Source organism: Coregonus lavaretus (genome assembly GCF_964263955.1).
Source record: "Coregonus lavaretus genome assembly, contig: HAP1_SCAFFOLD_4146, whole genome shotgun sequence".
NCBI lineage: Eukaryota > Metazoa > Chordata > Actinopteri > Salmoniformes > Salmonidae > Coregonus > Coregonus lavaretus.
The window spans coordinates 1-53,520 of record NW_028162627.1 but is presented as its reverse complement, the minus strand read 5'-3'; the positions used below and the strand labels follow the sequence as shown (position 1 = coordinate 53,520).

Below are 53,520 nucleotides of genomic sequence, written 5' to 3'. Positions count from 1 at the left end.
CTAAGGAATGTTCCATTTCAGATCCAGCAGCAGCAACAACTTTGTCCTGTGCCGAGGTCTCTTTTGGGGACATAGAGGGGGGCTGTCCCTGTCTTGTCCTCACAGCCAGTGGTGGAGAGGAGATGAGGGAGAGAAGGGTTGTCCTGTCCTGGTCTGTTCGGTTTCCCATAGAGAAGAGGAGAGCAGTGGAGAGAAGAAGGTCAGACGTGGAGCTAGTTAACACAACCTGCTGGCTAGTGACTAGCTGCTACTGTAGTTTTGTCTCCTTTTAACCTGATCAATCACTCTGGAGATGCACAGCACCAGCTCGTCCACTTAGAGCAGAGTAACAGGAGAGAGAGAGATGACCGAGAGACAGTCTAAAAGAAAGTAAAAGAGTAAAAGAGAGAAAGCTATAGAAAAGGATTGTGAGAAATAAACATTTAACTGTTCATCCTGAGAGCTCCACTGTCCATGTGAGAGTCTGGAAGCAGTGCTGCCCTCCCTCCCTCCCTCCCTCTTCCCTCCCTCCCTCCCTCTTCCCCTCCCTCCTTCTCTTCTTTCATCCCCCTCTCAGTTTTTTTCCAGGCTCCGTTGAGACTCTCTTATTGTGGCAATTGCATTAGCCTTTAGCCATAGAGGAATGGCTTTAAGTGCCTAATGCGCTCTCTCGTACACGTACACACACCTCCTCTCACTCCTTTTGGGCTTTTATTTCTCTCATGACTTATCCCTTAAAGGGGCACTGTCTCTGTTTTTCCAAGGTGCTTCTAAAGAGTCCAGGTGCAGTATCCTTTTACTACTGAGAAACACATTGACTGTGTGTGTGTGCGTTAGCATGTGAGTCTGTGTGCACTGTGTCATTGCCTCACCTCTCATACATTCGTGCACCAGAGCTGTAGCAGCATATGTATGATCAATGCTACATCAAAATAGGCCGAACCCTAATGTGAATGGTATGAAACACACAACCTGTCAGGTCATTGGGTTTCTAATAGGTCTATATACCAGTAATATCCTAACTCAATAATTCAACTAACTTCTAACACTTCCTGATCTCCTTAAAAACAGAAGACAACTGAACTGAAGACAGCTATGCATGTTAAAATACATTTTAATTAAAAGGCAAAATATTGAAAGAAGTATGTGTCCTGCAACAAAAGTGTTGTCGACTGAGAAGTGAAGAAATAAGGGCATCTTGTAGATGAAAGAGATTTCGAACCTCAAACTGTGCAAATGTCAAGACAAAGGTTCTGCTCACGAAAGACTCAACTCCTTGAAGTTACATAATGCTCCACAAAAGCGGTGGGTGGGAGAAAGCCATGTCAAAGTAATTACACTGAGAAATGACTTCAGTGTAATAAATCATCAAACTACACAAAAAAAAAATGTAAGGACACGTTCTTCCTAAGAACCATTACTTCCTAAGTTTAGTTTTCTGATGCATTATGGGGTGATTTTGTCCTTTAAACAGAAGACACTGAGGCATTGATCCGTTTGAGTTCATTTCAAACAAAAGAGCATCTCAATGTGACTACGGATCATTTCAAACAAAAGAGCATCTCAATGTGACTATCTGGAACACAGAGCCATATTGTCCCTCTTTCTCTCTAAATGATTGTGTTGTTGTTTCCCTCTCAGATAGACAGCGCACACAAGCCGGCTTTCAAATGGTGGTAGTCCATTAATGAACAGGGTTTTCTTTTTTCCCCTCCTTGCTAGGTTTGTTTATTCATCCTGAGCTGGAGCATTTTAACTTTCCAGGGGACGTTGCCAGGGCAGGGGAGTAGGGGCAGGCAGGGCAGGGCTGGCTTTGTCAGGGTGGGATGTGGGCAGTGCCAAATGGGGATGTCATGCGTGGTGCTGCCTGTGCCGGGAAGGGATGCACACACACACACACAGCCACACCTACACACACAGCCTACTCACATGGGCACCACTCTCAACCCACAGGGAGAGGTTACACTGCATGTGGCAGACACACAGTTCTCTCCTGCCCACGCTCGGCTTCCGGACAAGAGCCTGCCTTTTCATAGGGCAACAAGAGAGGACACAGAGGAAGGGCAGATCACAATATCGAAGCATGCCTGTCCGCTGTCCTGATATCTTCATGTGTTTAGGTCTTTTATTACTTTTCGTTTTCAGTCTCTAGAAAAATTGTGAGTTTTGTTGAAATTACCTTAAGTAAAACACAATAGGTACAAATTGATAATATAATGACCTCTAGAAAACCCTTTTTCCTCATCTGTCCTGAGGTGTTGTTTGGAATTATCCGTGGGCAGGAACCCTGCCTGATCTACGCCAACACACACAGAGGCCTGCTCAATTGCTTCTTCCAATAAAAATAGACACATATGTTTCCTAAAGCTTTGAGAATTTTATGGTAAGCTGTTAAAGAGGGGGAGCGTGGTGCATATTGCCTAGTGAGCTCGGAGCTCTGTGTGTTCTTTCGAGGGCTTTTTCTTTGTGGGCTTTGTAATAAGGTCATGTTCACCCCAGTCATGACTGACAGAGCCACGGAAAGAAATAAACACGCCAAGTCAATGTGTTCTTTCTAAATCAATATAGGCTTCAACTATTGACAGTTCCTACATTTTGTTGGGGAAAGACAGACAGTACAGTATACAATAGGTGGGCTGTCATTGAGTGACCAGAGTTAATCCTTCCCACATAGTGAATCAGATAACCATGACCAGTGGGGATGAAGAGGGGGTTAGATTCCTCTGTGGATCTGTTGCATCCTGGGATTGAGGAGGAGTGGAGAGAGGGAGGGAAGGAGGGAGGCACATGTGGTGTCTATAACTGTATGGCTGTCAGTCCTGTGGAGAGGCTCAGAGGGAAATCCAGAGGGACTACGTAAACTCTCCAGGTCAAAACCACAGCTGGGCCTCCACATCTGGCTGCCACCCCGCCACAGCACATCAAAGGACGTGACCGTGCAGACAGGTGGCACGTACCTTCGCTCCTTACCACAACTCACCCTCCCCAATATGGCCCTTCTGTCCCCCACTGGCCCACCCCCAGTACCTACAGTATATCACCCCTCAGATCACCTCACCCACCCCAAAGGTCTTTATCCTTCAGTACCTCTGGCCTCTAACCCCCAGCCCAGACCAAGGCCACCCTGACTGGATGCACTTTGCCCTGAGAGGAGATCCTGTCAGGGATCAAATTACAAATGGGATTTGAGAAGCTATTAGCGTCTGTTGCTAGGGCCGTTGCTAGAACATGCCAAATTCAGCCCGGACACGTTTTGTCAGGGGGACACTATTTGGCATGACAGGTCCCCTAAACATATTGATCTGCCAGGATCAATGTTCATATTGTCAGTGATTTGTTATGAGAGTGCTTCTTCAGTGGAAGTGAACCATGATGTTTAGCATAGTGTGGTGAAGGCGGTGTTGATCCCCAAGGCTGCATCACAGATGAAGGCCTGACGCCAGCCACTTCACTCATCATCCCCTCCAGCTCATCTAACACCATCTGCAGGCTGTGGCACAGAGCTGGGCAGCATGAGACAGACAGCCAGACACACACACACAAAGCTAAAGGAGAGGGTCATGCTCATGCCATGTAGAGCGCAGATGTACTGCTGTAAAACAAGGAGATCATTACAACCGTTGGCCCATTATCAAGGAGGTAATGGGGAAATGGTGAGTGAACTGTTAAACAAAGAGGATGGATGATGATGGTCAATGGAAAAGCATTAAAAATGCATGGGCCGCAGAGTCTCAGAAATAGGCAGAGCTGCAAATCAGTCTTCAAACCTTTTCCCTCAAACATCAGACTTACATTTAGCCTAATGATTCCATGGCAACATTGTGGATTCTTGTTTCCTAAACACAATAAATTATATTTATGGTACAGAAGTAAATTAACTTATGATGAATTTACAACCTAATTTAACCTTAGCACAATATACCTAATGAATACAATCATTGCTACATATCTAAATGTTGGTCAATGAGATGCAAAATGTTACTCTGTTATTGAGTCATTACACACTCCCCACTGGGCACACACTGTTTAAATCAACGTTGTTTCCACGTCATTTCAATGAAATTACATTGAACTAATGTGGAATAGATGTTGAATTGACGTCTGTTCCCAGTGGGTCAGTGATATGCCCGATATACACAAAACCTCCCAATGTAAATGCTCTAGTTATACCAAGTTCATACCAATTTCCACACTCATGGCACCATGACTTCTTCATTTCCTGACTGCACAGCTAGTAGAAAAAAAAAAAAAAGAAAAAAAAAAATAGATTTGAGTCTAGGCTATAGCCTGCATGTCATCAGCACTGTGAGACACTTCCTGGTAGGCTACTGGAGCTTCAAAGTTCTGAGGTTTACCGGTCCAACGCAAGAGCTCCCGCAATATCTAAACCAGTAGAGCGCTCACTGAGGTGGTCAACTGTGGTTATCAAAGTGTGCTCAACGCCCTCTGTTTTCTATTTGTCTAACAAGATCTGGTTAACACCACGTGCTGATATAAGCAGCTATATGGATAAGCTGTAGGTCACCATGGAGATATGGCGAGGTCATGTGAAAATAGGTCCCATTCCACACAAATCTCTACGTGAGCATAAAGTGAACTGGGAGGAAAGCGTCCCCTCTGCTTCTGATTACTCCCTGAAAGTTCACTAGAATTTCAAAATCGCGTCTCCCTCCTGCATCTGGCCCATGACTGTTATTCTTATAACCAACAATGAATCTGTGAGGAAAATACACACAGGGGGAGAGAATAACACAGGCAATGTGGGCCATGAGGCTGCCAGAATTCTTTGCTTCTCTATGACTCTGAGAACAGGAGTGGGTTATTTGCACATTATACAACGGGTGGGTCTAATCCTGAATGCTGATTGGTTAAAACCGCATTCCAGCCGTGTCTATTCCACAAATTACCACCAGCTAAATCTATGACGTTAAAATGCCTATTTACACAGTTCCATCTGACTGTGCAATCCACTGTCTCATCTACCCAGTCTGGCACTTTATAAACTTGATCTCCTCTATAAAAAGCATCTAGACATTATCTCACATTTCTTTTAGACTAACATTTAGTTTTCAACAGTGGAGATTTGTATAAACCTTGCTGCCTGTCTCTCCGATATTTGCAACATTGTTTAAATATTCAAATCCGATCTCCTGCTGTCCCATAGTATTGAACGTGTTGGGAGTCGGGACGAGACAAAGGCAGGCAGCGTTTCTCAGCCGGTCGAAATCATGAATCAGCTGGCATTATTTTTATGGATATATACAAAAACGATGTCCATTGAAAAAAGGTCAAACGAAACGCAGCTAATTTGCAGTCGTTCCAGCTTCAGTTTGAAGTGATTGTGTTACTGTAGCTGTGTTGTTGGCTAGCTCCTCTGAACAACAGTGTCCTGACGAGTGAGCACATTCTCTATGCCAGGCGAAATCGCGCCTCATTAGCTCATTGTTATGGATGTATCCAAATAAACGTCACTAGAAAACAGCTTAAACAAATGAAACGCATCTACTTTGCTGTTATTCTGGCGGAACTTTTTGACGTGACTGTAAATTAGCCGTAGTTGGCTAGCTAGCAAGCAAGGGATAAGAACGTTGCCAGCCAGTATGGCAATGGAACATTTAGAACGAACGACTGTCAATATATCCGTGCCAATATATCCAACAAACACTGGCTTCGAGGGCATTATCACTTTTATACAACGGGTTACCAACATATTCAAATAATGATTGACATATTTTCATTTACATCGTTATTTTGATTAATGTATTTGTACTATTTCTTCCTTCCACAAGATATAGTTCCGACACAAATCTAGGGTTGTTAGAGACGCGACCCAATCGTTCGTTCTAAATGTCCCATTGTCATACTGGCTGGCAACGTTCTTATACCTTGCTTGCTAGCTAGTCAACTACAGCTAATTTAGTCACGTCAAAGAGTTCCGCCAGAATAACAGCAAAGTAGCTGCATTTGCATTTGTTTAAACTGTTTTCTAGTGACAATATATCCAACAAACACTGGCTTCTCGGGCATTATCACTTAAATGGAACACTCCACAGTCTCTCCCAGCTACAGTTCATCCATCCGGTAGCCCAACCAAATACCAAACATATGTGGTTTAAATCTGGGATTAGGCCTCCCTGATTGGAGCAGCTCAGTGTCACATGTTTGATTTAGCCTCCAGTTAGGTTTGGATACACTATGGAGCAATACTGCAGGTGGTAACCTGCCTGGAATTTATAAATGACTCATATTGTGGGGTTATATGTATGGTAATACCAATGCCTATATGGACCAAGCTACATGGACAGCCTACTCTCTAACACTACTGTAGGTCCATATTTAGTAGCAAAGTACGGCCTATTCTGAATAACAATTTGAAATAATTAATTTATTGAAATAATTAATCTTTTTTTTTTCTAACAACATCATGTAGGCCTACATTTGAACTCAGAACAAAAGCCTGTACCTCCATCTTTTACCCTTTGACTGACCAGCTATTAGCAGTCAGCACAACAACCAAAACAAACACAAGAGTGAGTGAGTGACAATGGCCCCCAACCCTGATGTCACCCCAGGACAATCCTCATGACTAATTGAAGTTTAAAGAGCGACTGCCTTTAAAATGCAACGAATCCCTTTGAAAATGGCCTATGTAGCATCAATATGAATCAGAAACAGTTATTCTAGTGTCAAAATTGACTACAAAGTGTAAATAGGATAATTTTGGTCATAAAGTCTGTCTCGTCTAAAACTGAGTTTGGAACAGCCTTGCGTCACAATGGGTAAATGAAGGTTGGGTTTTGATTTGACTATGTCCACGTCGCACATTTTTTTACTTGAGAAATACTGCACCAACACCTTAGTTAGATGTAAAATTGAGCAACTAAAACATCCTTGGCGAAAACATCAAAAGTTGTTTTAGATTCATTCTGGGGATTTAGAGGAAATGAAATAGGCTTCCACGTCTACAGTGTCTCATGGGGGACAAACATCATTAACCAAATGCGGAATTGGTCAGGAAACACACCTCCAAGACTGAAATTTCATTTTTCTAATGAGCAACAGAAAAACACATGCCAATCAGAGTGTTCAGTGGCTTTTTAAGCTCAATCACACAGAGCATATTTCCTACTCCTGTGGGCCACTAAAATGGCCCTATTCTCCCACCATCGTCCACAGCCAGTCCGCCACCCGTCTGGCCCAGAAGGCACCATGGGAGTTTAATTGCCTTGTATTTCCATAACTGAGTTCATTACATTAACAGCTCGGCCCACGCCACATACTTTTGACCTGCCGCAATTTGTTATTGTATTTATTAGGCTGTCAGAGGCTGATTCCCGCTCTCAGAGCATGTCTGAGAGGAGAAGGTCAAGGGAGGCCCTGGCACAGTGCTCCTTTGTGATCCGCAGGCCAGGCGAATGAAAACATGACAAGAGACGGGCGTGGAATGCAAGGCCTCAGTCTAGGATAAATCAGGGCTTTTAGGGGGGGCGGAGGGGAATGTTTGATGCAACCTTGATTCAAACTAGGTGTAAACACGATATTAAGGGATCAAAACAAGTTTAATGAATGTTTTATTTGTACTATAAATGTGTTAATGTGCAACTATAAATAAACAATTTTTTTGGGGTGTGACTCAAACAAAAAAAAGGATTGGTGTCCTTTATACGGGACGGTTGTTGCTCAATATGCGACTAGAATGGTGTTGTAAACAACAGCCAACTTTCTAGGACATAGACATGTCTTATGTGGGCAGAAAGCTTAAATTATTGTTAATCTAACTGCAGTGGCCAATTTACAGTAGCTATTACAGCTAAAAAATACCATGCTATTGTTTGAGGATAGTGCACAACAACAAAAGTATTATCACGGCAACTAGTTTGATACATTCACCTCTGAAGGTAAATAATGTACTTACATTCAGTAATCTTGCTCTGATTTGTCATCCTGAGGGTCCCAGAGATCAAATGTAGTGTACAGTCGTGGTCAAAAGTTTTGAGAATGACAAGTATTGGTCTTCATAAAGTTTGCTGCTTCAGTGTTATGAGATATTTTTGTCAGATGTAACTATGGTATACTGAAGTATAATTACAAGCATTCCATAAGTGTCAAAGGCTTTTATTGACAATTACATTAAGTTTATGCAAAGATTCAATATTTGCAGTGTTGACCCTTCTTTTTCAAGACCTCTGCAATCCGCCCTGGCATGCTGTCAATTAACTTCTGGGCCACATCCTGACTGATGGCAGCCCATTCTTGCATAATCAATGCTTGGAGTTTGTCAGAATATGTGGGTTTCACACCTGCCTGCTGCCATTCCTGAGAAAGCTCTGCACTGGTGGTGCCCTGATCCCGCAGCTGAATCAACTTTAGGAGACGGTGCTGGCGCTTGCTCGACTTTCTTGGGCGCCCTGACGCCTTCTTCACAACAATTGAACCTCTCTCCTTGAAGTTCTTGATGATCCGATAAATGGTTGATTTAGGTTCAATCTTACTAGCAGCAATATCCTTGCCTGTGAAGCCCTTTTTATGCAAAGCAATGATGACGGCACGTTTCCTTGCAGGTAACCATGGTTAACAGAGGAAGAACAATGATTTCAAGCACCACCCTCCTTTTAAAGCTTCCAGTCTGTTATTCTAACTCAATCAGCATGACAGTGATCTCCAGCCTTGTCCTCGTCAACACTCACCTGTGTTAATGAGAGAATCACTGACATGATGGCAGCTGGTCCTTTTGTGGCAGGGCTGAAATGCAGTGGAAATGTTTTTTTGGGGGATTAAGTTCATTTTCATGGCAAAGAGGGACTTTGCAATTAATTGCAATTCATCTGATCACTCTTTATGACATTCTGGAGTATATGCAAATTGCCATCATCAAAACTGAGGCAGCAGACTTTGTGAAAATTAGTATTTGTGTCATTCTCAAAACTTTTGACCACGACTGTAGTTTTGTTTGAAAAATCAATTTTTATATTCAAATGTAGGAACTAGGTTCTACAGTTTGACCTCTGACTCCACACCCACCCTGCCCGGCCATCTAGTATGAAAATGTATGCACTCACTAACTGTAAGTCGCTCTGGATATGAGTGTCTGCTAAATGACGTAAATGTAAGATGTGTGAAGGTTAGTGTCTTTTTTGTAGGGAAGCTAATGATCCATCATTTATGACCAATTCGGCACATTTGGGAAAACTCCTGGCAGACTTGATACAAAATATTGTGAAGTGATGTTATTCTTCACTGGATCAGTCTGCAACTTTGCACACACACTGCTGCCATCTGGTGGACAACATCTAAATTGCATCTAGAATCCCACATCACTGTCTGGCCTTTCTCTTGCATTTCAAAGATGTTGCAACCCCAAAAAAATATAGAAAACACGTTTTTTGGTTTGTATTATCTTTAACCAGATCTAATGTGTTATATTCTCCTACATTAATTTCACATTTCCACAAACTTCAAAGTGTTTCCTTTCATATGATATCAAGAATATGCATATCCTTGCTTCAGGTCCTGAGCTACAGGCAGTTCGATTTGGGTATGTCATTTTAGGCGAAAATTGAAAAAAAGGGTCTGATCCTTAAGAGGTTAATGTACCGATTCCATGGAATAGTGTTTATGAACTGATACGCAAAACGACGCCAGATTCAAAACTTAGAATTTTTCAATTTAAATTATACAAAATTCTTGCTACCAATAGAATGTTATTCATATGGGGGATACAATCTTCCCAGCTCTGCAGATTTTGCTGTGAAGAGACAGAATCATTAGATCATTTGTTTTGGTACTGTCCATTTTTAGCTTGTTTTTGGTCACAGGTCCAGGAATGGCTGAAGGATTGCAATATTTACCTGGAGCTAACCCTGCAGATAGCACTACTGGGTGATCTGAAAAGTCATAGTAAATCGATCAATAATAATACTTTTAGCAAAAATGTTTATTTTCAATTTACAATCTGTAGAAACAATGAGAATAGAAGGGTTCAGAACTTTTGTGAAACATCACAGTTGAAAAATATATGGCAAATAGAAATCCAATATGGATGGTGTTCAGAGATAGATGGGAGGTGTTGAATGGAGCTGAAGGATGGGACTAATAATAACAACTAATAACAACAAGATAACTAATGTAAAGCATACTGTGTCCATAATAAGTATATAGGTTGAGAGCTTTTGTGAAAGAGCACAGTTAGAAAGATATGGCATATAGAAGCAAACCGGATGGACATCATGAAAATGATCAGAGAGGTTGAGGAAGTTCAGGAGTAAAAACAAACAAAATAGAATTATTGTAAGATTGACTGTGTCCATAAAATGTATATAGTATGTATAAGCTGGAAGTAGAGGCCTAAGCGTTGTTTACTCTAATTAAGGAAGGGGTGGTGTGGTTGGAAAGTAATAAAGGGGAATATATATTTTTAAAGGATATATATTTATATATATATATTTGCGAGAAGAAAAAACCCCACATTGGAAGTGATGCAGACAATTACATTGATGGAAGTTACAATCTATCTGCAATATTAAAGCTGATCTACCCCTCAACATTTACAAAAAATAAAAAAATAAAAGAGGTTAATGTGCAACTACAAATAAACCGTTTTTTTGGGTGTGACTCTGACACAAAAAAAGTTGAACTTTCAAGGATTTGTTCATTTAACAGCTTCGAAAGCCTTGCTAATACCTGACTGAGACAAATTTGAATGTCAAGAATGTCGAGGTGAACCTGACTGCACACACTTACTAACCTTTACAAGTCAGTCATCCACAAAAAGCTATATTAAACACAGGAGAGCATCAGGCAGTGTAGGAGTCTAAGTTATGGGTCTGTGAAAGATTGGTCATGCCTCAGAGTCTCTTTAATAGAGTGATATCTGGGAGAGCGGAGAGGTGTCAGAGACATACGTCAGGTGGTCAGAGAGTGGAAGTCGTTACTGTGGGTTGGAGGGAAGCATTAAACAACATATTTTCCCGTCATGATGCTGAGCAGATTGCCAACCTGCCTGGCCCTGAAACCAATGTGCTCCATTCATGAACTATGTTGCTCTCATTCGATCTCTATGAAGACATGGCCAGCTGGTGCAACTCTCTGTTTCACAATCGAAGTTCCCAGTACACATTAGGAACATGCTATTTCAAAAACTCTGTGAACTCGGTAGTATCCGCTTAGATTTACTGTAACTTGTGGTTGCTCAAATCAGCATAGCAGGAAATCAGTGAAAGCCCAGATGGTAACTTACACACCCATGCCTTATTAAATGCCTTTCAAAGATCTTTCAACAGCTTTCAACGAGGACTGTGCACTGTGGGAACTGTCTTCAACATGCTACATACACATGGACCGTAGATGAATTAGATTGGGTAACAACCCATTGTATTGCAAATGTGTGAATATATAAAAATCCCTTGTAATACAGAGAAGACCAACCTGTTCTCAAGTTTAACAGATAGTGTGACAGTACTAAAACCACTGCCTAAAGCTGAGGCAGCACAACAAATTAAAAGATAAACCAAGTCCTTGCTCTGATGCTAAGAACTGATTCTGTGGATTTCAGAGAGAGAGAGAGAGAGGATGTTCAGCTCACCCAGCACACTGGCTCTATGACTGAGCAGCTCTGAAAATGGATATGAAGGGATGAGCCACGCGAGTCTCCCCTAACGGCATTAACGCAACTTAATGGACCGGCTGGCTCCATGAGGCCTCCCCATCCATTATCTCTGTGGCTGAGCAGAGCTAGGGTGGGCGCAGGCCCACTGTACTGTCTGTCTCACTGCACTGACCTTTCAGACAGCTGCCTCTCCTCACTACTGGGCCCAACCCAGTACCTCTCATTCACTCCTACAGCTCATCCATCACACATACTTGTTCTTCCTCATTTGTCTGTTTTATACTAGACAGTGCTCCATTTTCATTAACAGGTAGTAGATGTAATTTGATACTCTCTCTAGAAGTATTTAAGGATCAGACAAACAGGTATGTGTCAGTCCTGATAGGTCCAGATCAGAATGGACATACGGGATGTGTGTGGGAAATATGGTACACTACTACTCTTGAGAATCTGGGAAATCCAGATTCTAGTGAGAGAGATGCCGACCAAATAAGCTTGGGAAGAAGAACACCCACATTACTATATCTCATTGGTATTCTATGATTCAAACAACGCTTTGTGTTTCCTAAATGCTCCAGTGTGCAGCTCAACCTGCCACAGGTGAGAAGGAGAGAGCATCTCCTGAGAGTAGGAGGGGGACGTGGGGACACAATGCTCAGAAATTGCTTACTTACTGCTGGCTAGCTAATCTCTCGCTAATCCATCATGGTACTTACTCACACACTTACCGCTTCTTTTGTTTAGTCACAGAAAAAAAAAAAAATTCTCGTCTTGGTCTCGGCGGGGCGAAGGCTGGAGCAGATCAGGACATTCCCAAGGACCATTGGAGGGATTCGGGGACACAGGGAACAGAACAGCACCCACTGCATGTGTTTACAGCACATACACTGATGTTCCCATTGGTCAGACACTGGGTCCACAATGTACAGTAGAGTGCCCTTATTGGCAACTGGAAAATCTAACAATTTGACCACATCCACTTTTATTGGATAACTGGGTCTGATGATCCCACCAAAATGGCATGCTTTTGTTTGTGAGGAATCAGATTTAAGAAGAGAATATAAACATGTGTTTGCCTTACAATAAAATACTTAACAATATGTTAGTTGTTTTATTTATATTCTTGTTATGAGTCTTTTAGCTATTGCTTGCAAAATCACTTTTCCGAAACAGGCCCTCTTATTAAGCCGATCTCCTATTGATAATTGTCAGAATAGATGTGAAGTATATACAGTGAGAGAAAAAAGTATTTGATCCCCTGCTGATTTTGTACGTTTGCCCACTGACAAAGACATGATCAGTCTATAATTTTAATGGTAGGTTTATTTGAACAGTGAGAGACAGAATAACAACAAAAAAATCCAGAAAAACACATGTCAGAAATGTTATAAATTGATTTGCATTTTAATGAGGGAAATAAGTATTTGACCCCTCTGCAAAACATGATTTAGTACTTGGTGACAAAACCCTTGTTGGCAATCACAGAGGTCAGACGTTTCTTGTAGGCCACCAGGTTTGTCATGCTGGAATACCCATCCACGACCCATTTTCAATGCCCTGGCTGAGGGAAGGAGGTTCTTACCCAAGACTTGACGGTACATGGCACCGTCCATCGTCCCTTTGATGGGGTGAAGTTGTCCTGTCCCCTTAGCAGAAATACACCCCCAAAGCATAATGTTTCCACCTCCATGTTTGACGGTGGGGATGGTGTTCTTGGGGTCATAGGCAGCATTCCTCCTCCTCCAAACACGGCGAGTTGAGTTGATGCCAAAGAGCTCCATTATGGTCTCATCTGACCACAATACTTTCACCCAGTTCTCCTCTGAATCATTCAGATGTTCATTGGCAAACTTCAGACTGGCATGTATAGGTGCTTTCTTGAGCAGGGGGACCTTGCGGGCGCTGCAGGATTTCAGTCCTTCACGGCATAGTGTGTTACCAATTGTTTTCTTGGTGACTATGGTCCCAGCTGCCTTGAGATCATTGACAAGATCCTCCTGTGTAGTTCTGGGCTGATTCCTCACCGTTCTCATGATCATTGTAACTCCACGAGGTGAGATCTTGCATGGAGCCCCAGGCCGAGGGAGATTGACAGTTATTTTGTGTTTCTTCCATTTGCGAATAATTGCACCAACTGTTGTCACCTTCTCACCAAGCTGCTTGGCGATGGTCTTGTAGCCCATTCCAGCCTTGTATAGGTCTACAATCTTGTCCCTACCATCCTTGGAGAGCTCTTTGGTCTTGGCCATGGTGGAGAGTTTGGAATCTGATTGATTGATTGCTTCTGTGGACAGGTGTCTTTGATACAGGTAACAAACTGAGATTAGTAGCACTCCCTTTAAGAGTGTGCTCATAATCTCAGCTCGTTACCTGTATAAAAAGACACCTGGGAGCCAGAAATCTTTCTGATTGAGAGGGGGTCAAATACTTATTTCCCTCATTAAAATGCAAATCAATTTCTAACATTTTTGACATGCGTTTTTCTGGATTTTTTGTTTGTTATTCTGTCTCTCACTGTTCAAATAAACCTACCATTAAAATTATAGACTGATCATTTCTTTGTCAGTGGGCAAACGTACAAAATCAGCAATACTTTTCCCCCCTTACTGTATATGCCCACCCCACACCCGGAGCCGTATATTTAGAGAGTTAGGCCAACTTTAAAATACACACATCAAAATAGAAAATACAAAATGCAAGCAGAAAGAAAGAAAAACACGGTCATAGAAAACACATTCATCAGTAATAAGGTCTTCAATCAGCTTTCTGAATTGCTCGAGAGGCAACAGAACATCACATAACATTTTGAAGATAGTACCACAAATAATGTGCAAGAAAACTAAAAGCTGATTTACCTAACTCATAGGGACAAAAGGAATTTCCAGAGTTTGCCATCCCAGAGACTGCGTGTGGTAACTAATATATCTAAAGTTTAGTAATGATAGGTACAGTGGGACTTTTTGTAAAATGGCTTTATAAATGAAAACATAGCAATGTATCAACCTATGTGACCTCAGAGGGCCAACCAACTTTCTGGTAGAGAATGCAGTGACGCAAACTAAAATTGTCGCCCGTAATAAAGCGCAGTGCGCTGTGATAAACTGCATCTAACGGCTTTAATGAAGTGGCAGCTGCGTTCATACAGATGATGTCGCCATAGTCTAGGACCAATAGGAACTTCGACTGAATAATCTACTTTCTACTATTTAGCTAGTTGCAGAACCTATTTCTATAGAAGAAGACCATTTTTATTCTCAGCTTCTTAACGAACTCATCAATATGCTTTTTAAAATACCATTTTTTAAATCTATCCAGATGCCCAGATATTTGTAAGCAGGGACACGATCAATATGGACACCATCCAAAGTACAGACTTATTTTTATGCGCTCTATAGAACAACATATACTTAGTTTTACCTGCATTCAGTACTAATTTCAGGTCAATAAAGTTGTTTTGTAATACAATGAAGGCAGACTGTAGTTCAGATAGAGTCTGGTCAACCGTGGGGGCAATAGCATACACAAAAGTATCATCGGCATACAAGTGCAGGATGCAATTATTTACAGACATACTGTATATAAATAAATATTCCCCATGTAATGTTCATGGGGAGCTAACATGGCTGCCATAGAATGTTGTAGTGTCATGTAAATGCACCATAATGCTCATTCTAGACCATATAATTCGGTAATTTAATAGATAGATCTCTGTTTTAGTTTTTAATAGTATTTTTTTTAAAATATTCTCCATGTAATGTTAATGGGGAGCTAACATGGCTGCCATAGAATGTTGAAGTGTCATGTAAATGCATCATAATGCAGAAACTGCATTGGCCCAACTCTCTAAGTACAAGGTTCTGCCCACACCTAATTGGTTTTTCTGCTTTGTTTGCTTCTTGCCCTCTCATAAGCCTGGGCAGAATTACGCACACAACGGAAATAATGACTCCAAGGTCCATTAAGTGAGATGGCAGGACATCATCTCGCCATTAATCTCCCACTTAGCAGAGCAGCTCACCAGAGAGAGAGAGATGACATCATCCTCCTTCCTTGGCAAGGTCAGGCTTTAAACCCTCTTTATGACACCTTCTTAATTGTGATTGTTGTATTAATGCATTAACGAAATGGCTAGTAGTTTGTTTGATGGTGAACATACTTTTAAATTAGATTATTTGGTTTCTTTTCATGTTTTGCCATAAATCAGATAACATATGATGAGCAGTGTGTGGTGGGCCACAAGACACAGGAGAATGCTACAGTGATGTATAGGATATTGAAAGAAATGTGTTACTTATTATAGTCAACAGAATGTATCATTCTTCTATCATTCTCGAGTGCCTTTTTTTGCTGACTCACATCAAGGATAGGCATTCACCTCGCCTGTGTAGATGAATGTCCCCCTGGAGACATTTTGTCTACTGTCAAATCTAATTTTATTTGTCACATGCTTTGTAAACAACAGGTGTAGACTAACAGTGAAATGCAGTGAAGTCCTTTCCTACAACGCAGTTAAAGATATAAATAAACAAAAATATCAACAACAACAAAAAATAGTGGTACAAGGAATAAATACACAGTGAATAACGAATAACATGCCAAATCTTTTCAGCCTCCTAAGGGGGAATAGGTGCTGTCGTGCCCTCTTCACAACTGTGTGGGTGTGTATGGACCATGTTAATTCCTTAGTGATGTGGACACAAAGGAACTTGAAGCTCTCGACCCGCTCCACTACAGCCCCATCGATGTGGATAGGGGTGTGCTCGCCCCGCCGTTTCCTGTAGTCCATGATCAGCTCCTTTGTCTTGCTGACGTTGAGGGAGAGGTTGTTGTCCTGGCACAACACTGCCAGGTCTCTGACCTCCTCCCTTTAGACTGCCTATAACTATTATTACTATAATGCATTGGTCAGGTGTACAAGTCAAGGGCTAATCATACAATAATAGCATTACTGCCAGTTAAAAATATCAGAAAAAGTATCATCTTTCTCAGCATACATCACCTGTCAGAAACCAATCTCTCTCACTAGTAGAAGGAGAGGTTGACCATCCTACCCCGTAATTATGTTTGGGTTTAAGACAATGACTGTTTAACATTGGACTACAACATGGGTGGGAAACATATGGCCTGCGGGCCGGATCCGGACTACGAGCCTATTTAATCCAGCCCGCGGGAGGTTTGAGTAAAAAAAACTCCAGGCCTCTCTTGAACGTCTAAAAGTATATAGAAATGATAATGGACCTCCCTCAATGGTCGCATCATTGCCATTGTTATCAACGTTTTAAAGACGCTGCAGCCATTTTGATGCTCAAAAGTAGAACGGGGGCTAATAACTGTCATCTAAATGACACTATAGGGGCTTGGAAATACGATGACATTACTAAAGTAGGCACATATTTGGTAGGAAACAACTTTGCCATCATCATGTTGTCAAATTTACTTTAGACATATGGCAATGTCATTAGCTAGCAAAGTTTGTTCAAAATAGCTAGCAATGCTAACGTTAGAAAAGCTCAAATCTGGAGGTCTCCCCTCAATCTTAGCTAGCTAACGTTATACTGCATCTAAAGTAAATCCAGCGACATCAAAATGACAACAAAAGGTTTTCCTACTAATGATTTGCCTTCTTTAGAAATGTCATCGTGTTTTCAAGCCACAGTAATAAACTTTCGACCAAATCTTCATCAGCCCCCAATGAGGATGCATTGAGTAGAATGCTCTGTTGGGCATCAGTCCTAAAACGAACCTTCAAAACAATAGTGACGCAACGTGCAACCCATGAATACGTTTTCAAATAACTGCCCTTTTTCTGGCCAGCATATTGCTTTTGATGAACAAATTGGTTGGAAGTATTTATGTAATAAAAAAAGGCTTCATAATTCATAAAGGTCATGTTAACTGACTGATGTTATCTCATAGATGTTATCTCCTACTCATTTCGGCAACCTCCCGAGTGGCGCAGTGGTCTAAGGCACTGCGCCACTCGAGATCCTGGTTCGAATCCAGGCTCTGTCGTAGCCGGCCGAGACCGGGAGACCCATGGGGCGGCGCACAATTGGCCCATCGTCGTCCAGGGTAGGGGAGGGAATGGCCAGCAGGGATGTAGCTCAGTTGGTAGAGCATGGCGTTTGCAACGCCAGGGTTGTGGGTTCGTTTCCCACGGGGGGCCAGTATGAAAAAAAAAGAATGTATGCATTCACTAACTGTAAGTCGCTCTGGATAAGAGCGTCTGCTAAATGACTAAATTGTAAAAATGTAAATAGAACAAAACATATAAGATCTCCTAAGGCTGTGTTAACCTAAGACGTTATTTTCTGTGTTTATCCCAAAACCCTATTCTTTCCCCATTAATTTTCTCCATAGGAATGGCTGAACGAACCAGATCCAGGGTTCTGCTCCTACTGGGGAGTACCAATATGGCCGACCGGTGGCTTTAAAGCCAAAGCAGAGAGGAAGAGAGAGGCCCAACACAGCAGAATATCTGTCTCCGTCCAGCAGGTGGCGTTTTTTCATTGTTTCGCCCACCAAGCAGGGAGTTTTTGTATAAAGATAATAAGATAATATGCCATTTAGCAGACGCTTTTATCCAAAGCGACTTACAGTCATGCGTGCATACATTTTCTTTGTGTATGGGTGGTCCCGGGGATCGAACCCACTACCTTGGCGTTACAAGCGCCGTGCTCTACCAGCTGAGCTACAGAGGACCACGTATGGCGGTCAATAAAGCCCCACAGTGGAGGTGTCATAATACCCATGAAACCTAGCAGTCAAACAGGGAAATGGTTCCAATCGGTTTTCCAACATTCATTTTTCCCATACGGGATTTTAGAAACACATAAAGTAAGGGCTGTGTTTCGTGTAGGCTTACCCTGGTGTGACGTTTGATAACCATGTAAATCTCTCTCGGACAAGGTGACTTTTATCAATATATTCGGCTTTATTTACTCTCAGATTTGATCATGCTAATTAGCAGCAAAATAGACATCATGCAAAACTACAAATCCCTGCAAGCTCCTGCACGCCATCTCTGACACCTTTGCTAACAGTTATTGTGTCAATTTAAAACTTTCACAAGACCGTTCACAGAATTGTTCATTTAAAGAAATGTTGCCAATTTATTCATTACTACATTTAGCTAACATTAGTTAATCCAGAGATTCTTACCTTTGCCTCAATTCGGCGGTCTCGTCCAGATCGTCATGGCATTTCTAGTTCTTTATGATAACCACATTAGCAGCTAATTAGCATTTCATTTTTGTGGGGTAAATACAGGCGAATATATTGATAAGTCACCTTGTCCTAGAGAGACAAGGTGAGCCTACACGAAACACAGCCCTTATTTTAAGTGTTTCTAAAATCCCCTAAGGGAAAAATGAATGGTGGAAAAACGATTGGAACCATTTCCCTGTTTGACCGCTAGGTTTTATGGTTATTATGACTCATACTGTGATACTCTATGAGAGTGTAGAATTTGGTCAACAAAAAAATGGTATTGCTTATGCAGCGTTCAAAACCACTGGGAACTCGGAAAATAACGAGCTCAGTCTGGGAAAAATCGTTATGACCTCGGAACTCCAACTCGGGCCTCTTTCTAGAGCTCCAACTTTCCGACCTGAAGATAACTGACGACCTGAAAATCACTGACGTTATGATTTGACCTCGTATTTTTACAAGTTATATTGGAGTTGGCTATGCATATTCATGACATGAAGCTAGTAGCGTCTCTCTCCATTGAATACAGGCAGTCGACGTTAACAACCCTCTTCGAATATTTAAAAATATATTACAATAATGAGATGTATCCACCAATCCAAAGAAAGGATAGGCGGGAGCTAGACTGCCCGTCGTGCCGCTTTGTTAGGGCGGAGAGATGTATCTTGTCAGTATATCCATAATCTTTGGCCAAAGCAAAGACTGTACAGTATGGCCACAGAGTTTCGTTTGCCAAAGCCTCTCAATGGCCAATACATAGCATTTTGTAATCCAGGGTTTATTGGCTGTAGCCCATCTAGACATGACCACCGCTGGTATACGTTGACCCCTGCCGTTGAATTCCACAACTGCACAGCCTCGCCTAAAATTCACGAAGCTGTCTCTGATGGCCCCTGTTGGACCCTTAGCAGCAGAGATTTCGCAGTGATGAATATTCTCATTAATTAAATCAATGAACGGGACAAATTAATTTGTATAATAAAGAATATTCATTACAGATATGGAAGATGTAACAATATGTCCATGCCATTCAAAAAGCAAGCTCGTGCGTGTTTAGTTAGGTGGCCAAGCTTTTTGCCATATTAAAATCCACTTGTGTCGATTGTGTTACTGAATGACAGCTAGGCTAACGACTAGATTCGATCCAGCAACAGCCTAGATTATCAATTTCCTCTTGTTTAGACCTCAATACGAAGGTCAAGATGTTTGAGGAGGCTAGTGAGGTGTTCGATAACATGTTTAAGTACTCTTTCCCCCTGACTTTCATTGTGTTTATCCCTGCGGTGCTGATTCTCGTCTCACCCCTTCCAGCTGAAGCGGCACATGAATTCACCGTGTACCGCATGCAGCAGTATGACCTGCAGGGACAACCGTACGGTAAGCATTTAAAAATTGTATTTTGTGCATTTATTGAATGGCAATTCAGTCCTGTGGTTAGCTACCCCGATATAAGGCATAGTTATTTCCCTAAGTAAACGCTCTCTGTTAGCGCGCTAGCTAACGTTAGCGCGCTAGCTAGCTAACAAGTGTCAATAGTGTGTGATTGCGGCCCGCAATTCGGGGGTCTGAGTGTGGGCATCCCCCCCGAGCATCCCATTGGTTCCTGCATGTGGGCGCAGCTGGAGGAATATCCCCCTTCCAGCAAGCCATCTTCATGCTCCTTTGAGATTAGATTTTCTGGATTTCCCCTGATTGTCTATGCAATTAAAATATGGGTCAAAAGGGAAATAAAATTATTATTTTTCGTTTAGGATATGCCATCATTGTAGTATAATTAATGTGCAATGTTTTAACTTCAAATTGATGTGTAATCTGTTGATGCGTTGGATAGCAGATGTAACAGATATACTAGCTCTCTAATTAGGTGGGATTCTGCCTTCTCCCTAAATTCTCAGCCATGAGTTTTGCCCAACGACTGCCTCATGTGAACTACAATCTCGACGATGTGTTTTAACGTTTAGAAATGTCAACAATCATCGCTTTTCGATACGACTTTCGTAACATATGGCCCTTCTCGTTCATCAGCGAGAAAGAATCCTTCAAATAAAAAAGATACACTTACTGTAGTCGTTTTGCACAGATCCATACAGCTATGGGTGCCTCCATCAGATGAAACTATATTTCCCTAGTTACGCTTACACACGTGTTTGGAGCCCTGTCAATGTGTGTATCAATTCAATTTAACCTTTTGTTTTTAGAAAATTATTATTTGAAAGATAAGGTCCTTATGCTTCCAAAACCGTACCGCAAGCGATGCATGTTAATGTTCAGACCGAGATTCGGGGATCTTAACAAAATTCCCACCGACAGAAGACGCCTCCGTCCAATGACTCTTATGTGTGATGGAACTGAGAGTCATGATCAAGGGCTACAGATATACCAGCCACCCTAACCCTCTCTTTATCAAAGCTGTGAGGAAGTGATGTAATAAAAAAAAACAGACACAGATGCCCTAGCAGTAACTTTAACAGAACTGGCGGGGGCGCTCTAGTACAGTAGATGGCGGTAATGCACCATAACGTTGGATGCCAACCACCGATAAACCCCACAGAAGAAGAGGCGGGGGCGACACCGCTAGCTAGCTAGGACACTGGTAGACAGTGTCCTTCGGCCCGCCTGCTGAGCACTCATTTCCCGTCTTTCTGTTAACGTTACGGCGAGGGCAGGTGCTTGGCAGGCGGGGTCGAAGGACACTGTGCTAGCTAGGACTCCAGTACACAGGCGGGAGGCGGGAGCGACACCGGTAGCTAGCTAGGACAACGGGAGACAAACTGAAGATTATGATTAGTTGATTATTGGAGTCAGGTGTGCTAGCTGGGGCTGTGGCAAACGTGACACCAATCAGACCCCCAAGGACTGGAGTTGCCCATCCTTATTTGCAGAAAATGACAACTGGTCAAAATAACAACAAATATGCAGTGTTGTCAGACCTCGAATAATGCAAAGAAAATAAGTTCATGTTCATTTTTAAACAACACAATACTAATGTTTTAACTTAGGAAGAGTTCAGAAATCAATATTTGGTGGAACAACCCTGATTTTCAATCACAGCTTTCATGCGTCTTGGCATGCTCTCCACCAGTCTTTCACATTGTTGTTGGGTGACTTTATGCCACTCCTGGCGCAAAATTTCAAGCAGCTCGGCTTTGTTTGATGGCTTGTGACCATCCATCTTCCTCTTGATCACATTCCAGAAGTTTTCAATGGGGTTCAGGTCTGGAGATTGGGCTGGCCATGACAGGGTCTTGATCTGGTGGTCCTCCATCCACACCTTGATTGACCTGGCTGTGTGGCATGGCGCATTGTCCTGCTGGAAAAACCAATCCTCAGAGTTGGGGAACAATGTCAGAGCAAAAGGAAGCAAGTTTTCTTCCAGGACAACCTTGTACGTGGCTTGATTCATGCATCCTTCACAAAGACAAATCTGCCCGATTCCAGCCTTGCTGAAGGACCCCCAGATCATCACCGATCCTCCACCAAATTTCACAGTGGGTGCGAGACACTGTGGCTTGTAGGCCTCTCCAGGTCTCCGTCTAACCATTAGACGACCAGGTGTTGGGCAAAGCTGAAAATTGGACTCATCAGAGAAGATGACCTTACTCCAGTCATCTACGGTCCAATCCTTATGGTCTTTTGCAAACCTCAGCCTGGCTCTTCTTTGCTTCTCATTGATGAAGGGCTTTTTTCTAGCTTTGCACGACTTCAGCCCTGCCCATAGGAGCCCTCTGCCGGTCTGTAGCTTTGTTGTCCCCAATGTCTGCTGCTTGACCTTGTTCTTATGAACCGCCGTCTTTTTACATTTTAAGGATGGAAGCAACCTGACGCTCACTGTATCCCTCTCCCAGTAAAGCCAGAATTGAACCCTTCTTTTCCTCACTCAAAACTTTCCTTTTCAACTCTTTTGGCATGGTCAATAGTTATTTTATGATTAATATTACTTTTGAGGTACTATTAGCACTGTTTTTGCCATCCAGCTGGTCCTATTGCAAGAGGATAGTGATGACCACAGCAGTGGTTTTTATAATTATAACTAATCAGTACCTAATTCAGTTGAATGAGGTGTGCCTGTGTTGGAATTCAACAGACACTGGAATGGAATGGCTGTCATACATGTAGAGATGCTGATTTAAGAAAAATGTGTAGTGGTCTCTTAATTTTTTCCACAGCTGTATAATTGTAGTATGCCCAATAATATCTTAAAATGTTCATAGTGATGTAGAATACACAATCAAATGAGCCAGGTGTGCCAGATAGGTAAAGACGATAAATTATTCACAGAATTGTTGTAAGAATGTGCCCAAAAAGCTGTCCGACTCGCTAATTTCTGAATACAAATTATAATTGAGACATCCATGTCTTCATCACTGGAAAAGATAAACAGTTGAGTTTGATATCATTTAAAAGATTACAAACAGGGTTGTCAAAAAAAGTAATAATTTCAGGATAAAAAATAACTTTTTATTTTTTATTTTTTTACCTTTAACGTCAATTATCTAAAAACGCATAAACTCAGATTTTTTTATGGCATTGTGTCCAGTATGAAGGAAATCATCTGACTCCGGGGAAGTAAATAAAGGGTCTCCTTGCCAAAATCCGGAAGTATCCCTTTAAAACAACTGATATTCCCATTCAAGTCATCATTCTCTAATGTGTGGATGTCCAACAATTTTTGTGGTACCATTTGAAAGTTGAAATTTCTATTTTATTCCCATTTGAGTACATTATCAGCCAAAACATGACACCCACCCTGTATTCAAGATCATGCTGTGTCTCAACCGATGGCGGGCACAACACAAACACCTCAGACAATGTAAAAAAGGGTCTAAGCTAGAACAGATGCGAAAATGAAAAAAATCGGAGTTTACGTGTTTTTAGATAATTGACATTAAAGAAAAAATATATATACAGTTGAAGTCAGAAGTTTACATACACTTAGGTTGGAGTCATTAAAACTCGTTTTTCAACCACTCCACAAATTTCTTGTTAACAAACTATAGTTTTGGCAAGACTTTTAGGACATCTACTTTGCATGACACAAGTAATTTTTCCAACAATTGTTTACAGACAGATTATTTCACTTATAATTCACTGTATCACAATTCCAGTGGGTCAGAAGTTTACATACACTAAGTTGACTGTGCCTTTAAACAGCTTGGAAAATTCCAGAAAATGATGTCACTGCTTTAGAAGCTTCTGATAGGCTATTTGACGTCATTTGAGTCAATTGGAGGTGTACCTGTGGATGTATTTCAAGGCCTACCATCAAACTCAGTGCCTCTTTGCTTGACATCATGGGAAAATCAAAAGAAATCAGCCAAGACCTCCAAAAAATTTTTGTAGACCTCCACAAGTCTGGTTCACCCGTGGGAGCAATTTCCAAACACCTGAAGGTACTACGTTCATCTGTACAAACAATAGTACGTAAGTATAAACACCATGGGACCACGCAGCCGTCATACCGCTCAGGAAGGAGACGTGTTCTGTCTCCTAGAGATGAACGTACTTTGGTGCGAAAAGTGCAAATCAATCCCAGAACAACAGCAAAGGACCTTGTGAAGATGCTGGAGGAAACAGGTACAAAAGTGTCTAAATCCACAGTAAAACGAGTCCTATATCAACATAACCTGAAAGGCCGCTCAGCAAGGAAGAAGCCACTGCTCCATAAAAAAAGCCAGACTACGGTTTGCAACTGCACATGGGGACAAAGATCTTACTTTTTGGAGAAATGTCCTCTGGTCTGATGAAACAAAAATAGAACTGTTTGGCCATAATGACCATTGTTATGTTTGGAGGAAAAAGGGTGAGCTTGCAAGCCGAAGAACACCATCCCAACTGTGAAGCACGGGGGTGGCAGCATCATGCTGTGGGGGTGCTTTGCTGCAGGAGGGACTGGTGCACTTCACTAAATAGATGGCATCATGAGGAAGGAAAATTAAGTGCATATATTGAAGCAACATCTCAAGACATCAGTCAGGAAGTTAAAGCTTGGTCGCAAATGGGTCTTCCAAATGGACAATGACCCCAAGCATACTTCCAAAGTTGTGCCAAAATGGCTTAAGAACAACAAAGTCAAGATATTGGAGTGGCCATCACAAAGCCCTGACCTCAATCCTATAGAAAATGTGTGGGCAGAACTGAAAAAGCATGTGCGAGCAAGGAGGCCGACAAACCTGACTCAGTTACACCAGCTCTGTCAGGAGTAATGGGCCAAAATTCACCCAACTTATTGTGGGAAGCTTGTGGAAGGCTACCCAAAACGTTTGACCCAAGTTAAACAATTTAAAGGCAATGCTACCAAATACTAATTGAGTGTATGTAAACTTCTGACCCACTGGGAATGTGATGAAAGAAATAAAAGCTGAAATAAATCATTCTCTCTACTATTATTCTGACATTTCACATTCTTAAAATAAAGTGGTGATCCTAACTGACCCAAGACAGGGAATGTTTACTAGGATTAAATGTCAGGTATTGTGAAAAACTGAGTTTAAATGTATTTGGATAAGGTGTATGTAAACTTCTGACTTCAACTCTATTACAAAACAAATATCACTTTCTGACCACTTTTACCAAGGTCAAATATGTAAAGTTTCATTTACATCAAAATGGGTGAAGTCAAAAAGTGTGTGTGGCTTGTCACATTGTCATGGGTGACATGTCACATTTAGTTGAATTTAAAGACATGCTGGGTGATAGTAGGGACGTAAAGGGTTCAGGTGGGGCTGGACGATATATCTAATTAATTAGATTAATTTAAATTAATTTTGTTGCGCGATATTCCAATACCTGTATCCCAAATAACTGTATTGCAAGAATCAAGTTTTTTGTTTGTTTTTATGAGCGTTTATGTCCTTCTGCTTGTTCTCATGTTGTCTTTTTGGTTTCGTCTCGTGCACCTTCCCATTTACACCAGAGATCTCTATATAATGACGAGATGCTCATATCTCTGCCCTAACAATGGGAGTTGTTGTCCCAAAGGCAGGAAGGCAAGCGGCAAGCAGCAAGGGCCATGTCGAGACTTGACAGTTCATGCAGCTTTAGTATTCTGATCATAGAGTTCTCATCATGGAATTCCGAATGCATCATGCATCTACACCTACATTTAAATGTGTCTACCGTGTCCACAGTGTGTCCGGATTCCCTTTTCTCGCTGTATTCAAATGACAGTATGCATTCTACAAATGGTGGAATATGCTAAATATGATAACACAACAACAACTGATGGTAGTAGCTAACTACAGTAGCTAACTAGCCAGCTAACCCGTTTGCAACGCTAAAGGAATTACAAACGGGTTAGCATAACTATAGCCAAACCATTTTTTCCCCTTCTAAATATTAGCTAGCTGGCTAGCATTTATGAGGCCAGCAAACATGTTCCTCACACGCTAAGAAACGTATTTCCTCCAACGTTATAATGAAAAGGTGCCTCTCGGTCCCAAAACACAAGTTTTCTGGAGACTTGTGGGAGGAGTGCTGATGACGGTAGCCTAATTGCGTCGTGACTGAGGTGAAGTCCACATACAATGCATCCCTGACCACCTCCTGAAGTGGTCAGCCAGATCTGAACACAATCAGACCACAAAGTGACTTTTGTGTGTTTAGACACGTATTTTCAATGCAATCTTCTTTTTCTGATAGCAGAAGTCACATGTAAGTGTCAAGTGTAGACACGACCAAGTTTAGATCTAAAATAAGCCCATAGAAACGCATTGGGCTTATTTTGGACACATTTTGGCGTGAGTGAAATCTCTCGCTTTGCCTCTTCCACTGTTTACACATACACACACCAAGCCCCCCTGCCACTCACACAACAAAGATGAGAGATCATGTCTTCCTCTCTGTCAAGTGGTTTCAACTAGCTATTTGCATTTGAGGTTTGGTCCAACAGAATCTGTTATATGGACACCGAAACACATTGAGACATTCATTTACTGTAAAGGAGAAGTTAACCTGTCTAACAATACCCTTTTTATGCCTCAACTGCACAAATTGCGCACAGAACAGACACTACTAAAACGCTCTAGCAGCATTTTAGCCAAAGACACTTATACTAGCTGTCTAGTTTTATAAATGTGCAGAAATCATAAAACACAATTATTTCATTCTCATTCTGAGAAATAAGGTAGGCTACTTGATTTCAACATCTGAACAAAGTAGACAGGGTCAGGCTAGCGTGCTGTTCAAACAGTTGGAGACGGACAGAAGGGTGTGTTCATATTAATTCAACTGTTCTGCCTTGTTAGCTAGGAAATAGATCCAAGTTTGCTAACTTGAAATATAAAGATTAGCTGGCTACTCACTAGCACGTGGGCTTGTGCTTGAGAGAATGTTTATGAGACCTGTGTTAATTTTCTGTAATGCCTGCTACAAGAAGTGAATGTGCATTATGCATGGTTCTGGTTAAATTTCGAACAAAAAGGGCATTTTCATAGACAAACTTGAAAGCCAGATCAGTGATTATTGCGAGAAAAAAACTGTTTTGATAAAATAATTAAATTGTTAGTGTGTTTTATGGTTGTGGATTATATTTAGCCTACGTATAATTTCACAAACCCTGAATTCATTAGATTATTGCTGACTGTTTGAAATGCAGTGTATTTGACCTTTAATTGTACAACAAAGCTTATTTAGAGAAAACAGTGATGTAAAAATATCTCCAGTTTCCATGTGGTATTTGAGTTGTGGTAGTTTCAACAGCGCATACAACCTGATTTCCCGCCTAATCAATATGAGTGATTTATTGCCACTTGTCAAAACAACAGGGTTTTTGTGTGCAGTTTACAATATGATTACTATTGTTGCACATGTATGTGTAGATAGTGAAAACCTAAACATAAAATATACTATCACAAACTGTTTCTGCATATTGGTTATTGATTTGGACACGTTTAAACAGTGTTTTGACATTGGCTATTTATCAAAATGTCAACAGGAAGCAGTGACAGCATAATTTTCAACTAAAGTTTTAGGAATATAAATGGAACTTTCAACATTCATTTCCAATGGTATTGTACATAATCAGGTAAAAACTTCTGAATGATTAAAAAAACATGCTGTGATTGATATATTTTGATGACATACCAGAAATCACCAAAACGGGTTTGCCCTGCCTAATAATAGCCTACTACTACAGCATTGAATCAATCATGTCACCTTGCTAGCTAGCTACAGTGAGGGGGAAAAGTATTTGATCCCCTGCTGATTTTGTACCGTTGCCCACTGACAAAGACATGATCAGTCTATAATTTGAATGGTAGGTTTATTAGAATAGTGAGAGACAGAATAACAACAACAAAATCAAGAAAAATGCATGTCAAAAATGTTATAAATTGATTTGCATTTTAATGAGGGAAATAGGTATTTGACCCCTCTGCAAAACATGACTTAGTACTTTGTGGCAAAACCCTTGTTGGCAATCACAGAGGTCAGACGTTTCTTGTAGTTGGCCACCAGGTTTGCACACATCTCAGGAGGGATTTTGTCCCACTCCTCTTTGCAGATCTTCTCCAAGTCATTAAGGTTTCGAGGCTGACGTTTGGCAACTGAAACCTTCAGCTCCCTCCAGATTTTCTATGGGATTAAGGTCTGTAGACTGGCTAGGCCACTCCAGGACCTTAATGTGCTTCTTCTTGAGCCACTCCTTTGTTGCCTTGGCCGTGTGTTTTGGGTAATTGTCATGCTGGAATACCCATCCACGACCCATTTTCAATGCCCTGGCTGAGGGAAGGAGGTTCTCACCCAAGATTTGACGGTACATGGCCCCGTCCATCGTCCCTTTGATGCGGTGAAGCTGTCCTGTCCCCTTAGCAGAAATACACCCCCAAAGCATAATGTTTCCACCTCCATGTTTGACGGTGGGGATGGTGTTCTTGGGGTCATAGGCAGCATTCCTCCTCCTCCAAACACGGCGAGTTGAGTTGATGCCAAAGAGCTCGATTTTGGTCTCATCTGACCACAACACTTTCAACCAATTCTCCTCTGAATCATTCAGATGTTCACTGGCAAACTTCAGACGGGCCTGTATATGTGCTTTCTTGAGCAGGGGGACCTTGCGGGCGCTGCAGGATTTCAGTCCTTCACGGCGTAGTGTGTTACCAATTGTTTTCTTGGTGACTATGGTCCCAGCTGCCTTGAGATAATTGACAAGATCCTCCCGTGTAGTTCTGGGCTGATTCCTCACCGTTCTCATGATCATTGCAACTCCACGAGGTGAGATCTTGCATGGAGCCCCAGGCAGAGCGAGATTGACAGTTATTTTGTGTTTCTTCCATTTGCGAATAATCGCACCAACTGTTGTCACCTTCTCACCAAGCTGCTTGGCGATGGTCTTGTAGCCCATTCCAGCCTTGTGTAGGTCTACAATCTTGTCCCTGACATCCTTGGAGAGCTCTTTGGTCTTGGCCATGGTGGAGAGTTTGGAATCTGATTGATTGATTGCTTCTGTGGACAGGTGTCTTTTATACAGGTAACAAACTGAGATTAGGAGCACTCCCTTTAAGAGTGTTACTTGTATAAAAGACACCTGGGAGCCAGAAACCTTGCTGATTGAGAGGGGGTCAAATACTTATTTCCCTCATTTAAAATGCAAATCAATGTATAACATTTTTGACATGTGTTTTTCTTGATTTTGTTGTTGTTATTCTGTCTCTCACTGTTCAAATAAACCTACCATTAAAATTATAGACTGATCATGTCTTTGTCAGTGGGCAAACGTACAAAATCAGCAGGGGATCAAATACTTTTTTCCCCTCACTGTAGCTAGCTAGTCACTGAAAGGTGTTTCCACACATCCCTCCCCAACCGATCTGATCCCACTTGTGATTTCCAGGTACCAGGAATGCCATATTGAACACAGAGGCCCGCACAGTGGAGGCGGAGGTGCTAAGCCGCCGCTGTGTCATCATGCGGCTAGTGGACTTCTCCTATGAGAGATACCAGAAAGCCCTGCGCCAGTCCGCTGGGGCTGTGGTCATCATACTCCCCAAGAATATGTCCACCATGCCGCAGGACATAGTACAGGTAATAATGCATTAGAATGCCTTATGAGTGGGCTTATGACCATACAGCAAACTACCCTGGACGTCAAATCAAGAGGCAAGGTCCTGAGTTGTTTTGAAAGCTAGAGCTCCTTTGGTGTTCTTGTAAAGTTTATGTTACCCTCAAGGAAAACTGGCAGTCACAACACTCCCTCCTTATCAGCAACACTTGAAAAAACAGACTTGCTGGAGTGAAGTAGGCCAAAGTGTCCAAATGTTATGCTGTTTCACATTCACACTCTGTTGTCTTGTGAGTGATAACCTGGCATTCCTTATTCCTCTACATTGTAGCAGTTCATGGAGCTGGAGCCAGAGATGCTGGCCACAGAGACCATTGTCCCGGTTTACTTTGCTCTGGAGGACGATGAGCTGCTCTCCATCTACACACAGACCCTCACCTCCTCCTCCTCCCAGGGGTCCTCCTCTGCAGCCGAAGGTGCAGGACATTTACAAATATTGTGTTGAAAACTGTCGGTCGAAACGTTGTTAGAGGAAATTCTTTTCTAGTGAAATTCTTTCTAGGGATTTAATGACACCTTTTCCCCATGTCTTCCCAGTGCTGATCCACACGGCCACAGCTAATGGCTTTCAGATGGTGACGAGTGGGGCTCAGAGCAAGGCAGTGAGTGACTGGGCCATCACCAGTCTAGAGGTGAGAATCATTATGGTTAAACCATTATCCTTTATCTGTTTAATGATTTATGTAGTGCTGTGACATTTAATCCAAACATTCAGACATCTTAAGTTTCTGTTAATGGGTTACCAGTAAACCAGTACCCACATTAACACACTGCTCACACTTAAGGTGTTAAGTGATTTAGAAGCAAATAACTTGATCGTTTTCTTATCCTTGTGTTTCATTCTTGGGTCTATATGATATTCTAGAGTGTGTGTGTGTGTGTGTGTGTGTGTGTGTGTGCATGTGAGTGTGTTGAACTAAGGTAGGTGTCAAACCCAGGGGAATAATGGCCTTAACCATGTAGTAGGAGATCAGTGGATTTCATGAGGCCTCAAGTGTTCCGCTTTACATAATGCATACGGCCATCGGTCAATGGGCTTGTTTCACATAATGGGTTTCAGTTTAAGTCATCGTGGTAGGTATTCCATGCCTGTCTTTATTGATGTCTTAAGTCTCATACCCTTGGCTACATTCTTTACTTTCATATAAGATAACAGAAAATGTAGTATTTCGTATTTTATTCGGATCCCCATTAGCTGTTGCCAAACAAAACATGAAACATGACATAACACAGAACATTCATGTAGTAGTATATTGTGTTTCGAGATGTTATAGAACTGATATAAAATATAAATCCTAATACAATATACTTTTGTCTAATAACTGTCTCCCTGTCCTCTCCTAGGGGCGACTGGCTGGAACTGGAGGAGAGGACCTGCCCACCATTGTCCTGGTGGCTCACTATGACTCCTTTGGTGTCGCTCCGGTACGCCCAGCTCTCCCTTCATATACCTCAGTGTATTCTATAATATGCTATATTTATAATATTCTTACTATATGATAGTTATCTTTATTTATGTTGCGTAATTCTGCTCCACTAGAAGTGAAGATGCTAAGTAAATGTGTTGACTCTGTGTGACTTTGGTGTTGTTCTGTCCAGTGGCTGTCCTATGGAGCAGACTCTAACGGTAGTGGGGTGTCTATGCTGCTGGAGTTAGCCAGACTCTTCTCCAGACTCTACACCTACAAGAGGACACACGCTGGGTGAGCAACACACGTCACGTCGACAGCCCCTCAGAGAAATCAGGCTTATTACAATGTTATAACCATCCACACGTTTCCTTTGGGAAAATCACACTCCGCTTGTAAAACTCACAGATCTTCCTGTGTTTACAATGTACTTTGCTTTTAAGAGTCGATTAGTTATAGTAATAGAGTAGAAAGGATGTGGTTCTTTGAAGACGTTTGTCGATTCCTAGTGGTCTAAGGCGCCGCATCGCAGTGCTAACTGTGCCACTAGAGATCCTGGTTCGAATCCAGGCTCTGTCGCAGCCGGCCGCGACCGGGAGACTCATGGGCGGCGCACAATTGGCCCAGCGTCGTCCAGGGTAGGGGAGGGAATGGCCGGCAGGGATCTAGCTCAGTTGATAGAGCATGGCGTTTGCAACGCCAGGGTTGTGGGTTCGATTCCCACGGGGGGCCAGTATAAAAAATATATATATTAAAAAAAAAATATGTATTCACTAACTGTAAGTCGCTCTGGATAAGAGTGTCTGCTAAATGACTAAAATGTAATGTAAATGTGTACTCTGGAGTGTGAGTGCACTTTGAGACGAGGGGCTACATTAGTGTAAATGTGTTGGCGTAATGGCATGCTGGCTGTTTTCCATGGTGTTTGGTGAGCTCTAGTGTTGGCGTATGCTCCATACTGACCGAATGAAAATGCTAACAAGTAACCACTGCTAACTTTGCATAAGGGCTGTTTGCATATCACTAGTAAAAAGGAACAAGACAGCAAGAAGCCCCTCCTACATAGAGAGAGCAGGGGAGAAAGGGGCTGTCGTCAGGACGCAAAGTACATGTCAGTGTTATGTGTTGCAGAGAAATTGCAGATTACATGACCTCTGAATTCAGAGACACATTTTAACTGACTGTAGCCTTTCCCCTATGACACTATACAGTATGTTTTGACATTCACTTTCCCAACATGTACAGTGCCTTCAGAAAGTGTTCACACCCCTTGACCTTTTCCAAATGTTGTTGTGTTACAGCCTGATTTTAAAATGGATTAAATAGAGATTTTATTGTCACTGGCCTACACGCTATACCCCATAATGTCAAAGTGGAATTATGTTTTTACCAATTAAAAGCTGAAATGTCTTGAGTCAATAAGTATTCAACCCCTTTGTTATGGCAAGCCAAAATAAGTTCAGGAGTAAAAATGTGCTTAACAAGTCACATAATAAATTGCATGGACTCACTCTGTGCAAGAATAGTATTTAATATGATTTTTGAATGACTACCTGATCTCTGTACCCCACACATACAATTATCTATAAGGTCTCTCAGTCGAGTAGTGAATTTCAACCACAGTTTCAACCACAAAGACCAGGAAGGTTTTCCAATGCCTTGCAAAGAAGGGAAGCTATTGGTAGTTGGGTAAAAAAAAAGCTGACATTGAATATCTCTTTGAGCATGTTGAAGTTATTAATTACACTTTGGATGGTGTATCAATACACCCAGTCACTACAAAGATACAGGCTTCCTTCCTAACTCATTTGCCGGAGAGGAAGGAAACCGCTCAGGGGATTTCACCATGAAGCCTATGGCTGTGATAGGAGAAAACAACTGAGGATGGATCAACAACATTGTAGTTACTACACAATACTAACCTAATTGACAGAGGGAAAATAACAAAGCTTGTACAGAATAAAAATATTCCAAAACATTTACATTTTACATTTGAGTCATTTAGCAGATGCTGTTTGCAACAAGGCACTAAAGTAATACTGCAAAAAATGTGGCAAAGCAATTAACTTTTTGTCCTAACTACAACGTGTTTTGTTTGGGGAAAATCCAATACAACACATTAATGAGTACCACTCTCCGTATGTAATCGTTAAGGATTGGGAGTTTTTCAGGATAAAAAATAAACGGAATGGAGCTAAGCGCAGGCAAAATCCTAGAGGAAAATCTGGTTTAGTCTGCTTTCCACCAGACACTGGGAGATTAATTCACCTTTCAGCAGGACAATAACATAAAACACAAGGCCAAATCTACACTGGAGTTGCTTACCAAGAAGATAGTGAATGTTCCTGAGTGGCCGAGTTACAGTTTTGATTTAAATCTAATTGAAAATCTATGGCAAGACCTGAAAATGATTGTCTAGCAATGATCAACAACCAATTTGACAGAGCTTGAAGAATAATGAGCAAATGTTGCACAATCCAGGTGTGGAAAGCTCTTAGAGACTTACCCAGAAAGACTCACAGCTGTAATCGCTGCTAAAGGTGCTTCTAGAAAGTACTGACTCAGGGGTGTGGATACTTATGTAAATTAGATATTTCTGTATTTAATTTTCAATACATTTGCTAAAATTTCAAATACAAAATGTTTCACTTTGTCATTAATAATAATAAATAATAATAATATGCCATTTAGCAGACGCTTTTATCCAAAGTGACTTACAGTCATGCGTGCATACATTTTTGTGTATGGGTGGTCCCGGGGTTCGAACCCACTACCTTGGCGTTACAAGCGCCGTGCTCTACCAGCTGAGCTACAGAGGACCATTATGGGGTACTGTGTGTAGATGGGTGAGAAAAAACATATATTTAATCCATTTAGAATTCAGGCTGTAACACAACAAAATGTGGAATAAGTCAAGGGGTATGAATACTTTCTGAAGGCACTGTAGCTACCAGACTCTGTAGAACTGTTCAAATCTGTTGACCTAATGGAGGCCAGAGAACATCCACATTGATAAGAATGTCCTCTCCTGTCATTTCTAACACACCTACTGTCTTCTTAGGTACAACCTGCTTTTCTTTGTCTCTGGGGGAGGGAAGTTCAACTACCAAGGCACCAAACGCTGGCTGGAGGACAACCTGGATCATACAGGTACACTAAGCTCACATGATAACGCTGTAGACTCAGTTACAGGATGGCTATTATGACTGCTACAGTGGAACACATAATCACATCTGTACAATACATACTGGAAATGAAAGGGAATGAAACATGATACCGGCCACAAGTGTCATTAAATGGAGGTCATGTGTGCGAAACAATGGGCATGCATGATATTTGGGAAATTGATATTTGCATAGATATCGCAGTGTAAACAGTCTCTGTCTTCCTCTCTCCCTTTATCTATCCTTTCCTCCCTCTCTCTGCAGACTCCAGTCTGTTGCAGGACAATGTGGCGTTTGTGTTGTGTCTGGACACGCTGGGGAACGGAGACGGTCTGCACCTTCACGTGTCCAAACCCCCTAAAGAGGGAACCGCTCAGTACGCCCTGCTCAAAGAGGTGGAGACTGTAAGGACCACCACATCACACCAACCACATAAAAATTATTTTTATATATTTAGATAGTTTAAGTTAATATGATATACATAATATATATATATATATATTGATATATGTTGATCACGCATAGCACATTATATGTACACCCAAAGTTCCCTACTGTAAGTTTTTCTGACCTTTAACCTCTGACCCCCTCTGTCACCCCCAGGTGGCATCCAGCCAGTACCCAGAGGTCAAGTTCTCAATGGTGCATAAGAAGATAAACCTGGCGGACGACACACTGGCGTGGGAGCACGAGCGCTTCGGGATCCGCCGGCTGCCGGCCTTCACGCTGTCCCACCTCAACAGCCATCGCGAGGCGCAGCGCTCCAGCATTATGGACGTGCGGTCAGTGTCCCCCTCTTCTCAACATGGAGCGGGAGAGCCACCTGCTGGGTGGGTTTATTACTGCTGTCCGACCAAGAGACCCCCCCCCATCCACAAGCCCCAACCCCTGCCTAGGCCCAGCTCACCTATCACACCTCATTCATGTAATCAACTGCCCATTAGGATCTTTTGAATCAGGTGTGTACGTGCTAGGCTAGAACAAAAGCTTGCACACATTGCTGTCCCTCCTGGACCGTATTGCCCACACCCCTGCCTTGTAGTGCCCTGTAGCTCAGTTGGTAGAGCATGGCGCTTGCAACGCCAGGGTTGTGGGTTCGTTTCCCACGGGGTATGAAAAATGTATGCACTCACTAACTGTAAGTCGCTCTGGATAAGAGCGTCTGCTAAATGACAAAAATGTAAAATGTTGTAGATGTGGGACTTTTGTAGATCTGTCTCACAGCAAGGTGGAGCTATTACCATGTTGCTTAAAATCTGATAAAGGGAGGTTGCTAGCCGGTGTATGAACTGATACTAATACTGTGTTACTTTTATTGCTAGCAGTCCCTCAAGAACATGGGCACATGGCTTGCCGGCACCTGGAATAAAAAAACTTTGAAAAACGCTGGGCTACCGGGTTGATTTGGGATTGGGCACCTTCATCCCACTGTACTGAACTGTCTGTCCTCCAAACATCATCACTGCCACCTCCCCTCCACCCCACCTCCCCACCCAGTGGAGTGGACTGTCTGTGCTCCCCACATTCTCCATCAGTGTGTTTTCAGAGTTGAGCTGCTCTTGATTGCTGGGTAATTTTAACTGTGAATTGAACTGTGATTTACTGTTACAGACCTCATGTGGATCTGAGAAAGCTCAGCAGGAACACGAAGCTGATTGCAGAGTCACTGGCCAGAGTCATCTACAACCTCACAGAGAAGGTAAAGATATGTAGAACAATATTGAAAGCCATATAATTCAAGTCAATGTTTTTCATGTTGCTTTTGATATCTATACTGAATAAAAACATGCAACAATTTCAAAGATTTTATTTAATCACAGTTCATATAAGGAAATCAGTCAATCATTAGGCCCTAATCTATGGATTTCACATGATTGGGCAGGGGTGCAGCCTTGGAAGGCATAGGCCCACCCACTTGGCAGCCAGCCAATCAGAATGAGTTTTTCCCCACAAAAGGGCTTTATTACAGACAGAACTACCCCACAGCACCCCCCCCCCCCCCCCCCCCCCCCCCCCCTCAGATGATCCCGCAGGTGAAGCAGCTGGATGTGGAGGTCCGGGGTCTGCTGCAGTTGTGAGGCCAGTTGGACGTACTGCCTAATTCTCTAAAACGACGTTGGAGGCAGCTTATGGTAGAGAAATGAACATTCAATTATCTGGCAACAACTCTGTTGGACATTCCTGCAGTCAGAATGCCGATTGCACGCTCCCTCAAAACTTGAGACATCTGTGGCATTGGGTTGTGTGACAAAACTGCACATTTTTAAAGTGTACTTTTATTGTCCCCAGCACAAGGTGCACCTGTGTAATGATCATGCTGTTTAATCAGCTTCTTGATATGCCACACCTGTCAGGTGGATTATCTTGGCAAAGGAGAAAGGCTCACTAACAGGGATGTAAACAAATATATGTGCACAACATTTGAGAGAAATAAGCTTTTTGTGCGTATGGAACATTTCTGTGATCTTTTATTTCATCTCATGAAGCATGGGACCAACACTTTACATGTTGCATTTATATTTTTGTTCAGTGTGGGTTGCCCTTTGTACTGTACAGCAGGTTTGACTTCTCTCTCGCTCTCTCTCTCTCGTGTGTGCGTGTGTCCAGGGTGCCCCAGGTGACCTGCAGATTTTCACTGAGCAAATGGTGAGTGGTTGAACGTGGCTTAACCATACTGTCCCCTCCCTTTGAGGCTGTCTCTGACATGACCTTTACCAATACTTTTTGAAGGCTGCTATACACACCAGGACTTTGACCTGAGGCTTGGCCTGAGTAGGGGGCAACCAGTGGACCCCTTAGGCTAGTGTTTGTGTGGTGTGTAGCTGTGTTATAGTCAGGGTCACGATGTGTGCGTGTGTGTGCTTAACAAGACAAGTGTGTATCAAGGTGTGTACTATAAGGCCACTGACTATGAGTCTGTGTATTTGTGTGTCCGTGTGTGTGTTGCCTGCACGGCCAGCAGATGCAGGAGGAGCAGCTGTCGTCGGTGGTGGACTGGCTGACAGCCCAGCCGCGGGCCGCCCAGCTGGTGGACAAGGACAGCAGCGTGGTCAGCACCCTGGAGTACCACCTGGGATGCTACCTGAAGGACGTCCGCAGGCACTACGTCAAGGCTGACAAGAGGTGACCAGTCACTGACCACTGCGCTACGGCTAATACAGGGTGTCAATGGTCCTCTTGACTGGTCACAGCTAGTGGTTCTGCCGTGTTTTCCTTGAAGGAATCAAAGAACTACTAAGACCGCTCATAGTGGTAAAAAACAGTGACAGAATCACTCCATTATTGTAGAAGATCATTTGTAAGGATCAAATAGTAAATATTTCTATTTACTGTTGTTCATTGAACCAATGAACATTATGGTTTAGAAATGGATGATGTTGCCGTGACAAATGCAATATTTTTTCTCTCCCTCAGAGACCCAGAGTTTGTCTTCTACGATCAGCTCAAACAGACCATGAATGCTTACAGGTAGAGGTGATGGCTGCCTGCTGTATTTAGCCCTCAGAGTGCTGAGCTTTAGTGCAATAGAGCAAACGCCTATTGACTTTCACTTCAAACCTCTTCAGCTTGCTTTTGTGTCTGTGTTTTTTCCCTTTTACACTCTTGTCATTTTATACACCCACTTTCCTAACAGGGTGAAACCAGCCATCTTTGACCTGCTTCTGGCATTCTGCATCGCAGCCTACCTCGGAGTGATATATCTGGCCATCCAGGTATATATTGATCCAACATCGCCATTCTGATGGCTACTAATGTTATTTTGATGTATGGTCATTAATCTGTTGACCTAGCCTCCCCCTGTAACTCCTAACCCGGTCATTGCTGTAAATCATATGAATGCTGTCTTCTCAGTCGGCTTACCTGGTTATTCAAGGGGTTAAGTTATGGGAACATACGTTTTTGGTTTCCCATTGGTTCTAGGAACGAAGCCATACGTTTCCTGACATTTGGCTGTTCTGGGAACGTTACTTTTTAGGTTGCAGGGAGGTTCTGAGAATGTTTTACTATGGTTCTCTGAATGTTTTCCTGGGATGTTTTATTAATGTTCTGAGAACGGAAATTATAAGTAATTAAATAACGTAAGACTTTTAATAACACTGCTAGCTTATTTTGGTTTAATTGAACTCCAAGCACAGATAGGACACATGGAAATTAATTTGCTTAGGCATTAATCATGCAAACACATTTATTTTTGTGGCATGGCTTCAGGGAGATTTGAACCTATGATCTTCTGTTTCCTATCCACGGAGTTAGTCCACTACGCCACCAAGATGGAGCTAGCATGCCAAGGTTTTTTACTCATCCAAAGCTGTTCATTTTAGTCTATTTAAACAAACCCACTTCAAAGGAAACAAGCACTCATTAAGATCAGGTGTGGCCAATTTGTGGGCGCGGCCAAAACACTTGAACACACTTTACAAGATAGAGGATAGAGAGGTTTGTTGACACTGAGAACGGAATGTATGTTCTTAAATAACATTCTTAGAACGTTCTTTTGAACGTTACTTATGTTTTCTTGTGTTTTTTATGTAAAGTTTTCTTAATGATCTGAAAACATGACTTTAAATAGAACCATGAGGAAACCTGTATAAAACATTTATGCTGAAGTACTGAAATTCCCACAGAAGAACGTTGTTTCTTAACGTTCTCTGAACAATTTGAGAACATAACTTTAAATAGAACCATGAGGAAACCTGTATCAACTCCTGAGTGGCGCAGTGGTCTAAGGCACTGCATCGCAGGCTGTGCCACTAGAGATCCTGGTTAGAGTCCAGGCTCTGTCGCAGCCGGCCGCGACCGGGAGACCCATGGGCGGCGCACAATTGGTCCAGCGTCATCCAAGGTAGGGGAGGGTTTGGCCGGCAGGGATGTGGGTTCGTTTCCCACGGGGGGCCAGTATAAAAAAACAAAAAAAAACATGTATCCATTCACTAACTGTAAGTCGCTCTGGATAAGAGTGTCTGCTAAATTACTAAAATGTAAATGTAAAATGTTATGCTGAAGTATTGAAATTCCCACCTAAGAAACATATGGTTCTCAGAACGTTATGTGCTAGCTAGGTATCCTGCACCATTCCCAGAAGGTTGTGGAAAGGTTGTATGCAAAATAACCATAGGACAACTCTGCTCTAAGAAACATATGGTTCTCAGAACATTATGTGCTAGCTGGGTAATGTCTTTCTCACTTTTTTCTCTCTCTTCAGCACTTTGTGGTTCTCTACAGTGTGGTGCGCAGAATCACAGCGCCCAAGACCAAGCAGCATTAAGCCCCTCTTCTTCCTCTCATTCAGACTCCTCCCCTCCGACGAGCTCTAGCCAATAACAAAACGGGGGCGGACCAAGCAGCTCTTTTTTTTTTTTTACCCCATCTATCGCCTTTGTTCTTCTTTGGAAATGAAACGTGTTGAATAATTTCTCTCTGCCAAGATTAGCCATCTAGTCGATTCCTTCAATAGCTGTCAAGTCAGAATGCACTCTGGTCTTCCTGTCCTCCTGAAATCAGATGTCAAACGTTACCTCGTACGCCCAATCCCACATCAACTCCTAGTCCCTAACCCCTATTTTCCCCTATGATCTGAGAGAATTTGATAGGTGTAAGCAATATGGTAATAGCATTACCTTGTGCTCAGGTAGGCTAGGTTACATTTTCACCAGTTTGCTTACACCTATCCAATCCTCTCCACAAGTGCATAAGGAGTAGGTACTAGAGGTTGATATGGGATTGGGCATTTCTATACCCACAGCTCACTCCTCAGTGCCCTATAGTGTGAATTTTGCCAAACTACAATGGGGTCGTCTTCTTGGGCAGCTATGGAGTAGCATGACTGTGCAGGAGTAGCAGTGAGACTCTGTAATATTGTTTGGATGGATGGTTGATATATTTGGACACCCTGACTAGATTAATTTTTCTATATGATTTATTTTTCTCTAACCCCAATTTGTTTTTTAAGAAATAGTCTAAATTAAATGTTGAATAGTGTGTAGATGACATGACCGATGGCCTTGTTGACTGAACTAATTAAATACAGTGCCTTCAGAAAGTATTCATACCCCTTGACTTATTCCACATATGGTTGTGTTACAGCTTGAATTCAAAATTGATTAAATATACAGTGGGGAAAAAAAGTATTTAGTCAGCCACCAATTGTGCAAGTTCTCCCACTTAAAAAGATGAGAGAGGCCTGTAATTTTCATCATAGGTACACGTCAACTATGACAGACAAAATGAGAAAAAAAAATCCAGAAAATCACATTGTAGGATTTTTAATGAATTTATTGGCATATGATGGTGGAAAATAAGTATTTGGTCAATAACAAAAGTTTCTCAATACTTTGTTATATACCCTTTGTTGGCAATGACACAGGTCAAACGTTTTCTGTAAGTCTTCACAAGGTTTTCACACACTGTTGCTGGTATTTTGGCCCATTCCTCCATGCAGATCTCCTCTAGAGCAGTGATGTTTTGGGGCTGTCGCTGGGCAACACAGACTTTCAACTCCCTCCAAAGATTTTCTATGGGGTTGAGATCTGGAGACTGGCTAGGCCACTCCAGGACCTTGAAATGCTTCTTACGAAGCCACTCCTTCGTTGCCCGGGCGGTGTGTTTGGGATCATTGTCATGCTGAAAGACCCAGCCACGTTTCATCTTCAATGCCCTTGCTGATGGAAGGAGGGTTTCACTCAAAATCTCACGATACATGGCCCCATTCATTCTTTCCTTTACACGGATCAGTCGTCCTGGTCCCTTTGCAGAAAAACAGCCCCAAAGCATGATGTTTCCAACCCCATGCTTCACAGTAGGTATGGTGTTCTTTGGATGCAACTCAGCATTCTTTGTCCTCCAAACATGACGAGTTGAGTTTTTACCAAAAAGTTATATTTTGGTTTCATCTGACCATATGACATTCTCCCAATCCTCTTCTGGATCATCCAAATGCACTTCAGACGGGCCTGGACATGTACTGTCTTAAGCAGGGGGACACGTCTCGCACTGCAGGATTTGAGTCCCTGGCGGCGTAGTGTGTTACTGATGGTTGGCTTTGTTACTTTGGTCCCAGCTCTCTGCAGGTCATTCACTAGGTCCCCCCGTGTGGTTCTGGGATTTTTGCTCACCGTTCTTGTGATCATTTTGACCCCACGGGGTGAGATCTTGCGTGGAGCCCCAGATCGAGGGAGATTATCAGTGGTCTTGTATGTCTTCCATTTCCTAATAATTGCTCCCACAGTTGATTTCTTCAAACCAAGCTGCTTACCTATTGCAGATTCAGTCTTCCCAGCCTGGTGCAGGTCTACAATTTTGTTTTTGGTGTCCTTTGACAGCTCTTTGGTCTTGGCCATTGTGAAGTTTGGAGTGTGACTGTTTGAGGTTGTGGACAGGTGTCTTTTATACTGATAACAAGTTCAAACAGGTGCCATTAATACAGGTAACGAGTGGAGGACAGAGGAGCCTCTTAAAGAAGAAGTTACAGGTCTGTGAGAGCCAGAAATCTTGCTTGTTTGTAGGTGACCAAATACTTATTTTCCACCATAATTTGCAAATAAATTCATTAAAAATCATACAATGGAATTTTCTGGATTTTTTTTTCTCAATTTGTCTGTCATAGTTGACGTGTACCTATGATGAAAATTACAGGCCTCTCTCATCTTTTTAAGTGGGAGAACTTGCACAATTGGTGGCTGACTAAATACTTTTTTTCCCCACTGTATATTTTTCTCACCCATCTACACAATACCCCATAATGACAAAGTGAAAAAAAAATATGTGCACACCCCTGAGTAAATAGATGTTAGAATCACCTTTGACAGCAAATACAGCTGTAAGTCTTCCCGGGTAAGTCTCTAAGAGCTTTACACACCTGGATTGCACAATATTTGCACATTATTCTTTAAACAAATCCTTCAAGCTCTGTCAAATTGGTTGTTGATCATTCCTAGACAGCCATTTTCAAGTCCATAGTTTTTCATGCCGATTTTAAGTCAGAACTGTAATTAGGCAACTCAGGAACATTCAATGTCGTCTTGGTAAGCAATTCCAGTGTATATTTGGCCTTGTGTTTTAGGTTATTGTCCTGCTGAATTTGTCTCCCAGTGTCTGTTGGAAAGCAGACTGAACCAGGTTTTCCTCTAGGATTTTGCCTTTGCCTAGCTTTATTCCGTTAATTTTTATCCTAAAAAACTCCCTAGTCCTTGCGGATGACAGGCATACCCATAACATGATGCAGCCACCACCATGCTTGAAATTATGAAGAGTGGTACTCAGTGATGTGTTGCATTTGCCCCAAACATAGCGCTTTGTATTCAGGACATAAAGTTAATTTCTTTCTCACATTTTTTGCAGTATTACTTTAGTGCCTTGTTGCAAACAGGATGCATGTTTTGACATATTTTTACTGTACAGGCTTCCTTCTTTTCAATCTTGTCAATTAGGTTAGTATTGTAGTATAACTACGATGTTGTTGATCCATCCTCAGTTTTCTCGTATCACAGCCATTAAACTATGTAACTGTTTTAAAGTCACCATTGGCCTCATGGTGAAATCCCTGAGCGGTTTGCTTCCTCTCCGGCAACTAAGTTAGGAAGGACACCTGTGTCTTTGTAGTGACTGGGTGTATTGATACACCATCCAAAGTGTAATTCATAACTTCACCATGCTCAAAGGGATATTCAATGTCTGCTTCTTTTTTTTTTTACCCCTAGGTGCCCTTCTTTACTTTGGCATTGGAAAACCTCCCTGGTCTTTGTGGTTGAATCTGTGGTTGAAATTCACTGCTCGACTGAGGGACCTTACATGTTAACCACTATTATTGCACACAGAGTGAATCCATGCAACTTATTATGTGACTTGTTAATAAGCAAATGTTTACTCCTGAACTGATTTAGGCTTGCCATAACAAAGGGGTTGAATACTTATTGACTCAATACATTTCAGCTTTTCATTTTTAATTAATTTGTAAAAATATCTAAAAACCTAATTCCATTTTGACATTATGGGGTATTGTGTGTAGGCCAGTGACACAAAATCTCAATTTAATAAATGCTTTATTCAGGCTATAACACAACAAAATGTGGAAAAAGTCAAGGGGTGTGAATACTTTCTGAAGGCACTGTATGTATGAATAAGAACATGCATTTAGAATGATGAATTGTCCCCCATACTACCCATTGCCATCACTAGGGTAAGTATGGTTATAGAAAATAATTTACATTCTATAATTTTTCAGTTTCACCCCTTTGTAGACTAGTTTACTGGTGTCACTGTGTGACTTCATTTTGATTACAAATGCCCTTTGAAAATGTGAAAACATGAGACCCTCCCCTCCCACAAATATGTTAATCAGAGATGTATGCAGTGTTGCAATAAGGTCACGGTCTACCAACACGATTCTGGCTCAGTCTATCTGAACATGTCTATTGCAACACGGTGAGCTCCACATCGATGTGCAGACATAGCATGTTGAAATCCCCCCTTGCTCTCCTTATCATCATCAATTTAAGTCTTAAAAGGCAAGACGTGTTGGTAGATCAAATTGGACCTGGTAATGTCAATGTGTTGTCCCGTGTCTTTGTCTATATCCCTGACAGTCTTTGATCTTGAGTTAAGCGAGGAGGGGAGAGGAGACAGTGCTTGAGTGCTGTAGTTGGTATTCTTACATGTGATACTGCATGCCATGTCGCTCCCGCAGTCAGTGAGAGCAAATGGACTGTCGAGATTCGCCTATCTACACAAGGTACAAAGTTGTGTGGTACATATATTTTTTAATTTATTGAAGCAGACTATGCTGAACTGTGCACTGACTTGAACTCTCCTCCTATTTTGGAGACTCTTTTTGTCCAACACCTACATTTTACTTTTCTGTCTCGACTGTGTTTTACCTGGTCCACATAAACTTGATTCTTGCAATGAAAATGACAAAGAATAAATTAATTTGTAGAAATAACTCAGGGACCCCGGTTTCTTTTTTATTTATTTACATGTTTTATTTTAAGGGAAGACATGCTACAATAACACTGGTTGAATGGAAATATAACAAACAAACAAACAAAAAGTATTACAAAAGAGTAAATACCTATCATTTCCAAGTGGTCACATTTACAAAGCGGTCAGATTAAAACTTTAAGAGTGGGGGAAAATTAGGCTGATGTTAGAGACCTTGCAGTGTGTTAATGGTCCAAGACATTATGCTATTTACCTAAAACCTATTCACTATTTAACGTCATACTTCATTTTATTCTTAACGCCCAGAAAGTCTTACAAATGACCAAATTCTCCCCTGATTTCCCTTTTTTTCTAATAAACAATTATAAAAATGACAGTGCAGTTAGTAAGAAACACCTGTAGGGTGTAAGCCCTTCATATTCACTACAACCTCCCTCTCCCTCCTCTAGCCACTCAGGTCCCAACCAGGCCTCTCATCAGAACACTTCTCAGTGATAAAGGTCAACATTTTTGGCACATTCTTAAACTATCAAAGGAAATGCATAACATAATACTTCTTCCACAAAATGTTTCCACATTTTCATCAAGAACCGGATGGACTTTTGTATTCAATGCTGGTAAACAAGAACAGCGAAATCTGCCTCAAAAGTAAACTTAAACGACCTATTTTGTTTTAGAGTGAATTTGCTGTGAGTAGTTTCACCTCACAGAGCCAATCAGGTTGTTGGTGGTGTTTGTCTTTGGTGGAGAGGAGAGACCGGGAGAGAGCTGGGCCGAGGTGGAGGCAAAGTGCACACGGACCTTTGTGGACAGTACCATGGTAGATATCAGGGCACCTCATCTGTCCCAAACTATTAACAGACGCATACACACGAAAAGGGACACGACTGGATTACAGTGTTCTCAGAAACAGCAGAAATTTAACAAATCTATCATAATCATAATAATAATGACAATGTTTGAATGTAAAATCAAAAGCTAGGTAATCCCGGGCACTGGCACTAGTGGTAGCTGGGGACTGAAAGACACGTCCACAACTATGGACATTTCCACCTGCCCACATCTGTGGCCTGTTCCAGCACAAGCATGCTGTTCATCATAACGAAAGAGCTTGAATTTGATCGAAAAGGACAGCACCCCCTATAAGTCACAGCAAAGAAAACCTGGACAGTTGTAGCACACAGGCACACACAACCAGGAGCACATTCAAATGTAAAGAGGACACCGAACCATTTGGACTGTATGATGGTGTGGTGGTGTCTGCTCAAATGACTTTTTTTTAAGATGAGTTCTGCACATTGATCAAGAATAAGTCTATGTAGTTCTTTCTTCATTTGTGTTATTAAAAAATGACTTCATAGCATATTCTAAAAACCATTCCAATGTCATGCATTCCTGAATACCATATGTGCATAAATGTTTTTCATATTTGATTTTGATCTTCTTTTACACAAGGGCCCTTTGCTTTCTGTGAACCGCCAACATATTGGTTATTAAGATTAGTCAAATTCATTTCTTTAACGAAATCATAAGGATGATCCTCAACCCAATCAATCAATTTCAGCTACATCGGCTGTCATTAACCAGCTATCAGCTTGTATGCCTTCATTTCAGTGCAACAACAGATGCTATAAAAACAGAAAATGTGACATTACATTTTCAATACAGGAATGCAAGCAATATTTCCAATGCGTATTTATCGACAGTAAGAAAAAAAGTTGAAAGAGTTTATGTTTCCCTTAAAAATCTGAACACGAGTCATTCACATTTACAAGACACATCAATACTACACCTACGTGGCTCTTCAAATAATGCAGGTCAGGCTGGGGTAATGTCTGTGTTCACTATCTATCTGTGCAATGATATGAAAATCAATACATGTTGGTAAAACAAAACCAGCTCATAACATGCACTCTCACACTCGCGGTAGTAACATGATACAATACTTCCCTTTTAGTATTTTAGCATACACTCCTGGAGTAAGAGGGGATAGGAACTAAAAAAGCCACTACGCTTTTAAGAGGAACGCTCTTTAAAAAGACAGATCCAGGTCTCTATACTAGAAAGGACCTTTGACATGGTTACTGTATGAATGCTTTAGTCCTCTAATGTGTGCACATTATCTAGTTTGTATAGGTGTAGACTAGACGCCTAAGCATCAGTAGCTCAACCTTGTCTTGCGAGTGTTGGTCAGAGCTGACACGACTTCTAAACGCCCTGGTAGGCTACACGAGAGGACATTCCCAAAACTCACACCTTTTCTTTCTTCAAACATAATGTTAATATAAGACAAAGGTCACCTGAAATAACATTCGCAGTGATATACTTTTTTTTTTTAAACAAATAAAACACGTTGAAATTAAAAAACGAAATAAAAATGATCAATTGTTTTTTCATCCTTTTCGCGAGACCCCTTGAGTCACTTAGACCTAAATCTGAAACAATCTAGGTCGCGTTGCTTGCATTCAGAGTTAAGTGCCAGAAGGTGGAGCTAGAGAGGCCATTATAGATGCTTCTCCTTAGTGATCCCGTTCTGCACGTGCTTCCTGTGAGAAGAAAGGAGGGAGGAAGAAAATGGACCAATTGTCAGCTAGTGGAAAGGTGATCAGATATGCATACACACAGTAAAACCAAAAGGATATCACTGGTGTTCAAAGGCGCCAGATAAGGGCTGGGTCAGGCCGTACTGCATAATCACACCTCAATAAGTGCAGCGCGTTGATCCTGTCTATCTGTATGTTACACAAGACAAGGCCACGTGCTGCAGCTCTGAGGTCATACTGGATGGTCTGACAGAGCACAGGTTACTGGGGTTACAAGAGGGGACTGGGAACAGATCCAGGTGTGTCACGCTATAGCAGAGGCACTTACTCAAGGGGAGAGCTCTTTGGAGCATGGTGTGATATAAGATTTAACATGGGTGTGGTGGATGGCAATCTTCACAACCCGATAACAATATAATGATGGCACCACCTCAGCCTCCAATCAGCTTAAAGGAATACTAAATAGAATTCCAAGAAGAAGAAAGAGGACAGCTACCCCCAAGGATGTCCCAGAACAACAATATGAATCTTTGCATGGGGCTGACGCTTTTTTCGACTGTAGTCTGCCATATTCATCACACCTACTGTATCTGGTTATTTCAGATCTGCATGAACTGAAGGGCGTAGGGGTTGTTTGGAAAGGGTTTGTTTTAGGCATGAGGTTTACAGTGTGATGAATGGTTGTCTACACTCTGTCCCCATAGGAGAACCCTTTGTACAGTAGAGAAAAAAAGAAGGGTTCTACCAGGAACCAAAACGGGTTCTCCTATGGGGACAGACTTTTTCTAAGTGTACAGGTCGAGCTAGTCCAACAACAACCCCTACTTCCTTCCCCTAGCCTAGCCTCTAGCCCTTGTATGTCACTGAATCCAGATATGAAGGGGCCGGGGCGAGGGGAAGAGTGTCAAGGTTGTTTTTGGACCGGGCTGTAGTATAAAGTGGGATTAAGCAGTGGATGTGAGGGCTGGCTCAGCAGAGGATTTTTGGCTTGGTGTGGTTTGCTGGTGTGGTTTGCTTTGGTAAATCAGTAGGGATTAGGCATTGTGGTTTGGGACGGCTATGGACACACATGGTGTTCAATGAATTGTGAGCTGAGATACCCCAGCATGAGTAATTGAATTTACAGAGTCATCTGAGGCCAAGGGGTCATAATCTCTTAAGGTTTGCCTGACAAAAACTTTCTCTCTGGATGTTTTGAAATGATGGTCTCCCAGAGATTTCTGTATAGTGTATGGTTGTGACATTACTTCAGTACAGTAAAACATTCACGGTAATGTATACTATAATACATATAATTTGGTGATTCATATCCACTGGTTAAATGCAACGTGGTAAAGTAGTGTGTGTGTGACTGTGTTTCCTCACCCTTCAGCAGAGTTGTTGAGATGTCCTGCATCTTCACCCTGCGGCTGCTGCTGGGCCTTGAGCAGGGCTGCGGCCCTCTGAGCTGCCTCCTCGCCCTCGTACTCCCTCAGGTCTTTCACACCCTTCATCTGCCCCGTCAGGACCTTCGCTACAAACGCCACTATAAACTGTAGGCAGAGAGGGGGGGGGGTCAGGGGTTAAAGAGGGGAGAGAGGTCTGATGTCACATAGTCAGTGCAGTTTCTTTTTAATGCTTGTATCAACCCCTGACAGAGGAGGCTAATAGGAACAAAGAAGACCAGGCAACGGTCATAGAACTGTCATGCAATGTTATTAACTTCTTAGGAACATAAATCTGTGAGCGAATACCCTCTCTGACTTAGATTAGTCTTGTTTTACCAAGCATCTGACAAATGAGCTACGGTACAGTATGTGTGCACGCCACTGTGAGATTTGTGACCTGCTGCTGCAGATGGATGTCCAATACTCACCAAAAACCAGTAGATATTCATGCAGAGGAGTGTTAAGAGGAGGAAGTTGAAGAAGAAATAGAAGGGTATGTTTGAGACGGACTGGAGGCTGGACACACAGGTGGCGTACAGGACCTTCAGAGGGAACCAGTAGAGACGGAACCAAAACCTGCACAGAGGAGGGACACAGAGGAGCTGTATTACTCAGATGCTTTAAGGGACAAAGACTAGCACTGTCCAGGGCTTCAAACACCCTTGTGATCTCTCAGGACAGGTGTGTGTGTGTGTGTGTGTGTGTGTGTGTGTGTGTGTGTGTGTGTGTGTGTGTGTGTGTATGGGAGTGCGTGCGTGCCCTTCCCACATGAAAAAATACTATATAATATTCACTGTAGTGTTTTTGCGGACTGTTTTTACTGTAGTATACTGTAGTATTTAAAGTTAACTTTATAGTGAAAATACTGTAGTAAAATAAATCTGTAGTACAGTGAGGGAAAAAAGTATTTCATCCCCTGCTGATTTTGTACGTTTGCCCACTGACAAAGACATGATCAGTCTATAATTTTAATGGTAGGTTTATTTGAACAGTGAGAGACAGAATAGCAACAACAAAATCCAGAAAAATGCATGTCAAAAATGTTATCAATTGATTTGCATTTTAATGAGGGAAATAAGTATTTGACCCCTCTGCAAAACATGACTTAGTACTTGGTGGCAAAACCCTTGTTGGCAATCACAGAGGTCAGACGTTTCTTGTAGTTGGCCACCAGGTTTGCACACATCTCAGGAGGGATTTTGTCCCACTCCTCTTTGCAGATCTTCTCCAAGTCATTAAGGTTTCGAGGCTGACGTTTGGCAACTCGAACCTTCAGCTCCCTCCACAGATTTTCAATGGGATTAAGGTCTGGAGACTGGCTAGGCCACTCCAGGACCTTAATGTGCTTCTTCTTGAGCCACTCCTTTGTTGCCTTGGCCGTGTGTTTTGGGTCATTGTCATGCTGGAATACCCATCCACAACCCATTTTCAATGCCCTGGCTGAGGGAAGGAGGTTCTCACCCAAGATTTGACGGTACATGGCCCCGTCCATCGTCCCTTTGATGCGGTGAAGTTGTCCAGTCCCCTTAGCAGAAAAACACCCCCAAAGCATAATGTTTCCACCTCCATGTTTGACGGTGGGGATGGTGTTCTTGGGGTCATAGGCAGCATTCCTCCTCCTCCAAACATGGCGAGTTGAGTTGATGCCAAAGAGCTCGATTTTGGTCTCATCTGACCACAACACTTTCACCCAGTTCTCCTCTGAATCATTCAGATGTTCATTGGCAAACTTCAGACGGGCCTGTATATGTGCTTTCTTGAGCAGGGGGACCTTGCGGGCGCTGCAGGATTTCAGTCCTTCACGGCGTAGTGTGTTACCAATTGTTTTCTTGGTGACTATGGTCCCAGCTGCCTTGAGATAATTGACAAGATCCTCCCGTGTAGTTCTGGGCTGATTCCTCACCGTTCTCATGATTATTGCAACTCCACGAGGTGAGATCTTGCATGGAGCCCCAGGCCGAGGGAGATTGACAGTTATTTTGTGTTTCTTAATCGCACCAACTGTTGTCACCTTCTCACCAAGCTGCTTGGCGATGGTCTTGTAGCCCATTCCAGCCTTGTGTAGGTCTACAATCTTGTCCCTGACATCCTTGGAGAGCTCTTTGGTTTTGGCCATGGTGGAGAGTTTGGAATCTGATTGATTGATTGCTTCTGTGGACAGGTGTCTTTTATACAGGTAACAAGAGTGTGTTCCTAATCTCAGCTCGTTACCTGTATAAAAGACACCTGGGAGCCAGAAATCTTTCTGATTGAGAGGGGGTCAAATACTTATTTCCCTCATTAAAATGCAAATCAATTTATAAAATTTTTTACATGCGTTTTTCTGGATTTTGTTGTTGTTATTCTGTCTCTCACTGTTCAAATAAACCTACCATTAAAATTATAGACTGATAATTTCTTTGTCAGTGGGCAAACGTACAAAATCAGCAGGGGATCAAATACTTTTTTCCCTCACTGTATATACTATAGTAATTAATGTAGTGTTTTTGCAGATTGTAGTATACTATAGTATTTACTGTAGTGTTTTTGCAGACATTACTGTACTATTTACTGTAGTGTTTTTGCAGACTGTACTATACTGCAATATTTACTGTAGTATTTACTGGAGTGTTTTTGCAGACTGTAATATACTGTAGTATATACTGTAGTGTTTTTGAGGACTGTACTATACTGTAATATTTACTGTAGTATCTTTGCAGACATTACTGTAGTATTTACTATTCTGTTTTTGTTGTATTATCTTTGACATAGAAGTGGAGGCTTTCTCCTTCAGGAAACCTACTAGAGAAATACTAAAAGAGCACATTTTCCATAACCTGTAGGACTGGGGGTTCTGAACAGATAGTTCAGCGCTTCTGCTCTTTTCAATAACCTGTAGGGAATGCAATATGGTCTATACTTGGCATGTAGGTTTCTCAATAATGGATGGCACAAATTGCAATATGGGGGAGGGGAATGGGCAGGTTATATGCAAATTAAATACTGTAGTATTTACTATAGTTAAAAAAGGATGTGTTTTTGCGGACTGTAGTGTTTTGGAGGACATTACTGTAGTATTTATTACAGTGTTTTTTTGTGGATAATACTGTAGTATTTACTACAGTATACTACAAGTACCGTATTTTCCGCACTATAAGGCGCACTTAAAAGCCTTTAATTTTCTCAAAAAACGACAGTGCGCCTTATAATTCGGAGCGCCTTATATATGGATCAATTGGTTAATTGGTTGATCCATACTGGTTGTACACGGCGCTCAAGGTGCTCTGTCAAAATGTTTCAGTATGAAAAACCAATAAAAACAATTTAATAATAATGAAATGTTTCAGTACGACTGGTAAACTACAAAGCCGCACCACTTGCAGCATTACGGTAGCCAGTACACACCGGTATTGTGCTTACTCACAGTCCCACACCACTTGTGTGTGTATAAAGACCCCAAAATGGCACCTTTCAAGAGACACGCTTACGACGCAGAGTTCAAGCTCAAGGCTGTCGGTCATGCAGTAGAATATGGCAATAGAGCAGCAGCGAGAGAATTCAACATTAATGAATCAATGGTACGGAAGTGGAGGAAGCAAGAAGATGACCTGCGCCAAGTAAAGAAGACTAAACAGAGTTTCCGCGGGAACAAAGCGAGAGGGCCACAGTTAGAGGACAAACTCGAACAGTGGGTTGTTGAACAGAGAGCAGCAAGTAGAAGCGTCTCTACAGTCACTATTCGAATGAAGGCAACAGCGCTAGCACGGGACATGACAATCGATGAATTTCGAGGCGGTCCTTCTTGGTGCTTTCGTTTTATGAAAAGACGTAATCTCTCCATCCGCACACGAACTACCGTCTCGCAGCAACTGCCAAAAGATTACCAAGAAAAGCTGGTCACTTTCCGCGCATACTGCAAAAAGAAGATCACTGAAAAGAAGATCCGGCCAGAGCACATCACCAACATGGACGAGGTTCCACTCACCTTTGATATTCCCGTGAACCGCACTGTGGAGAAAACGGGGACCAGTACGGTGTCTGTACGTACCACAGGGAATGAGAAGTCATCCTTCACTGTAGTTCTCGCCTGCCAGGCTAATGGCCAGAAACTTCCACCCATGATTATTTTCAAGAGGAAGACCTTGCCAAAAGAGAACTTTCCAGCCGGCGTCGTCATCAAAGCTAGCCCGAAGGGATGGATGGATGAGGAAAAGATGAGTGAGTGGCTGAGAGAAATTTACGTCAAGAGACCGGGTGGCTTTTTCCACACAGCTCCGTCCCTATTGATCTACGACTCAATGCGCGCCCATATCACCGATGCTGTCAAAAAACAAGTGAAGCAAACTAATTCGGAGCTTGCCGTCATTCCGGGTGGATTAACTAAAGAACTCCAGCCGCTAGATATTGGTGTCAACAGGGCGTTCAAAGCTAGACTGCGAGCTGCGTGGGAGCAGTGGATGACAGAAGGCGAACACACGTTCACCAAGACGGGGAGACAGCGCCGGGCGACTTACGCCACTATCTGCCAATGGATCGTGGATGCCTGGGCTGATATATCGGTCTCAACTGTGGTCAAAGCTTTCACGAAGGCAGGAATAATCTCTGAACTGCCAGGCAACAGCAGCGACACTGACTCGGATAATGACGAGAGGGAGCCGGGCAGGTTGGATGCCGTAGTCGCCCAACTGTTCAATTCGGACACTGAAGAAGAAGAATTCGAGGGGTTCGTGGATGGGGAATGAACTGAAAAAGTGAGCTTTACGTGTTATATGTAACTGAACAATGTTGAGTTATGCACTAACGTTTGATTTAGTGGTATCAGACTGTTTCTTTTACTACGTGTTTACTGAATCAGGGAAAGGTTCCCCTCCACGTTTGGGAGAAGAGTGAGCAAGGCTGGGAGATATTGTTAATATGCACATTAACGTTTGAACAACATTACCATGGGAGTGAACGGAGTTGTCAGAACGCTTAATAAAGTTTGACTTTATCTGACTGTTTTGTTGACATTCCTTTTAGCACAGCTCCATCTAGTGGATGCATAACGCAACCCCAGTCAATTCGTTTGACTACAGTATCTTCTATTCTATGCGCCTTATAATCCGGTGCGCCCTATATATGAAAACAGTTCTAAAATAGGCCATTCATTGAAGGTGCGCCTTATAATCCGGTGCGCCTTATAGTGCGGAAAATACGGTACTACACATTATCCA

General features: G+C 42.1%; 1 protein-coding gene across 4 annotated transcripts; it reads left to right on the top strand.

The window, feature by feature from the left end:
• Positions 1-19,888: 19,888 nt before the first annotated feature.
• On the top strand, positions 19,889-40,464 carry LOC311119087 (BOS complex subunit ncln-like). Of its 4 annotated transcripts, none has more exons than XM_084193835.1 (15): positions 19,889-20,170; positions 29,622-29,812; positions 30,121-30,265; positions 30,387-30,481; positions 31,194-31,274; positions 31,449-31,552; positions 34,320-34,408; positions 34,687-34,826; positions 35,026-35,204; positions 36,034-36,121; positions 37,030-37,068; positions 37,385-37,545; positions 37,837-37,890; positions 38,057-38,135; positions 39,626-40,464. In XM_084193835.1, the coding sequence occupies exons 1-15, from the start codon at positions 19,996-19,998 to the stop codon at positions 39,686-39,688; spliced, it is 1,683 nt and encodes a 560-aa protein (XP_084049961.1). In that variant the 5' UTR covers positions 19,889-19,995; the 3' UTR covers positions 39,689-40,464. The 4 variants fall into 4 exon arrangements, with proteins under 4 accessions (XP_084049961.1, XP_084049959.1, XP_084049960.1 ...); XM_084193833.1 differs by having other exon boundaries at positions 35,026-35,252; positions 39,626-40,463; XM_084193834.1 differs by having other exon boundaries at positions 19,914-20,170; positions 37,382-37,545; positions 39,626-40,463.
• Positions 40,465-53,520: the final 13,056 nt, after the last annotated feature.

Coding starts and splice junctions, on each gene's coding strand:
- LOC311119087 (XM_084193832.1), top strand. CDS start 19,996: ATGTTTGAGGAGGCTAGTGAGGTGTTCGATAACATGTTTAAGTACTCT. Junction 20,171..29,621: donor CCTGCAGGGACAACCGTACG/GTAAGCATTTAA, acceptor TGTGATTTCCAG/GTACCAGGAATGCCATATTG. Junction 31,275..31,448: donor ACTCCTTTGGTGTCGCTCCG/GTACGCCCAGCT, acceptor TGTTCTGTCCAG/TGGCTGTCCTATGGAGCAGA.